We start from the raw sequence: 72,089 nt of genomic DNA on the forward strand, positions 1-72,089 counted from the left end.
GTAATGCAGGACGCTGCAATGCATTAGTGACTGGTGGACAGTCGAAATAACTCTTTCAGGTGTCCTGATATTGGCTACAACGCTAGCTTTCCAGGCCTTCCAGGAGTCAGCAGGCACTTAACTTTCTGAAAAGGATCTGATCGAGCTCGGGTTGTTGCAGTTGTTGTTGGTCCTATTATTTTTGCCGTTGGCTCTGAAAAAAGGCGGGGTGAGGAAGGCTGACAGCCTAAAAAGATTTTTGCCTAGACTCCTCGGCGGGGAGATCAAGTTCCTCGCGTTCCAGTGGAATGAGCAGGGGGTTGTGACTGCACATTGACATCCTCAATGGATGCACTTCTACAATAAAGTGGAAGTAACATTCCAGGTATAACCTTACCAAGAAGTTGCGGTTGCTGGCCGACCTGCCGGTACTCAGGAGCGATCTCTAACAATATGTCTGTTCTTAGTCGTTGTCTTGATTTTGACCAAATAGCCGTATCCCACTGGCTGAACTCCTGTCGCTAGAGCTGGTGCTGCAGTGGCGGCAATCGTTGAGAAGAGGAACTCTATTATACGAAAGGAAAAGTGTAGGAACATTCTTTTGACTGTACAAACGATGAGGGGATGCCAATTTATGCAAGTGTGTACCCTGGTTAGGATCTGACTCAGACGGCAGGATCGTAAGAACAAATACACTTTAGTCGACATCGTGCTAGAATTCGCTAGTAATTTTGAGCCAGGACACAGGAGGACCATCACCATCGTGGTCGCTTTGACGCTGTCGAGATAGTTTTGTTATCACCTTTCCAAAACAGATGATTATTACCTACTGATTTATTACGGCTTTGGTAAAAAAAAATGAGAACTTGAAAAATGGGGACAACTTCAGATAGCAAAATGCCTAAAGCAGGTGAAGCGATGTGACACAATATAACCTCTAACGTTGTACCTGGTTGTTATCGCTTTTTAAAAAAAAAACGCAACAATTATTTATATTGTTATTATATCGATAATATTTAATTGCATATGACTAAGCGTGCATAGGAGAACCAGGTCGCTTTTTCTATGTTGATTAAGTCAAATGTGTACTTTAGTTAAACATAGTCCACTAGTTCGAGTCGCACAACATATGGATCTGTAGTCTTACATACATGCATATATATAACACAACAGATTATTATATTATTATAAGACTATATATTATTAGATCGCTAAAAACTCCGTACATTTTCAACAAATGGAATAGAAGACAAACAACATTGTTTAAGCCCCTACCCAGAGTGCGATTCACCGCGTCAAGAAAGACGCACACCGGCGTTGTCTTCGCCATCATCCTGAAGTTCATTCTGAAACTGATTCGCTGAATACATCGGATCTACCGATGTATCTATACCTTCGATATCGATGATATCGAAGGGTCGATATCATCAGTTCTAAATGTGTGTGACTCAACGGTTCATAGCAAAACCCTGTTAGTGAGTTGGATTTTTGGCTGGGTAATAAACCATTTGATCATTGCACCTAGAGAAGGAAGTTCGTCTTGTGCGGGTCTGACGACGAAAAGGACCTTGCAGATGGAAACCGCACGTGTGAAAAAAGCCACCAGCCAAAACTGATTTGAAGATAGGAGAAATCGCTCGATTAAAAGAAATGTTCATCGAGTGCCCAATCCAGTCAGGCCACCATCGTCGTCGGCCTCCATCGGAACCCTACGTGGTGGCTGTGGGGAGAGCAGCAAAGATAACAATTCCGCTATTTCTAGCGCTTAAGGGTGGTAACAAGTAGTGTGAATTGCACAGCACACAGGTTCGACAACGCCTGGGTACATGGCTAGAATAAAATACATGTAAACAGATACACGCCAATATAGCGTACTGTTATCGTATAATTAGAAAAAAAAAACATGCCGTTTATAGTATCTAATGTACAGAGGCACCTAATTACTAGGTCATAACAAGCTACTGGATGCTTTCAACGCTACACGACTGTTACCCGGATGTAGATACACAACCGTCGTTTAAAGGTGGGTACATCGTGTAGGTCCAGAGTAAAAGGGTGCCGGAACTAGTCAAAGTGCAGAATTGACCGTAATTGACGGTTTCGGTGTAGGCGAATAGCTTCTAGGCACTTAGAACCTTACGTAGATTGGAGTACTTGGTTCATTTTAGGATTTTTAGGGACACATTGTAGTCTTGGTTCGATCCTAGACTCGAAGTGCTGGGGGTCAGCCATCTGCTAAAACACCTAGCGGCGGTACGGGACGGAAAACTCCAAACAAAGCGGATTAAACGACGTGCAATAAAATCCACTGCTATGAAAAGACGCTCGATATGAAGACAAAGGATCGTTGTCACTGTAGACATACATATATAGCGAAGGGATGTCTTTATTCTTAAACGACCGCGGTGAAAAGACAGACAGTGTGCCTAGGTTTGCATCGTGTCAGACGACATCTCAAGAAACATTGAATCACGCGGGCAATGTGGCTCAACCTGATAGCAATTATAAGATTGGGCACACAGTCTGTTGTGGATCCTGGCAATTTATATGAACTATGCGACTTTTGGCATTGCACCATTAAGGTCATCTAAAAACAATGGATTATTTTTTCATTTCCTAGACGAAAAAGAGGGGTAAAATGTGACGTTATTAGCAGTTTCTCTAATAACTTCCTTTGTAAATATATCCATGTAGTAGTGGTAGCTGGTGTTTAAATCGTTGTAAATGGCGGTGCTACCATTATCAATATCGTCATATAGACAGTATCTATGTTGTTCGTTTTATTAGGTATGTATCTTGATTTTGTCATGCGCGCCCTCTTTAGCTTTGCTATGACACGTCTTTGTAGATATGGACAGAAGAACTGGGAACGCCTTCTTCTCAGGCATCGTCGGAACTGAAAGCATTAGATCTTCTTCCCAGCTCGCGCAGTCTTCTTCTGACACACAGAGATCTGAGGTCCTTGCGAAGACACAAGGGTTAATACGACAGGTAAACTGAAAAAATGTCAACACGCCTGTTTCACGCCGATAACGAGGAAGCTGCGAAAGGAAAGGCACCGGCGTTTTCGGACCCGCATGCTTAAGAAGGCCACATTGGAGGAAAAAAGTTCGAGACATAATCTTGAAATCCTACAGCAGAGGCGTTTAAAAAAATAAAGTGTCTAAATCCTAAAAAAAAAATGTTTTATTTATGACTAACGTAAATAACGGTGATCAACAGTGGTTTATTGACAACTTGAAACGTGCCAACAATCAATTGGTTCAGATGTTGTTGAGCGTTAATTACTGTGCTTTTCGTATAGCGCTACGCCAGGTTAGGCTGTGTCGACACAAGAATGGTAACAACGATACTGACCTACCGTCAGAGGTAACAATTCTAGACAAGACCCATTTTTATGCAGCGATACCCTAGAAAGAAGGCATCGCTGTGTCATAAGTAATCGCATTATTAATGTTCATGCTCAGTATATGCCTTGTTTAAAATAGCCATGTGCAATCTGCGCTGCCGAGACCCGGTTATCCAAAGAATTATAGTGGCAATCATAAAATAAGCTTACGTCCTTACATAGAGAAAGCTAGCAAAGAAGAACGAACATATTGCAGTAGAGCTAATTAGCTTTTAGCAATTTCGAGTGACTCTAAGAAAGCACAACGCGCGGGTCAATTTCAGGGCAGTAAATTCATCCTTATTCGACCTCCTGCTGACGGAGTCGTTTGCAGCATCAGGCTCGTGCCGCCTTCAGTGCTCGCTTATGAAATCATTGGGTCGAGTGGTGCTCCTCCAATCCTTCGTTTTATGAGCTCCACAGCTAGGGAATGGTTTCAAATATGGCTAGTTGACAGATCTAAACAAGCCAAGTAAACGTGTCCCTTTTTCCCGTCAGCTAATGCATATTAGAATCAACGTATGTGAAAATGAATTGCGTGCTAGATCTCATCGAGAATCATCTATGGTTTCTCAGACAAGCGTAACTTGCATCGAAATTCTTGCTATTTTCGACGAGAGACATCTTACTGCACAACGGACAACTAACTGTCTATTTGAAAGGGTACAAAGAGGAATTGTCGCTCGGGCAACAAATAAATCTAAAAAAATGTATGTGAATATTGCTGAAAATCGTTATCTGAGAATGAATTTGAATTAAACGCGCTTCTGTTTGGAATCTTCGAAAACAACCCGATGTTCGTCCAAAAATTGGGCCCACGAGAGCCGTGGGGCCCTAGCTATTAATCCTCACAGCCTTTTTATATTTATCTGTTGCACTAGGTGACCTTTCAAGAGTATTTATGATGAAACTCCTTTCGGAGTAATCTGGCGCGGTTTGTTTACACAACCTCCCAGACCTAAGCCAATGATTGCCCAATAAGGCGACTACGTAATGGTTAGTTTTTCATTTATTTTACTAGATTTTTGTAACTCTATTGATTATAATTAGTTTCCTTAATATTAGTTAATTTCATCAATTTAATCAATAGCTGCCTGATAATTCGCGAATTGCTCTACGTTATATTCCTCTATCGTCGTAATTCAACACATTTTATATATCCAACGGGTCTTTTCAATTCCTTGAAGAGTAACCTCTGCGTTGTTACAGCTGGTCTTACAAGATTTGATTGGTTCACTGCTTATCAGAGTCTTTACTTTTAATTTGTTTTACTATCCCACGGATATTATTTTACCACTTCTATATGATGGTTTGTTGTTTAAACGAATGTGAAATTTTAACATGATTTTTCATAGAATATACATGTATACCCGACTATAGTTTCAACAGAGCCACCACACATATGCGGCCGTTGGCATATGCCCCGACGGGCGATGTTGTTCCTTTGTCTAGTCATTTTATACTACCGACTGAAACATCGCTAGCCCGGGTCAGATACGCAGCATAAAGAGAAATCCAACTTGAAACTACACCAACACTGAGCGGGGTCCGGTTAAACATCTAATAAAAGGCTAACAGCTTGTAAGTTTTGTTATATAACAATCAATTGCACCCTAGTGCTCTTGATTGACAGTTTTTTTCGTTAAATTTGACCACTTCTATATAACTTTGTTGGCGCTTTTTGTTTGTGCCCTACAGCAACTGAAATCTATGAGGCTAATTTATATAGAAGGAAAGATTTCTGCTTTGCAGAGTTCTGCCAGAAGCTCAAATGGCTTACTAAAGAAAACGCTGTGATGTGATCCTTGTGAATCTGTTGGATAACAAAAGCAAATTTGATAGCGCATGTCTGATAGATTTTACACGCAATTACGTGCGACGTAGGTCCTTTCGAACAAAGCTGAAATTGTAGGTCGAGTCTTTTTTTTTTTCAATTGAAAAGGAAAAAAGCTCAAATATACGGGCGCAATTTCTTGCGTTACATATTCATATAATGTATTCAACAAACGCTTGTGATTAGCAAAGGAGTTTCATTTTGTTGAATATGATATTATGATGGTATCATTTTCTTAACTAACTCGTATCGATTTGTCAGCTCGAGGGCATCGTTCTGAAATCAGTGGCGCTAATACGGACAATTGCAGAATATTACCTCAACTATAGTTAATAAAATGGAAACAATTTGTAGTAATTGTCACTAGACCAAGCACATTCATCTCAACAAGCCGTTTCAACAATAGGTCGTTGCTATGGTAGCACAGTATGAGCATGTGCTTCGTAGCTTTATGGCATATGGGGGTTCAGGCTATTTGGAGAGAATCATCGTCTTAAATCGGCCACATGTTGACTAAATGAGGAGCAACTTTTTCGCTTTTGTATAGCCGTTTTGGGCAAGTGCCTTCAACCGTAAGATTTGCCCTGTGAGAAGAGTCAAGCTGAGTAAAGCCGAGTTCAAAAATAGACGAGGCCATTATATCGCTTTGTCGTTGGAAGCTTGCAGAGTGTTCCTTATATAGCAGTTGACGTATTACTTGATTCTCCTGATGCAGCAGTGTTCTATTGAGTAAAGCATATATTCGATATAAGTATGTCCAGCTGCGTATTGTAAGACGCACGTTCTATCCCGAGGGACGAGTTTACTAGAAAAAGAAGAAAAGACTTTCATCTTGATTGCTTATGATGACTGCGGTTCTTCAACGGCTCGTTATCAATAATTTACCTATGTTATTGTGTAGTGTGCGCTAAGAGAAGCCTTTCTAGGAAGAAGCGAAACTGAACAAATCGGCCTGCGGTTAACTAAAAAACGTCTCGATAGTATATAGCTAAATATGTGTTTTCACCGTTCCATGAAATAAGGCGCAAACGCCATCCTTGGTGAAAGACTTGTGGCCACAGAAGACGGTGAAATCCAATTTGATTAACGGAAACATTCCACTGGTGCACAAGTAAAAGGCCATCCTTCAATGGATCTACCTATTACCTTGTCTAACTGATATCACTTTATACCGGTGTAGGTCTTCCTTTTCACTGTAGGTGCATTGTAATTGTTGTATTCTTTACGACAGAATTTTACCTTGAGCCCGGGTTCCAAGATGGCTTTATCTAGGAGCAAAAGACAGCATTTATGGACACTTCCGTCAACCACCGAAAGTAAAGCAACTAAAACTACGTACGATGGACATGATCTGTACGACAACAACTCTTCAGCTGTTGCCGGTGCTGCTCAAAAATAACCTGCTAATTTTTAACGTAGAACTTGACGAAGTTTGACGAGCATATGTTTCTGTGTTTATGTCCAGTACTTTTAAGTATCATTCTGATAGGCCTTATTTCAGGCAACTAGCTGCCAGCACGACAGAAGAGACATGTAAGGTAGGATACAAACCTAGAGCATCACGTGTCTTTAAGTTTAGCAAGCAAATACACCGTCCTAACATGGATACACGTGGTGATCTAGATTTGAATCCGGACAGAGAGTCAGTTTCGTACTGGGGGGGCCAGCCATCTGAGATAATGCATAACGACTTAAGGATTAAAAGCAAAACAAAAAATGCTTCTCATCGACCATAACTTCGTGTCATGTTTAAGGGATGATATAATTATTAAGCACACTCATGAAATCCCCACAGGAACAAGTATTTTGGTTTACTTCGTAGGACAGCGCGAAGTAACATAAATTTTGGAAATGTTTTTATTTTTCGGTACGCTAATCATTGATGAATAAACTTGAAATAATCATAATATATATATATATATATATAACTACCATGTCATTACCAGTTTTCAAAAAAACAGAGGTTTGCCAATAAACGATTAGACAAGAAAAGTATTAAAAAACGAGAAGTATTGTGAAGTAGCAATTTCCAGTAACAGCTTGTTATTGTGACTTCCTGCATGAGGCATGTAACTTAAAGCAGTGACAAAGTATTATACACTTCCAAAAGTACCGGTGCAGACATACAGACGACCTTTATATGACCTTACAGACGATATGAGCCTTGAAACTTCTGAGAACAAGTTTCAAGGCTCATATCGATTGTGCGGCTTGCATTAATGTAAAGCACGAGTTGGAAGGTATCTTCTACGCATTATTTCGAGCTAAGACTTGTCCTATTTTGCTAAAGCCACGAAACACCATTCATATTTCTCGCATATGCTAAAGGCATACGCAGTATTTGATGTTCGTGTCCTAACTGGCGTCATATAGTAGATGGGATAAAACGAATGGTATTGCATTTCTCGAAAGCCAAGCACCACTGTAATTTAATAAATCTAATACCAATTGAAGAGCAGTCGCGCAATACTCGCGCATAGTGCCGAAAGGATCATGGGCTATCTGGTTCAATCCGATCAATCGGAAGTGGCATGGTTTGGGTGGTTGATGAGTGCGTCGCCACGTTAATCATAGACATGGAGTTATCGCTCCATTGTGGTTTGGCATATGGACATTATGGCGCGATTTTATCATACTGCATTCCATGTTTGTTTGAGAAAAACAGCTCAGTACAGTGAAGCTTACCTGAAGTAATACCCGTTGAACTATTGGGCTATTGAACGTCCAAAAAATTCCATCAGAAATTAAACACAAGGTGGCTGAATGTTTGTATACCATTCAAGACTTTGAAGTCTGACATTTTTCCGCGATCACACATTCGCGCTGAAGGTTTCTGCCCGAGACGATTATAAACTTCCTCCCCCTTTCATTCTGCTAAAGCACTGCGTTAATGATCTTTCAAGAGGCTAAACTAATCACTCTGCATTGCATTTTGGCTAGGATTTCCATAGGTCGCAGTTTAAATAGTGGATATCATCGCAAGCTTCCATTCATGATCACCTCGACCTGTTTGGAAAGCTCCCTTCACATGCGTCAGACGATCAGAAGCACTATTTCTGCAAGCAGAAAATTGTAGGTGTTATGAAAATAGAATAACAACATTGAAGTGTTTGTCTTAGTGGCGAGTCTGTGCATCAGATCATACGCGATATGATTTTTCTGTTAGCGAAGATAGCAAATGCCAGTTAGCTCGCTTAAGAGCTCAAGCGTCAATAATCGTAAATCGTTTAGATACGTTTGTGGATCGCGTCCCTGTGATAGCTTAGTGCGTAATGTAGTTGCATTCCAATTTTGGGAAGATGTTGTGATCTAGTTCCAACCTGGACTTGGACATAGATAGACCTGAAAGCCAACCCTAACGGGCGTAAAACTCGAAACATAAAGGTACGTCGATAGAATGGATAGTTAGGCTCGTAAACGGACTGCCACATGTGACTTCGATGGCTCGACGCAGACTTTTGTCCTCTTAAGCTCCATAGGCATTGAGTAGACGATTCCAAGTAGTTCTTTCGTTTACAGTTTATTATCTGGTTTGAGGCTGCCGCCAATGTCTTGTAGCGGACTTGGGAGTGATTGTCTAATAAAAAGAAAAAAAAAAACAAAGATAAGGGGGTCATGAGCATATGTAGATTGTATTACTTTCAATATAAGGTAATCGTTGCGCCATAGCAAGACGCTCAGTACGTAGAGGGTGTTGCAATTAAAACTAGATTAATTCTAGTCGAAGCATGAATCCTGCAGTGCTGTGCGTAAAAGGCAAAGTTAAACTGTAATTATTTTGAAATTCAATGATTTGTTTTAAAGATTTAATTGATAGACTGATTATACGTTTTCTCTTACCGGCTGCTAACTCCACAATACTGCCATTTGTTGATTTCCAGGCTAATTAACTTATTCAGTTTAATAAGGAAACTGAATAGTACCGCTATTCCCAAAAGGTAACTAAAGGTAAGAAGGTTTTTAAGCAGACTTGCGGAATCGGCCCATGTAGCCTGTGCATTGCTCGGCACCTATATCGATTTGCTTTTGATCGCTCGCGAACGTATAATTTAAAGGACAATCGAGTCTTCTTTTTTTGTCTCGTGATGAATTAGCTCAACAATATGATAATAGATTCTGTTTGTCGATGTGCCATACTCTTTTTGTATGTATATCTATTTATGTTTGCGTCAAAACGATATTAGCTAATTCTTCGCTGTGCGCTGCACAGACCTTGATTATAGTGCTGTGTGTTAGCTTGGCCGTCAAGTGTGCTTGTGAGGCAGCAGTCAGTAAGAAAGAAAACCTTGAAAACCGCGAAATGTCTGGTTAGCGGCGCTCAAAACAGCGGCCCTTGCTGGCTTAATTTTGGCAGGCTCAACGCCGTTAAATCAAAAGAGGAAAGCAGGCACAAGTGTGTATTTAAAAGTTTACTCCACCAAAAGCTCGCCTACGCTACGGGCACCGTTGGCGTGGGCTGGGTTTTGCAAGCCTTCCTCACTGGCCAGGCCTACTAAGGACTAAAGGCTCAAAAGCTCTTGCTTGGGTATGCTCGTTTGTCCGCTCGTTCCCCTGCGAACGCGGCTTTATCTGGTCTTTTGACTCTTAGATCTCAGTTGTTCACGTCGTCGTAGCCTTTGTGCAAGCTTTGCCAGCATAGCCAATGATCTTACACGCGCACTCCATTGACCCATCCACCTTCCAAGCGCTCCGTCCTTATTTTCACCTTTCATTGGTTCCTGCAGTCGTACTCGAGCATTTTTTCACAAAAAAAACCTACTTTAAAATTACCACCAGGAGACACACGCACCACCTACTGGGACTCCTCACTAGATGATGACTTCGTTCTGATTCGATCCGCGCCGATAAGGCTAGTTCAACTAGACAAAGCAGTAACGAGACAAAAGTCGTTCCGGTAAATAATATTAAACAATCCTGAACATATGATAGAGACAACGCTACTCGACAGCAAGCAAGTAAGAATGAGTAACTTTTACATTTTACTATTTCCCACGTCTTCTCGTCAGACCCGAATGAAGGGCTGCGCCTCGACGGACGAGCGGTTACATAGAAAAGGCAAAGCTAAAAACAACGACACGGCACTTCCTCGTTGCAATTGAATTGTATCAAATGGAACATCGTCAGGTAATATGCAAAATAGGAAATAGTCCAGTATGAAGAAGAAAGACAATCTTTTGTTGTTGTTTATTGATAGTATTTCGAAAGTGCCAATCTTTAACCAAGATGTTTTGCCTTTATCGAGTATTATAGGCCATGGACCGTTGTAAAAGTTTACTTCGATTCTTATCGGAAGTTTTTCATTAGAATACACTTAATGGATGATATCATAAACAATTATTCCTAGGTATATACGTATTTTATTTCTTTCTACATATATATCGCCTGACAAAATCAATTAGAAATTTTATATTGAAAGCGAGTTTTTGATCGCATATGCTATTTTTTGTATCTCAATTTATCCGTACCAACTGCTGATCCAATATGAAACCACCAGCCAACAATATAAAACACCTTAATTATATTGCTAATTCTCCCTTGAAATAAGGGAGAATGAAATATTTTCGTTTAATAAGTGTGTAAATTGCCATTTTCGATAGTGACTTGTCCATGTTTTTTTTAGACCCTCGTTGTTCGTTTTAGGAAGTATATATACAATGTTTTTTGGTTTATTCTTTTTTTTGTTAATTTTTCATCATTTGTGGGATCAGTTCCACCAGCTACTGAATAGGCATCCGAATGGTAATAACTGCCCGAATCCTCTCACTGGTTGGTCGCAGCACCGTCGCTTGACACACCACGCAGTTTGAGTAATGCAGCCGTTAAGACACTAGCGACGCACACTTTTTGGCGCGCTGTTTTAAAACAGCACTGCACGCCTACGGATTTTCTCGCACTGAGTTTCTCCTAGCGTTTATAAACCTACGGACATCACAAAACCTGCGTTTAGCTCAAATATTCCGCGCATGGATATAATCTACACCTCTTCACGGATTAAATTTACCGTTCGATGGGATACTCCAAGACGTTCTGCCTGTTGGATACTCCCTCAATTTGACCATTCACCGCTTCAAGTTCTCTATAGTTGTCCTGTAGATATTTTAGTTCCTTGTTCGTAGACTAGCTATGGCATGTTGTCTTAAAAACTGCTAGTGAACTTACTTTTGAACTAGACAGAAGTTGTCTCAAGCTTCGAAAATATATTTAGGTAAATACATACAACCTGATATACAATTCAAAAAATCTTTCAAATAAAACAAAATCATTTTCATCCTGTCTAATCTCTGCTGTAGAAGTCCGTGCGCTAGTGCTATAATCCAATGGCCCTGCCCACTCTGATGAACAATCCAGTTTTTTGCGACGGGCTAACATCATCAATCACGCTTCTCATGGATGGAAGTTTGAATCAAGTGCATGTACTCCTTATGTACGGCAACTTTACGTTACTCGCTGCAGTAGCACCATTACGTTGCCGCTCGTCACTTGATTATGCAAATTTAAAAACATGAAATCAAATAAAAGAAAAACAACTTGGAATCGAGGAGACACTTTCGAACAATTGCAAATTGGAAACACTTATTTCTTTTTTATTTTTAGGCGATCACCCAGCAGCTGCGCCGGCCTTCCGTTTATAGCAACGGTGCAGGTAAGCAATTCCGCGATCAACGACATCAAAGAAACATGATGAAGAAGCCAATGTTCGCGTGATGGGAAAGGCGTCGAGGCGTCAATTGAGCGACTGTGGCATGGCGCTGCCGATGACGCAAAAAATGGAAATTCGCTTCCGGCCAATAAATAGCATTTCGGGACCTGCTTCCGGCAACTTTTTTTTCTGGCCGAGCTACTAAGGCAACGGCTGACTGCGTGGCCGAAGGAAAAGCGAGACGCGTCCTTTTGCGATAACTTCAACTTGGCAAATGAGATGAAGTCAGCTTAGAACTAAGGTATTTCACGTAATTGTTCCCGAGCAGGTGCGGTATGCACGAATATATATACAGGGCACGACACTTAAGTTGGAACTTTTTTGGTTTGTTAGTCAGATTGTGTCCAAGTATAAATGAATATTGCGATAAAATCGTCTTGCATGTTTTAGGGGTGGGATTGCTCATAATCACGTTCAATATAACAATGGTCCACCGCGATTATAACTTCAGTTTGGATCCTGAGCCACTAACTAGTCGTTTTCTAATTACCCTTTTTATCCGCAAGTGATTTTTTGTGAGCGATTTTGATAGATGCGAGCTCTTACATTTGTACAAAAAAATGTCACGCAATTTATTTTTGAACTAATAGCAGTTTTGAAAAAATTAAAGCGCTCAAAATAACCAAAATTACAGAAATGAAAGCTTATTAAGTTATTTTTAATTTGTTTTACAAAAAGTTACGACTTTTCGCATCTCTCGCAAGAAGTCTGCCCGTTGGATTTTATCTGGGTAATGCAACTTGCAATTGATATGTTCATCTCTAAAACGGTCACCAATTTCTGTAGCAAAAGCTTAAATATGAAAACGGATTCCTTAACCGTCGATTAGTTTTGCATCGCTTTAAATGGAAACTATTGAGGATCCTCCCGCTTGCCTCATAAAAGTAATTTCCAGATTTTTCCAGAAATTGTATGAAAATCAGCAACATAACATAGGCCTTCCATGGCGAACAAAAAAGGCAGTTTTTAATCTTCATATGGTTTGTACAGCACTGGAAGCCTAAATGATAGCATATCTTTACTCAAGATTAGAAGTTGACCCACTATCGTTTACCATGATGAGTTCTATTGATGAGTTTTGTTACAGACGAATAGGCTATCATCTGGTTTTAGAAATGGCAGGTGATTGCATGCCCGTTACAACAACAGGACTTCGTCAAAAGTTGCTCCATTTTAGATGCCATATTCTGTTTATATATATATATACATATACGCACTCAAGTAAACACACTCGCACGCAACACTAGTACTCACTATGCACCACCACCTAGTCACCCGGTGCAAAGACACAGAGTCAAAAGAGAGGACCTTTAGGCTACCTATGTAAACGGCCTAACGACTCCGCTGAACCTATCGGATTTTGACACACTGTCGAGTAGACTGCTTTGCATCTGTTATATATCTAGTGTTTTCACTATTTATCAGTACGTTAGTAAGAAACAAAATATTGTATTATAATTATTATTATTAAATTGACATATTACTAAATACCGCACATACGACTATGTGAGCGCAGAGAGAGTGGCTGTGAACTACCCCAGTTCCTTTCCATTTCAATGATAGCAGGTGGCTGGATTGATAACTAAAATCTGCAAGTTATCTCTATAAGCGCTCCTGCTGGATCAGGCTATATAGATAGTACAGCACCGCTTTATCAGGTTTCACGAAATATCTAACGAACATATCCGCTTCTAGCGGACTGAGCTTAAGTGCTTGACAATTTCTTAGCACGTTACAGGGTGACAGTCGTTATCAAGGACACGATACGAACTGGAAGAAAAAGGAATCCTGCAACGTGATAGTCCAGTAACTGATAATGTAAGTGACATATGGTTTCGTTACCTGGATCAGTACATGGTCAATGAAGGCCAACTATTGATAACGGTGAAATATTAATCTGCTAGACCGAATATAAGTGATTCATTTGTACTGAGCCTGACAAACATCTGACTCTCATGTTAACCTCAGACGACACAAATACCATAAACAAGCATTGCAGAATGCGCAAAAGCGCTTTACGTCTCGCCCATAACATAAGCGACTATACTGCGTGGAATATTGCAACAGGGCTAAAACTACGAGAACATGAAAATGCTTGGAAGGTGGTAAAGTGTATATGAACCCACAGATGCGTAAAAAAAACAACAAAAAAATACTAATTATATACTATATAAATTAATAAATTAATTACTATATACAATTGAGCAAATTTCGCTATGCAGGAAATGGTCAGAGTGAAAAATTACTCCAAACCTATATCGCAGAACGTTACCACAAAAGCACCATCATCCGCCATGTGGTTAAACCTCGTAGACATGGGAACGAAACGCGACAGTCGCACGATGGCGTATATATTCAATTAACGAACTTTAAATACTAGGTTAGGAAAACGGCGGCCGAGTCTGAATAAGTTCAACTACACAGTTCAACGCCTACAACTCGTAAGCACGAAGATCGACCAAGAGATACGGATCATCAGATTCACCGGTTTTCTTCCGCCGACAGGATACAGTCGCAAACAGAACGGCAGCCAAAAACATTTAAGGGGTAGAAACAAACCACCCAAGCCAAGGAGTCGCTTTTTAAACGAACCGTGAAAAGGCCACCTGTTGGAAGCGACAAAGTAAGGTAGCAAAAATATTTTCAAGTCAGTTAGAAACGAGGAGTCGAGTACTGAGCAAACGATATAGAGACATGAAACGTTAAAATGATGTGGTATAATTTCGAAAATAGCGGTATATGGATGCTGAACGACGCTATCGCACCCTCGAGTATAAGTAGCATGAATTGGTTCACAAACTATAGATGATCTGCCAAAGTACGATCCATGCAATTAGGAAGAAAAGCAAGATCTTCAAGCGCTCAGTTCACGGTAACCCAATGGAGGACGATGTTCTTTACGTAACTAAAGCGCGCCAAGAGCCTTCTCTGATTTGTTTAATCAATGAACCAGAAATTGGCGGATCGAAGTAGATAAAAAGAAATCCGTCCTATCGAAGAATGACGACCGCATTGAGAGCAACAATCCAAGGGACAAGAAATGACATAAGTGACGAAAAATGCGGTGCTAATGAGATTGTAACGATCAGCGTCATCTATAGAACTCTTGGTCAGATAAATAATCAAAAACCTGTCGAGTTCCTGAAGCATAAAAACATGGTTTTTGTAAATGATCAATAAGAATGTACCGCACGCTAGTAATTTGAGATACACACAGCGAATTGTTACCGTAAACCCCCTCCGGAACGAGCTAAAAAGCTGGGACATGGACACATTGATCTGTGCAAAATGGATACTTAATTATTAGAGAAATTGTGTATTTCATTCTCGAAACACAGGCACGTTTACTCCATAAGTGAAAACCTGCAGGCAATGATGTATATATATATATATATATATATATATATAGAAGATTACTTCGAAAAAAGCGTAAGCACAAATACAACAGAACGAGTCTCTCCCCGCATAGTGTATTCGGGACGATATGCATCGTTAAAGCTTTCGAGAAGGTGTATACTAGGCAAATTGATTTCAAACAAGTCCACTTGACCCGATAACGTACCTTACCTAACCAGAAGGCTACAACAGCAAAAGGAGTAACCAGCCAATGCTGCAGATAAAAAAAAGATCGTTTCCATTACCTCCAACATCGCTTCGCCAAGGAAATCAGAGTAGACATAGCAGATGTTGGCGTACGGGAGTACAGTTTCTATTTTTCGCGAAAGAATGAACTAACATTGTTTGATAGCTACGTCGATTACATACAGACTGACAGCGATTGGACATCACAGCGCGACGAAGCGTCGCTGATCAGACGATCACCATCAACGACAACCTTGTCGGACGGAGCTCCAAGTTTCACCAAAAAACAATTTCATCAAGTACTTGTCAGTCGAAATTTCAAGCGGCGTGCCGTTGTTCAACGTTCTTGATGCGGGTGCGCCAGCTAGTGGGCAGAATCCGGACTCTGACCATCTATACTGACAATTAGGCCACGGTAGGCGCTCTGAGTGGCTCCGTTACTGTACACCGAGATATGCGTCGATACTACATCCGCGAATAATTTAACAGCAACATAGAGTTCATAAACTCAGTATGCAGAAAGGCAGATATTTGCTCGAAAGCAGTCTAGAAGCCTCAGTTTATTTGCAATAGAACTGCTCTTGTGATCATAGATGAGACAGGCAAGAAAAATTTAAAGATTCAAAAGGACAACACAACAACGAAGAGTGCGCAGGCCAGGGATTCATCGCTTCGAGAAATGCACGGCGCGTGTTTAACCTACTTCATCACACAAATACATACGTACACAAAAGTGCACATCAGGCATTTTTAGTGCTGGCAGCATTATCAGCAATTAATAGGACAGCCGAACCGGACTTTTCAGACTACCAGAACTACTGTGTCTGCAAAAATAACTAAAAACCTCAACTTTTACAACCCTGCACAATCACGTATGCTCAGAACAACTATTTTCCGAACACATGCACGATATCCGGCGTGAATGAGAGGAACGAGCACCCTGAATAGCCATGTATCTGTCCTCAAGCAACACGTTAATAGGCGGCTCAAAAGACCTTTGGCACCCTTATAAAAAAACACCCATCCGACTCCAGAGCCAAACAAGAGACCACGTACATGTCTGACATGAACGATAACGAGCCGAAACTTTGTAACTTTGTCCATGATTATAAGAGGAATTACCGTATTTGTAAAATTGGCAATACATGAACATCACTTGGTCCCCTCTGGACTGGTTAGCCAAGAAGACATGTATCAGACAACATTCTCGGACATTCCAGAACACCGACGAGGGGTTAGGTAGTGCATATCATTTGTTCGCATATATATATGCTAATTTTTATTCGAGCTGATTTACTCACTATTACAATACTTACCGAACTAACCACCCATTGGAAGGACTCGCAGTCAAAGAGGCAGACCAATAGAGGCATCACGTAAGTTTGCTTTATGACGAACCTACAGGTTACATATGCCTGCCACCTAAAGGCCTAGCACCAAATTGATGGATTTCACCATACATTATATAATAACTTCTCATCTTTCGAAATACTTCATGTATAAAAATCAGTTAAATATTAAAAAAAAATGTTCCGATCTGTTCCGACAACGAGTTTTACCTGCCTTTATTTCAAAAACTATATTGTCCCATTAATGTTACGAATAGTTTAATCCAAAGCGTATCTGCATGGAAAAATTCAGGGACGCAAGAGGAACCTGCACAGGGTCGGTGTGGAAGATCGGATTCGGCAGATTTCACCGTTTCATCCGTCACCGAAACGAAGACTATTTACACAATAGCAGATCGAATTTAGGCTGTTTATACAAAAAACAGACCCGCTGAATCTGCACGGCGGACTCGCTGGCGAGAAAGGTCAGAAGAGGGTTTTGCTGGAACGAGGTTTTGCTACCAAGGCAAACGTTGTTAGGCAACTCTATCTAACATTTAACATTAAATTCCCCCATCAGATGATTTTGTCATGACTATTTGCTTAAACAAGCGGAAGAGACGACAAGTATTGCCCTTTCCTATATTCATTTGCTGCTAAATTTGCTTATGAGGGATAATTTACGGATTTTACCTCACATACAAGCGTATCCTCTTGCACTTCACGAATAGTGGTCCCTTGTGAAAACGCTCCTACAGACCATTGGATAGCATTAGCACTGTGTCAATAACTTGACCCGTAATCTGTATACGATAATTTCAAGACTAATATATATATACATATATATTGATTAAGATTAAACCTTCAAAAATTGAGGGTTTCTGTACTGTTCGTGTCACGCCCCCTAAATAGATGCCTCGTCAGGGCTGGAGTGCCTCTGTTATTTCGTCTGCCTGCCACAGAGTGAGTTTTTCCGAGCCAACGCTACGTTGCCTTGCCGGCACCGGGTCGCCGGAGCAACGACGGAAAGCCAACAGCGGATGCAACACGCTTTTGCCGAATAAGAACGTAAACGATAAGCCATCGTCTATGCTATCCCTGGCCGGCTCCACTCCATCGCTATGTGTCAACCAGAGTCGCTGCTACGACCCTTCTTTGCTACGTTGCGTGCACGTCAGGCCAGCTGTGCGTACGTGCTGTGTAGCAGCTATGCTGGATGCAGGAAGCATTGAATGAAAAGCGTGAGGCAAAGAGTGCAGTTCTTTCATTTTGGCTGCCTATAATGCAGAGAAACAAAAGACATTTTTTCCTTTACCGTTTAGTACTTTCTGTTCTACAACTTTCCCTCGTCTTGCACAATCTGATGATCCAACGCTCCCGCAAGAAGGCAAGAGAACCTAGCCCACAACTATGTTTTCACGGCGTCTGGAAGGAAATGCTGCTCTCTTGTAAGAGGATCTGCTACGCAGAAGATATGCGGCTGCTGATTGAGCTTCTCGAAGGAAGATTCGGAGTTCAAGCAGCTACGTCATACTATGGCACATGCTCGCCTTATGGATGACCAAGGGTGAGTCAGTAGATAGAGTTCGAGTTGTTTAGCGTCGGTAGTGTATATGTCGGTGATAAATCAGGGAAGGTATCACTATATTGGTGAAGATAATTCGTATTTTCTAGAACAATCATTTGTTTTGTAAGTTTCTTTTAAAAGCTTAATGATTGATCATGACAAACATTAAAAAGTGCGAGTTGGTCTGTGGGTTGGACATAAACATTGTAACGCCGGGTGTTTTAACATGTTCAAGAGACGACTTGTTTTTTCAAGGGATTTAGCTGTTCCTTGAATCTCTAATTTATATTGATTCAAAGAATCTACACTGATATAAGCGAATGGATGGGTCACGTCTCGGGAGGAGTTTCGTCACCAGCCGATTTAATTTTTCACTAGTTAAATGGTTGAATTCCCTCGTTATATACGCACGTTTTAATAATCCTGCTCCATATGTATATATTCGTATTGCCATTAAAGATATCGAAACGACGAAAGCAAAGAATCGATTTGCAGTAAACTGTACAAACGTGGAGGCGGTTAAGAGTATTAATTTTGAATACTATTATCCTTGAAAGAAAACAATCGAATTGGCTGTCTATAATAGTTTAATCAGTCTGTGCCCTCTTGCCGCTTTTTTACTGAACGAAATAAAAAAAAAAACATGTGAAGAGGAGGAATTAAAAAAAAAATGACAAGATCCGTTCGGACACTCTCTTAAAGATTGTTCTAAAAGAAATCGTCCCTCAGTGTTATTTTTTGTTTGTTAATAAGTCTAGTTCGAGTGATAATCTAATAGCATTTTTATTCATAACGAACAAAATGTTGTAAGTTGTTAGTTCCGGTATTGCTGATAGATATTACTTTACCTGGCTGTCTCCTACCGGCACCAAAAAACCCCCGACTTCGAATCTAGAACATTTCAAGCATTCCTAAGTTTAGTTGTCGAGCAGAACTTGCGAAGAACAGACTTTTCAATGTACGACAGAACAGATTCCCAAAAAAAGAAGTTGACGGTAATATGTCATGTCCGTAGGCCTCTCAAGTCCTCACCGCCAGGGGTTTAGCTCATTTGATGTAGTAAAGAACCCGACAAAGGTGATGCCGATTTGTTAATTTGGTGCCACACGCCACTTCCTTTTGCCAATCAGTACTATCATCAAAAGAGGATTTGGGTTGGTTGAAAGTGAAGTATAAAGAGGAACTGACAATTAAGAGGAGCGGTGGTTTCAACAGAATTGAGTCCAACCGTCGGGACTTAGGCCCACACTTGGCCCACGCAAAATAGTCCCGCTTTGTTGGTGTCGGGCCGAACATAAATTGTGTTACTCAAAGCCTCTCAAAAAATGTTCAGCAGCTTAACACATTACCGATGCGCTTATATGTGGATTTCTATCTATCTAACCAGCAGTGTACGGATATCAAGCGGACACTTTATATTGTGGCCTGTTGTCTTTGCTACCATTGACAAAGGGACACTAATTTTATCATCACTAAGTTAATCAATAGTTGATAAAACAAAGAGTATGTATACTTATCTCAATTGAAATGATTTTTTCTTTGTTTGATAATTAATCGTAGATTTAGAAAGGCGTGAGGTTCGAGGGCGATGCAATAACATTTTTTTCTAAAAAAAATTTAAACGAAATAACACACTCTAGTAGTGAATATCTAATAAGGTTGTACTAAATATAGTAGAAATTATGTTCGGTCGGAGACACGATTCAGGTCATCGAGTCGACAGGTGCTGCGAGGTGAGGTTAAAGAAGCGCGAAAACGAGGAACGAGCACGTCAGGAACACAATATTAAAGAGGCCTGCTACAGCTACAAATCTTTAAACACGACTAACATCGTGGGGACAAAGACTACCCCATGTGCAAAAAGGTGCCAAAGCTCATTTTGGGGAATAAGCAACTTAAGTAACTAAATGATAGTGATGATCCGGTTACTCTACGTGTTACTCTTCAGTACAAAGACGTTGGTCAATCCTAGGACAATCGACATTCAACAGCTATGTTGCCTTATCTTATGGAATGAACCGAATTCCGACATATCTGTATTAGCTAAGGAGGGAATCACAAGAAGCCAACACCATAACAGAAGAAGATGCGTAGTGGCTTCGAGGCCTTGTGAGTGCTTTTGTTTATAGCAGCTCCTGTAGCAGTGTCCTAGGTGTCCCAGAGGCCGGAAGCTGTGAGGCACTTCTCGTCAAGGAAAAGCCTTCAATGCAATAGTAGATAGTAATGTAAGGATTAGAGTAATCTTTTGTGGATTTTCTTTTAGTTAGCTTTTGTTCTGACGAAGGTGAGGCTGTTTATTGTATCGTGTTCGAAAAAGCTGTGGGGATTCAGCATCACTTGCAAAGGGTACACAAATCTTAACATCAATAATAGTAAATGTGGGTCGCGAAAATTTTTTCAGATTTTTGTTTTTTTTGCGTATAAAGTAACTTCTTCGTTTCGATTAAAGGCCTAAGGCAGGCTAAGTCTGACCAAGGAGCTAAACGGCCATTTAGAAAGCGTTCACATCATCCCTGCAGAGTGATAGGGATTCCTCAGAGAATGCTTCATAGAAACGGGCTACAGGATCCTGTCCACTGAATTTAAGAGAGCACTAGTTACATCGCTATACGCGGTGTTCACCGACTTCAAGGCCAAGGATAAGGTTCTGTTCACGTTGGCCGAGGTGGATACTTCTACAAATGTGTTGAATTTCAGCGTTGCAATGCTGTGATAGCCATTGACAACGAAGCGATCAAACTCTCGCCCTTCATACAGACTATTGGCATATATTAGTAAAATAACCTAATGCTCATCCTTGTTCTCCATCTTTAATTAAATAAAAAGGTCGAGGAATTCAATATACGGGTCTGACAAGCCCTAGCTCGCCTCCACGCGGCAGTCACAGATCTAAGACTGGCCATAGTCTAGACTTAGACGGATACGATGATATATAGAAAAGTGGCAAGGTAGTAGTCACTGAAATCTTGTACTTCGCTTTTCGTCTATGTTAACCGATGTTCGTAAGGTAAGGTTGCTCTTCTTAGCAAACTGCAGAAGTTTTACTCAGAAAATTACTGAAAGACACGGGAAGGCAATATTGACCGCATGAGCGATCAAGTTGCCTCATCGCTCGTCTGTCGCAGCGTCTCTCAGCATGTTCAACCTCGAAGTAGCTCCGGTCCGAAAGAATCGTGTTATTTGGAAAGACCTTATAGTGAACATGTAGGTACTCCAGGTCCAGGGAAAATTGCAATAAGTATCGTTTCATCTGTTGGCCCCTGGTACCATCGCAGGGTATCTGGTAAATCTTTTAAATTATCTTTATGAACTCAAGAAAACTTGTTTAACCTACATAACGCAAATTGTTTTAAATATTTCTATATATTTCCTCTGATATTGTGTAATTGACGTGTACTTATAGAATTTTTGACTACTGCCACCAACTGGTGAATACGTAGAGTATGACTGAGTGAAGTCAGGCTAGGTGAAGCCACTCAGAGTCCTAAGGCAATTACCAGCGCCTTCGATAGCTGGTGGGTTGGAAGGTGCCAGCCTCTTATAACGGACGACAGAAAGACGTTTCACTTTTAATATTATTCTCACATTTATACCTTCCAGTTGTTTAGTGTACACACGTTAAGCATTAATTACAATACATTGTGCGCTTCTGAATGGGTTCCGTTCGTTCTTTAACATTCTGCTTTTGTACGCTAGCAATGCGTTATCCGCACGAAATTGGCTAGGCATTATATAGCAGGCAGTCGGTTATGGTGCGACTGCAGCACGTTACGGGTGGTCCAGGTGATTGTCTTACTAATATTGTAAGTAAGTCCATCTAAGTCGCATGTTCAAATCCGGACATCCCCCCAGGGCATTTTTCAGTGGGCCCTGAAGTAAAAGATGTTTGGCCAGCATAGGATTCTCCTGTAGGTCACAGCGCTGTTTACCTACATCTCTCCTAAAGGCCAGAGCAAAAACGAGCGCTACGAAAAAGAACAAGACATCTAGATTGCGCAATAATTCGCCCCAAAATGCAGACATGAATAATACGCTGACTAACAACGATATGATGGCTTATGTTTGAGAGGTCGTTGGAAGGTTTTATGACGATGGGACAAATGTATCCCATTGAAAAAAAAACAGATGCTACCGTAACGCTCCGTAAGGACATATGACGGTTGCATAGCTACGAAGTTAAACGAGTACAACAAACAGGGTGCACTTCAGTAATATGTTTTACTTTCTTTAAGAATGCTGCTACCATAGTTTTGCATGGACCTTTTTTGGGGGGGGGGGGGGGTAAGTTTTCTTCGGAGCTAACTTCTCCCAAGTCCACTTAGCGCTGTAAGCTTACATCTGAGTGTTATGCAGTTAGGTCGTCTGTGTGGAAGCCGGCCTGTGTGGGGCGTCTCTGCTGCAGGGGCAGGTTTCCGCTGTGTTCAAAAAGCCATTATAGATAGTCTTTACTCGCGGTGTATTAACTGCATAAGGTCACCCCTTCGTGTGTCGGTTTCCTAAAGGTATACAGGTAAAATTATGAGGACAGGTTTGGTGGGCTGAAGGTTGTGCTACGATCGAGCAACTCCGCCTCAGCAGACGCATGATAGTTATTTGTGTTAATGGGTATTAAGAGTACGGACGCAGTTCGGCTTTACCTGTTTTTGATATCATATTTACGTTGTATATATACGTAGGGAGCCTCCGCTTGGTTCCGTTACTATTTGGCATACGTTCGATTGGATCCTGATGGGGGTTCTTCAAAGCTTTATACAGGTACGATGTAAAATAGGGTAATACCAGAAGGATCACTGATGCTGGAAACCCTAGGGTGGGCTTTGAGTCAGCATTAACTTCTACTTACTAGCTTCTATCTCAAAGAGTCGTAAGGAAATAAATGCATACACGTGTACTGCATATTTGTTTTGTAGGTAGTTCTACTGCACGTTTAGAATCACGACCATCATAAACTTTCGACATCCCATAATATTTTTATAAAAGGAGTCCCAAAAAATAAAGATGTGAAAATAAGAACGCCGCATTTCAAATACTTTACCGTAAATATGTCAGAAAAATTGAAGTATGGGTGCGACCAAGTCGAAGTAAGGCAGTCGTCACAACAGTAGTAGAAGTCAGAAGTTTAATTTTCTGCTCGAGAAGTGACTGGGCGCAAGCATCTTATTGAAGCTTTTCATTAAAACAGGTTGCTAATGGCTACTATGTACAATTATAGAAAACTAATTGCCAGGTTGACTAGGTTTGGTTATGGGCTCGAGCGCAATACTGGTTACACCACACGACCAATATGATGGGAATGGCTTGATTCGTCGAACAGGCAAATTTCGTAGCACAGCCGAAATTAGTTTGTTAATAGCGTAGTCTTGTGGGTACACATAGACGACAAGCAAGCCATTTGCAACGAAAGCGTCCTCTACTCCAATACATTCCTTCTATAGACGAATGCGTAGAAATTAACGCGGCCAAGATACTCGCACGTACTTCTATTCTCGTACACCATCTCGTCGGCCTAAATCGACCCTTACATTTGTCCTTAGGTGGATGATTCTGCCTGATGGTACCGGCTGCGATTTGCCGCAGATGCCACATTAGCCCTTTGTCTGGTTCCTAGCGCTGGTGGTATGAGGCGCCCTTTGCGCAAGCAACAAAAAATTGCCTCATCATCGTCTGCCAGTCTCGAGGCAACTCCGACGGTTGATGCTCGATAGGACCCTGCATGACGCCACAGTGTTCGAGTTCGAAAAAGGGCAAAATAAGCGAAAAGGCTTGTAATGTCTCATAAATTTTTCGCAAAATGTTTATATATATATATATATATATCCTTGGCAAATATTTTCCTACTTTGTTTGAGTGCGAAGTTGCTAAGTAGCTAAGGGCCAGCTACCAGCCGAGGTTAGGTGTAAATTTTTACGCAACCTTTGACATGCTTTTGGGACGTGGCGGCATGGAACGTTTCTCCGTCTCATTGGATGCAACGTTGCCCTGTCGCATCCAGGCGTCCGTCGACGACAAAAATAGCCAGAAAATACCGTCACGAAATAAAGACGTTTGCGTCACAACCAATGCGCGGCCGATATGTGGTACATATGCTGAGGAGCCGTGCTGCAGCAGCTGAAAGGAGTAGATCCCACCTCTAGAAATGCTTAAACGACTTTTTGTATTTACGCTTTTATAGCCAGCGCTAGACGCTGAGCTTTGGTCGTGGGTGCCTGTAAAGGGGCTATATTCGTACAGATGCGCAGTGTCGTTTGCTGGTAGCTGCGTACGTAATTTTCATTTCATGCCGTATATTCTAAAGAGCTTTTCTCAACTTGCGTTTGTACATAAGTGTACACTTTTCTTATGCTATTTTTTTTAAACACGCACATATTTAAGCAAACATGTTTACGTATGCTGAAAGTATAGTCTCTGACGATGAATGTAACCAACATTCACCGCAATTACAGCTTAAGTTTGGAACTTCAGACCATTCAATGGTCATTTTCAAAATATTCGTTCTTTAATACGCATATAACCTTTTAATAGCCATCCTGCATCAGGCGATATTGGTAGGTAAAACTGATAAATGTGTCGCAATTTCAGCTGAGTTCATGTTTAGGCTGATGGCAGGTTAAAGGTCTTAAAATGCAATGGCTTAAAATGTACAAGAAGTGCAAAAAATTAATCGTTGAAACTTATCTGCACAACCCAGTGAACACTTATATCTCTTTCTCTCGAAAAGACCTATACTTTCTGTTTAAAAAATCTAAATGTATCAAAAAAAAAATCACTAGAACCGCTTTGATGAATTTCTGAACCTCTTAATTCTAGAGAGAGTCTTTGAATTTTTTTTCATGGAGACCTTTCTCAGGTTTTTAATCTGGCAATAGCGTTAACTGTCTATTTCGAACAAAAAGAAGGTTTGTGACCTTAATGGGTGTTCGCCCAGCACAAAGGAATTGGTCAAGAAGGAAGGGCTTTTTTTCAGCGTTAAACTGGCGCCTGAGTGCTTAATCAATACGCTTTACTGTTTGTTTGAATTTAAGCGCCGTGTTATACATATAAAGTACACGGTATATAGGATGCATCAAGATTGCCTGAATTCTCTTTTTTGTGAGCACCCGTTATAACGAATGGCCATTGCTTGGCGGCACCGAAACAGTGACAGATTCACATTTGACTATACCGATAGGTTTATTTCATAATTTGATGGGCTTTTTTGAGCGGTGCTGGACGAGAGAATGGGTTTTTAGCTTGAAACGGATTTTCGATCATAAATAAAAGTTTCTGAACGGCCCCATCCTAAAACTAAAAGATCAAACGTGATGAATTTAAACTCTCGCATAATTAATGTATTGCTGCTATTTATATTTGATTTGTATTTAAGATAGGCATACTGAAAGAGGGAATAGGACCAAATTTTTCCTCACATTGTCAATTACCGGTGCGCGACTTGTACAACTACTTATCTTCTTTGATTTTATACTATTTTATATACATTTCGGTATTAACCAACAGACTGATTTGTAGGCGAGGCAATGTTTCCTTCGCCAAATTCTATAACTGCCGAAGAGTTGGGATATTTTTGAGAATACCAAAAAACAGGACTGGGCTGGATATGAGACGCGGATAACATCAAAGCTAACATTGAAATGGAGGATTTCATCAATCTAAAGGCTCTGTCTAACGGTTGACTGAGATTATCTGGGGTTACGCCATTTTGTAAACAAGTAGACTAGTAGGGAAGCCAATCAGACAGGCGAGATGGAAACTCTAATCAAGAATGCGAATGACGTACAGGGTACGGCACCTAAACTAGAACTTGTTTTTGGTTGTATACAAATATTTGCTTCAACAATTTTTTGTAGGTACCGGGATTCGGTGGACTTTTACTCAATGACGTTACCCGTACAATAATCCAACGGGCTCAAATCTGAATTGTTTGGCGACCAGATGTATTTTCACCTGCTTCAATCGACTTGTATAAGCGAGCGTACCACCAGGCGTATGGTCTTTCCTCAGAAACTTTTACTATCTACCGTTGCAGGACATGCTTGTTTAGCGACGTTTTCGAGGAAAAATGTAATAGCATGACGTCCTTCTCATGCGGCGTGGCACTCAAAACATTAACCTTAGCTAAGGACTGGCTTCTACGTACAGTAGACACTTCCTGAGATACTCAATAAGGCCGATCGTTTCTGTGCTTTGTTCTTGGATAACGTATGGAAAAATGCTGTCACAGAACTCGACTTGCTGTTTGATTGTCGGAAAAATCGAGTAGTAAACAACGTCGCTCAGATCTGTTGGCTTCATTGTCCCCAAAGGGCATCTAGTTAGCTTTCATAATACACAACACGTATCTGAGGTCTTTGTGAACACTCTATGGCGTCACGCGCTTACTCACGTCAAACGCCCTGATCGAAATAGAGCGGCCAGTAGAAATGCGCTTCCGAATTATAGCGGTTAGCTTTGTTCAGCGTTGCGTCGTGCTACTACTGCTCCTTCCGAATTCATTTGTGATGTAATACACCGTTAATTTGAGGTAAGCCAAAAAGCTCGGTGAGGATTTGTCCAATGCGTTGATCGTCGTGCACCTGCCTAACACGACCTTCCGTTATTCGTACCGATGAGCTTTTTGTTTCAGTGTAGAAAATACTGGCTTTCGTGTGATACCGGGAGTTGCCGATAAACGCATGTCTGCTACGATAAATGTTACTATAAATAATCCACCAAAGTTTGTCCCAACTTAGATTCCGTACGTGTACATGATGGGTTGTCTTAAAAATTGCTCACTAAAGCCTAGTTTGTGCCTAGAACGGTATACTAGATCATATGACGACCGAGTTCATTTTAGATTCACAGTTGATTGTGTTTTTTCTTTATTTAGAGAAAGAATAAGGTTTAGTTAAGTAAGTAACGAGCTTCATATTGCATCACCGAACAGGAATTCATCAAGGGAGACGACCTCGAGGTTTCTAAGCTTGCTGCGTTTGTCCGGGTTAGAGCAGAAGACTCCATGTCATAGGTAGAATAAGTTAAATTTTAACTTCTTATTATTATTCTACCTTAACTACACCATGTTGAATGATTATGGGAGCGACAGTGGAGGTCACCTAATCAACAGTTAGCGTTTTCATATCTTTATTAATCTTTAGTATCTGTAGTGATGTTGTTTTGGACTTAATCTACTGCCAGCTTTTACATATGAAAAAAATCAACTGGCACGCTGACCCGTTCATCTTGAATATATTATGATCACAAAATTAAAAGTATTTGGGTTTTACGAATTGGAAACCGAAAATACAATGTTCATTCTTCGTATGGATGTTTCCCGATTACCTACTGTATTTTATGACGCATTTGTACTTGTTGTACATGTTACCCATAACTTTGTTAAATAATTCTAAACTTCAACTTATGGACACCTCTCAGGGCGTACATACAACTTCCAGTGGGCTTTGTCAAGTCATAAGTGAAAATTGCAGAACTCGAGTCTGGACTCAAGAGCAAGGTCTACGTAAAAAATAATTTCTAACAAATTAATATATCGCGCTTAGCAGGTTAAAGCGTAAATCTGAAACGGCCAAGTACGGCTTTGAGACGCGACGACATTCGTTCCTTTGGATTTATCGGATCGTTTTGTTGTATTAGAACACGGTTTAAAAGCTTATAAAATAACAGTGGTCCTGAAACAATTGATGAAAAACTTTCTTTCATAGCAGATAATTTCTAATCTTTCGTTGATCCAGCTATCTTTGACCGTATTCGCGATATGGCAGCGTCATTTGCTTAGTAAACCTAAATACACGTGGTCGTTTGGGTTCAAAACCGATAAGTACACGCATCTCGTTGGCGTCTGGGCCAGCCGTACCAACGAACGCTTAAGTAAAGGAGTACACATTCCGAATAATATTCCGCAGCAGTTGGTCAACTGGGCTTTCATCGACGGCATACACCCGACAGAAAGCTACAATAGATTCCGTCGTAGTTGAACTGTTTCAAGGTTGCAAGAAAAACACAAGACTCCTGTGGCGTTTAAATTTGCCTATGAAAAAAATATACACAAGTTACACAGATTTCACAAGAGAGCTGAGCTCATAGTGCGTTCAAGAACCGAAAACACGTGCTGCAAACGATAGCCTAATAAACAATAACGAAAAGATAGACGTAGTGCTGACGTCTTACGAAATTGCCGGTAGAAAAACAGAAAACCACTGGATCGAATACTACCGTTGGAGAAATGCAATTCAGCTTATAGACTTAATGTTAATAATTAGATGATTTGTTTGCATATGATATGTTTATTGTATATTTATCTTAACTTTTTTTTTTCATCTTATTAACTAATTACACATCTCTATCTTGATCCCTAGTGTAATAACTTTTGTGCTCACGACAACAGCATCAGACATCTGCATTTGTAGCGCTTTGTACTTGAAAGGACTCGCTTAGCAGCCGGAGTCTCAAATGCTCGCTCAACCGATTGACTACTCGTTGCGGCTAGATAGTGTGGCCTATTAGCAGGCTACTATGCAACTATGTTCCCTTGGGGCCCTGACACTTATCCTACAACGGGTGACGTTTGCAGGATGAATCGCGTTCAGCAGGATAGGCACTGACTGCAGTTCATAAGTGATGCTGTGTCAAACAGTTCTAGAAAAAGTAGATGGGTCCACAGCATCGAGAAATGCTGTAACCTTCGTAATAAGGGCGTCACATAGCGATTTGCGTCGTTCCTTGTTCTGAACAAAGAAATAGGTATCGCTTGGAATAAAATTGAACTAATTTATTAAAATTCCCTTATAGAATTTAATTACGATTAAGAATAACATCATGCATTTAATTAACAGGACATATTAACGTGCGTGGTATCATCAGAGACGCCTACGGCAGTACGAAGCTTGTCGCTTGAAACTTTCGTTGATATAACCATATCAATTACTATTGTAGGAACGTATTTATAATTTAGGATTGGTGTTTTTCCTTGTTCCTTTGTTTTGCTGCTTCATCACACCGCAAATACACACGAATCGGCCATGAATATTGCGTTTGTTTCTATGAAAACGGGTCACATAATGGGTATAATACACTTAAGCTGTTAGCTTTCGAGCCTTAGATTAAGGGTACTATCGTTATTGGACTTGCGTATCGACTTGCAGTATGTCCTAACGCAAACTGTGTCAAAGGCTACGGTCGGCCTCCTTCACGGATCATCTTCATTGATGGCGTAGCTCTAACACGTTTTAATTTATTTCATGATTTAAGTTCAAAACTGGGTGCAAATATAAAATGATTTTTCTATTGGAAGAAGCCAGCTCTCTAAGAGCAATAGCACTAGACGCAGACCCCCATCATACTCGAGTGGGTACTGACCAGTGAAACTCAATTATTTTTGTTCATACGATCTCTCGCAATACCTTTCATCTACACTAGTTCTACTAACAGTCATTACGTACCTGCTAATTACGCATTTGGGAACTGTGGCGGGTTCCCTTTCTTTCCACTTATAGCGGAATCCTCGTGTCTGGCAGCTGGCTAACACAGGGCGAGATGACTCTTTAGTCCTGTTCTTGTTTAGTAGGGATGACGTAGCCACCTCCGCCTTTTCGCTAAAATTACAGATCGTTTCATTTCTTCAAAATCCGCGCACGTTGCTCAAAAAAGGCCACCATCGCCCACTGCGCCAATATCGCTCGTACGTTTAAGCCATTTCAGTAACACGGATCAACGACACGAAGCTCCTGAGCTCCTCAAGATTAGGCTTAGTATCTCTGGCTGCTCTTGTTATAGGCTGTGCATAATGCTTTTAGCAGTTTTCTAGTGTTACGTGGAAATACAGGCGAGCCGACGGTGGGTGATAGTGAAGAATATTGCAGCAAACTTCGAACAGCGTCTGCCAACTAAAAACGGGATCAATTTACCGGCCCAACAAAGCAACTGTTTGTTGGCACGGTAAACAGAAAGTATTGTGATGCTATCATAGTCGATTCTTTTGTTCAGGTTCACGTGCGGCATGTCGGTAGTTGCATCCATAGTGAAAACGACGTATATACCTAGAACACCTCTCGGAAGGCGGCGTGAGGTAGTACAAAGCGAAACTCAATCGCCGTCGTAAGCACTCAACCTATGGAGCATACAAAAATCGAATGCGGCGGATGCCAGGCAAGGAGCAAACAACGAGCCTTAAAGCGTAAGAGATATTTTTCTGCAAGGAAGCTTGTTTTATACTGTCGACGAGCAGCATAGAAGGGTGCAAGTAGCAACTACCTAAGTGACCTGCAGGACTTGAAGCCAAATGGTACAGCTCAGAATAAGGATATCACCTGTTAAGGCTAACGTGCTCAAGCCCTTCACATATAGTAAATTGATAAAGACAAACATTGCATTGAATTTGATTTTATCACTGAAAGTAACGGGTCAACAACTGAGGGTATCTTTGATAACTTTTTACCCATGTATGGCTGAAGATGATAATCATCGAGTGATAGCGGTACTAGACTCAAATATACCATATGGCGCCGCAATGAGATAAAGAGCTGGAAAAACAGAATTTTACCTTCTTCATGTTCTAAATGAGATATGGAAAGTCGCATATGCCAGATTTGCATGAAAAAATCTTAGCTTATATTGACATTAAACATGCGGATTACGAAACTAATATTTATTTGAAGTTTTCAGGATTAATAAACCCTATAGAGTCTTCCATATGTCGCACTCATTCTTGAGACAGATCAGTTAACAGATAGGGTGACCTTTCTCCACACTTACGGGAAGCTGTATGCACAACTCTCTAGCTAATAGACTTCTAAATTGAATTGTATTTTTAGTAGAGCTATACATAAGTAAATGCAAACAACGTTATTGATAAGAATAAAACCGAAAACAATATCTGCACCTGCCAAATGTCTACTGGATACACCGAATGCGCGCATACATATTTACCTATTCCTACTATGCTTATTCACTGATTGTCGTACAATAACTTATCGACAGTTGCTTTAAAAAACCACTGCAACAAAACACAACAATAACATCAACATCGATAAAGAAGCAAGCTATAAACAAATAGTAGGAGGCCCGTCACTAAGCCGTTTCCCTCCGTATGCCGGTATACAGATGGCATTTATGCCCTCATAGGAATTGTCTCTCCGATTGTGTGCTTTGCTAGCGCGCACCGCTTAATTGTACTGCCTTTCACTGCCAGCGGTCTTACAATGCATGCGCCGTCAACCCTCTACCTACATTCCCCTTTTCTAGGGCACCTCCGCTATTCTTTAAGTTAATAACGTCGCAGCGGTCCCAAGATGGTTTGATTAGTCCGTCCTAGACGTAGGAAGCCGTGGCCGGCCGCCTATTGGTCCTGTTGAAGCGGCCTTGTCCGGGACTTTTGTTAAGATCTGTTTGGACGGCCTTCCTGATCGAACTTTTTTCCCGCTAATACAACAAGCGAGCTCGCTTCCGCAGACACGCGCACATACGGAAGCTTAAAATGGACACAAGCTTTCGGCAGGTTAGATGGCTGGGTTATGCCCGACCGCCCTACGCTAGCCGCCTTGCGATTTCTTTGACCCGCCGATTCCCTGCTTGAAGACACTTGCAGCCGTCCCAAGTAGATAACCTTTGTAGCCGCTCAGCTGAAAGAGGACCGTCACTTCTGGCTGTCTTAATTCATCCAATAAGGCAGAGACCTCGGTGGTGGCGGCTGGAAGAGATCTGAACGTCAGTAATGTTCTAGACAGCCGTCAAATAGCCAACCGAAGTCCCTTCGGTTTCCTGCAGAACTAGCAGTAATCTTTGCAATAGAGAGCAGTAATCTTTGCAAAGAGGATACAAACACGCTTCGCGCCAGATACAACCATGCCGATCATTCCGAATGACCGTACCGAAGAGTATCAAACATGAAGCCAAGCGCCGTTGACACCGACGCTGTTACGGGTTTCGCGTTCTGATTCAACGTGGGGCTTTCTGCCTATTTAGGTTAGGTGGCTTGAAGACCAGTCAACCTTCCGAAAGGGGAAAGATAAGAAGCAGGTGTTCAATGAATTCTCAATCAGAATCAGCAGTGTCGATCTTGGCAGCCTTGACTACAGGCTCATTTTCTGTCCCACGGCGGGGTGCTGCAGATTTGGCACCTTTGCCACATAGCAGAGTAACCTAACTTATCGCAATATCGCTTAGTAGTATAATACAAGGAGAGCGCGAGTAACATTGTGGCCGCCAAGTAGGGTAGCATCAGTACGAGCCATCGATGAGCTTAGGCCCAAACATTGCATATAACAGACTAGTATAACAAAGCACGGACACTGCAGATATATTCAAAAACAGATCACAGAAAAAGCTATGAAGCACGGAAAAACCGTAAGCACTGACATAGAGATCTTACTGGATCGGCGACAATGGTTGCGCTATATATATATATATATATATATATATTTAACCATAAGGCTTTTACTGCAGTAGGTGGGTTGTTTTTTAGCGTACGCGAATTCGTATGTTTTTTTGCGCTTTTCACGTACGTTAAATTCGTTCTCGTTGTAGTAGTAGCATTATTTGGCAGGACGTATGGAGAGCATAGTAGGTTCTGTGTATCTGTTTTGCATGCCTGGTAAAACTTACAAACACCTATAAGCCTCTTCAGGTCAAATCCCGTCTTATCAACGTTCTCGGCAAGGAACAGCTCGTCCAATATTTTTTTTTCAACACAATTTTCCACATACAGTACAGTTTGCTGTTTCTTTCGACCATTTTATTCTTGAGGAGCCGAGATTGTGTTGCGGCGCTGAGGTCTGTAATGAGGTTAAAATTCCTCCTTGCGCCTATCAAGCTATGCACTGCTTTACTATATGAATGGTAAACGGGTAAAACATTAGAGAACTATCAGGCGATACGAGACTTCTTAGGCTATTCATCTTCATATTACGGTTACGGAATCATTGTTGCAGTACACAGAAAAAGATCAGGAATTTATTTAAATTTATGACAACTTCCAACAAAGGAAACAATAGATTCCAAATTACTAAGATTGTATAACGAAATTTGGGCTGCATAAGACGCACTTTACCGATATTTTTTTAAATTTCGAAAGAAATTTTTTTATGGTTGCACCCTTTTTCCATTTTGATCTTTTTTTAGTACGACTCAGAACGGTAATCCGGCCATGGTTTGTCGTTCGAGTAATTAAATTTTTTTTTAAAAATTCAATTATTTAACGAAAACCGGCAAATAATAACACTTTCTGCTTGTTCTCCTTTGATTTGATAAGAATCACTGATGAAAACAATATCATTAGCAATCAGCGTATCTAAGCGAAAACTTTTTACTTAACTTTATGTGTATATAATGAATGCATGCTATGGTGCAGTCGTAATGTAAATTAAAACCGGGAATATGTTGCAGGGTTTTTGTCAGAAGAAAGACAACAATTAGGAAACAGTTAATTACCTGTTTCAAGACATAGACAAATCGAGGGTTTTAGAATCGGCTCATCCACCTGCAGGTTTTAAATGAAAATGTATGTAACTGGCTTTTGAGTTTTTTGCGCAACGTGGTGCACAAATGCAATGACAGTGAAAAAGGTAAAACCATAGGCCAATCATTGCTTCGTACGTAGGACAAACATACCGGACCTTGTGCTCCGATGTCATTCAACAATTTAAAGCCTGGACATAAAGTAGGCCTGAAGAATGACTTGACCAGATAGCGAAGAAACGGACCCTCTTAACTTCAGGCCGTGCGACCCCTGAGGCTTACCGTCTCTCTATAGAATTGTAAAGCCTAGCTGCAGTTCCCTTCAGATTCTCTTACTGACTGTGACAGCCCAGCCTAGTATGAACCTATCCTGCTATGTGATGGGCTTGCCAGTGGTTTAACGTCATTTAGAACACTTAGCGTTTGATTTCTCACTATTTCCATGATTACAAACTCTTCGTCTTGGAAAATCGACGCGCAAATTAACCAGCTATTGTCCAGGGTTACTTTGTCTTTAGTCACTGAATGTTTAACACTGTTAATGAAGAGGCTTGCCATACGTTCTGTGCAATGATCCGCTTTTATCATAAGGCCATAAAAATAACATTTCCAAGCTGTCATCAGTATTTTTTGCCCTTTTTTCTGCGACTTGGGTTGCGTTCTACACTGAACAAAAAATAACATGCTGTGAGCTCGTCTGTTTATTCCTGCGACGTTTTTGCTATGTTTTAAAGTGAGTGAGATCGTTATGAACATGCATGTTATATATGTACGTATAATATATATTCGCAATTGACTATTCCGAGAGGCTCAGAATGTAACAGTGTAGTTACTTCCTATTAGATAAACAAAAATCGATATCTTTATAATAAAAAAAAGTACTCACCAGTTTTTGTTCTGCATTTCTAGAAGGGAAAAGTTCTCAAAAAATAACATCGAAGAACTCAACATTTCCGTTGGATTGTGTCACCTGTTGTTTGTTTTTAAAGGGATCATTCACGCATCTTCCAATGGTTGGTTTATTCAGCGTAATACCTAAAAAAGCAAAATTCGTGCGTCGTACGAAAAAAGGCTAAAAATCATATTATAATAAAATTTTAGATACGTAGATAGACTACTTGGATCAACGTGGAAAACTATTGTTTATATAGCGATCCGAGAGGTTATTCCTCTGGCCTCACTCAAACTTGGCCCGCTTCATCTTTCGGAGCAACCCTGCACGGCCTATTTACCACGGTTCACCCTTGTGAAGGTATACGTCTAGAACAGCACTCAAACGCTGGGAATGCTTTTACGGATGAATTTCTTAACGGCAATGGCGACAGCAATAGTAGCCCTAGCACAAGGCCGTTAACTGCTTCAATCTGTTACATTTAAAGACTCAAACACTTTCTTTTAGCATAATTCGCTTCCCTGTTGTCAACTGTTCGCTTGTGTCTGTCTTTCTGTGAAAAAGAAAGAAACTCAGCTGCTGCAAAAAGTCCCTGTAAACATTAAGGGCAAGAGAAAACAAGGGCATGCGTTACGCTTCAATTTGCTGTGGTCCTGTGAGGGCATCTGCAGGCTAATCCACTACGCAGACACAGCCTTTGATGCGTTCATTGATCCGGAAGCTTGCTAAGCGTGTTTCGTTAAGAGTGTAAGTGAGACAAATGTTGTTCACTCATAACGCGTGATTTCTTCCATATGGCTTGTTCACTTAAGGCCCATGATGAAGCACACGAATAAAAATGCACTTTGTTCAGTCTGATCGCTGCGGCGTTTTCCGATGTGATCCTGTGCTACAGCCGTGTTTCCTACAGTATAGGGCTGGAGTGATGTTGGCTGGACATTGATCCTATAAGAAAAGATTTCTGTCTTTTGCCTTCTGTCGCCCTGTAACAAAAAAAAGCGATTTTTATCCGTTATGAAACCGGCTAACGAACAACGGTACAGTAACTGACTGCAGTGGACTATAGGCAACGAGCGGGATGCCGGCTACCTGTTGAAGCAACGTTTGACATCTGGTTTTCGTTTATTTTGGTTCTAGCCGATCTTACTCTGCCACTGGCTCGCCGTGCTGGTCCTATTGGTCCTTTTATTATTGTTAATACGATAGTATTGTCATAACGCAGTTCTAGATCCAGAGTAGGCCCAACTCAGCGAAAACTATGAACAAAGCCGGATGATAGCAGGGGGCGAGAAGGAGAAGAAGAGGATCTGTAGGTATTAGCATAACGAAGGGGTTACTTACCACTGAAGAACCTTGCAAGGCCTTCAACAGGGCTGTTCAAGATTAGCGCCTACGTCCTGGCCCGTTAGTCGCCCATCTCTTTGGCTGATAAGTCTAAGAAGGAACTCGAAAGAAGATCGCAACATAAGCCACTGACAAGTAGGCGGTGAGGCAGACAAGAAAGTGTTTACATCGAAAGGTTCTAGAAGCTGGAAGCCAAAACGAAAAAAAACGCAATCGAATGAATTGTAGTATGGCATGATATAACCAGCACAAGGATAAGCGGTGCTAATGCTATTGTGAAGTAGAAGGCCGAACGTGGAGTGGCTGCAAGAAAATGCAGGGGCAAAGGACACTGGACAAACGATAGATGCCTGCCAATCGCAGATGCATTACAGACCATAAATAACTAGATAATTTTGTGTATAATCAGGAGTGCAGTGTAGAAACCGTATTAGTTTGGACAGTTATAATAAGCAAGCGATAAGTAACATATGATATGCTCAGGTGTGGATGTTCCCGATCCTCGCATTTTTCGTCCATGCATTGCATTAGTATCTGGCATCTTAACAATTGGTAATCATATGTTAACAGATAACTGCCATCTGCAGTAGTCAATTAGTGGATCACACGAGTACTAGTTATTGTTAGGCAGAAATTGTAAAAAAACAATTCGGTGACATTGATAAAACATGACAAAGTGTCGACGTGTTTTTTTTTTTTTTTTTTAGTGACCCCCTATGAGGATTGTATCGTATGGTGTTTTACTAGCATAACGCGGCCTGAGGCTGTTGCGGTAGCTGCGGATGTGGGCATGACACACCGCCATATTTCGTTGAGTGATTCAACTATCGTCTTTTTGAATTGTTTCACCCGTATAAATAATGCATCTAAAGGAACTACGAGACAGTTTTGTGCCGACACCACGGCGCAATTTTTAATATGACATTTCCATCTTCGGACGATGTAACAATACACAGTAGCCTTTGTTCCGAGATATTGTTCTATAACTGATGTCAATTTATCATATTCACGCCCACGTAAATAAAGAAACGTATTGTTTTACAGCATTTAGCCTTCGAGTGATTCTTTATTGTGCAATTGTTCTATTGTATCAGACAGTGGAAAAGGGATCTCTCAAACAGCAAAACAACAAGCCCATATACTTGAATTCGCGTAAAGTAAATATAAGTATCCACTAATTTCATCTATGCGACATATTTTCAATACTAGCTATAGCCGATATGTTCGTTAGTCGAAGTACCTATGTTTCGTGCATTACGTCCGGCATTGCCGTTAGACGTTCTATCAGATGGCTGGCTCTCACGAGGAAACCAATTGTGTCTATGGCCCAGTTCGGATTTAGACCACCATGTGTCCTTAAGATTAGCAGGCAAATATGTTATCCACTTGGCTGTCACGACTACTTAGTTAATCTAGTTATTCCAGCTCTCTACATCAGCCATTAGCACCAGTTTCGACTGCGTGGACATGCAATTTTACAAACAAATGACAGTACCTCATATACATATGTACGCAGAAAATACAAACATACACAGTGCGTACTGTATAAAGATAGAAGAAGTATCTCCGTGTGCTGCTCAAACAAGTGGTAGTACAAAGAACGTTCCGAACGTCGTTTATCCTAACGCGTACATACAGCTAGTCCAACGTTACGTTTGCCGCTGGTGAAAGTAGAACGCAGCCAATGAGATAGATGCAGCCGGTCCGGATCTCAGTAACCGCTACTACTACTACTACTACTGAGGTGTATGCTTAAGTTCGTAGGCCAGAGGGATAAGAGCAGCGGCTGCTGAGGTCAGTTAGTAGCACCGAAGAAATACAGGCGCGACTAAAACAAGCATCGTAGCCCAAAAGTTCACAAACAAACCACCGACCCGGTATCGCCAGACGCTACCCCGACGCCGCACTCTACCGCCGGGGATGGCCAGTTCTCTAATAGTTTGGACGAGAACTTGCGAAACGATCATGTTAGCCAAAGGAGCGCTTTACACGTGAGTACAGAAGGACAGGAACAATTGATGGATGGACGTGGGCTTTTGGCATGGGCCAGAAGCAACGGGTGATAAAGACAGACTGGCTAGTCCTTTTATCTAACGTTCCTTCGTTTCATTCCTTACCTTTGCTTACTTGCCAGAGGACTGTGAAGTGATAACCGCGGTTCCAGGAGTTCATCCTGATTCAAAGGTTGTTAGTAAGTATATGAGAAGAAAACAGGTGTCTCCTTCTGCGAAGAGGTAGCACACGTTATCCATTGTGATATTTTTCCCTTAAGAATGTTGCGGTACATTATGTGCAGAAACGCGTGCACACAGTTTGACGGTACGTGCTGGTTGTAAAAAAGTTTATTTTACTGGCAAAATATCATCTAGTTTCTTCCATATCTTATGTCACGGTAAGATCGTGCATCTCACTAGCAATGTAATCAAATGTATCCTCCTGCTCCCAGTGAATCTTGTTAATAACTTCTATTGGAAGCAAACGATAATCTCAACTGCTTCGTATAGATTTATCTCACTAAGAAAATTTCTACCGAATCATTTTTCTTCAAAAATATCCAATTACCTTTATAGGTATTAGAGAATACATATAGGAGAAAAAAATAAAACAGTTATTGAGTGATCACTTGGTGCAAATAAATATAATATTGTCAAATGGACGTATTATGTTTTTTACGAATTAACATTAAGCCTATGAAGTACAAGGTTACGGGACTCGAATCAGTGGCCTGCGGTTTGGAAAACCAGAGATTTAGCCGTTCAACCTTGTATTACAAGGACTATAAAAACGATGTCGATGCTGATGGTTGTTATTACAATAATTATGAATTAGTTTCATGTCATAATTCTGGACGTTTTTTGCCACTTAAACCTTATTCTTCGACGACTCCTTATATAATATATATTAAAGTTTCACAATCGTTTATTTTTTGTTCGCTTTCCTCTGCGTTTTCCCCCATTGTGTATTCCCCCCATGTAAAACACCCACAGCCGCAGCGATGTATCCTTTTTAGCTATGTACCTTGCTGATCCGTGGACGTCGCCGGTGAAGCTGCTAGTCTGCTTTCTGTCGTCTGACATTTCGTTGGCTGCATCGATTCGCACGGCTTGAGGGGTAGCAATCCATCGCCGTCGGCTTGTTCTTCACATCTTTACCATGTACAAGCGAAAAACCGAAACAGTATGTTCGGAAAGCCTATAGTAGCGCGTGTAGATTACCTTCCGTCTATATAGACTTTAACGTACTCCTTTAGGAAGTCGAAGGCCGAGGCAAAGTCAGTAGCACAAAGTACCCCCTATGGATGGTGCGTGAGTGGCTTAAATACACTAAACAGGAAAACACAGACCCTCGACCCATGACGGAATCTAATTTGCAATGCAAGTTTTTTTTTAAATAGAAGAGTAAAAGAAACCACTGAGATGGCATAAGTAGGTTGCGTAGGTCTAGTAGGTGGTCTAGTTAGTATTGGGAGGCCTACTGCACGAATTACACAAAGCAAGAAAAGAGCCTGTAGGCAGGCAAGCCAGCACTATGAAAATGTTTTGCTTGTATCGAACCTCTTCCCATCGGTTTCTATTTCCCGTACTTTTTTGCGGCATTGTATCTGTTCATATGTGGAGACTTGGTGACTTGCTGTCTTTTCCTCATTCTGATCCTTTTTTTTGTAAGGGAAGCAGACGGTCCATTTTCTTTGTTTATTTCTGCCCGACAAAGCTTCAGTTGAGCAGAGCAGACTTTCTGCCTAAGCCTTTTGAGCTGCAAAGTTTCTAGCACAAACGTGGACAAAGAGATAAAAGGCATTCAAAAGGCAGTGAAAACTAGCAACAGAACGCATGCTGTAACGGGTAATGAAGCAGTCACGAAAACTTAACCCTTGACGCTGAGATGAAAAACGAATATCTCGCAGGGTAATAATAAATAATAATAATAATAATAATAAATGGGTATAAAATGAGGAATAAATGGGTAGAAACATTTAAAAATCAGAAACCCTCCATGAGTTATGCAGATACAATATTGTCGGAGATTCTGACGTTGGAAGCTCCTAGCATTGCGTTACTAAAATCGGAGAGCTAAAGACCTTGTGAAAGCTGGATCTGGGTGGGATATTACATAGGAATCACAGATACCTAAGCTTTTTCAGGTATTCAGAAATTAAGATTAACGGGTAGACTAGACAATAATGACTCGTTTTTTCAGAGTGTCAGATTTTATAGGTGTAGCCAGCTATGCACTTGATTAGAGGAATCACTATCGGTAAATTTTCTGAGTTGTTGGTTTTCGTAATCGCGCTAATTCTTGGAGAAATTTAGAACGACCAAGCGTGCTTCCAAAAATCTCATACTAAATAACAAAAATATAAAATGATGTGATTAAGGGTTAACGTTTTATCCCAACCCAATCGTTTAAAATAGGAAGCATCATAACTGGCTGATTAGTAAGAAAGTGACTGTATCACTGACCTCGTTACGTTTTACATAACGTGCCCCAAGAACTCGTTGTGGTCTTTGGTAAACGCGGGTTGAAGCTTATTGTTTCGCTCGACCGCAAGAGATGGTTAGCAGACTTAACAGACTCGGATGGACCAGAATCATGTTATATAGATAGGCCATTCAATCTGAAACTGCTTAACTGCTCTCGGATTGAAGTCTCAAGCGTGCAATAATCTCGACATTTGTTTAAAAGTGTCTCCGGTCCACCAATATGCGATACGCACTGTAACTCCTATGCAACGTAAGCAATACAAGGGTACTGTTGCGACGGCTTTTCTCGTGTTTTATTCCGACACTGGAGAAAGGGTCACAACAAAATAGAGATCATCTAGAGAGTAGGTTTATAGTCAGAAAGTAGGCGCTATCAAGAATCAATGCTTGTAGGCGATCGTCGAAGAAGCTGCTAGCAGTTTAGCTTCACTTCCAACATGATTACATCAAAACTGTCTTTTTCATTTTCTGAGTTGAAAAAAAAAGTCAGCCGCAGATAAACCGTAGCAACGGATTACGTGACCAGGTTAGTTACTTTCACTCAAATTATTATCAACAATTACAGACACCAAAATTACATAATCGTCTTTGTGCAAAATTGTGTGTCTATTGTACTCTCCCATAAAATATTTTCAATAAAATTAGTTTTCTTCTCGTTGTTTGTTAAGCAACAAGCAGCCTCTCTCAAAATCTCTTTTGTCTCCTGAATTAAGACGATTACAGATATTTCTGTATCTGGCAAACGACTTTCTTACGAACAACCGACATCAACATACTGAAAAAAGAAACAGAGGCGCAATTGTTCTTAAAAAGCTGCAAGTTAATGGAAACACAAAAGAGTGAAAATCTCTAAAAATTAGTTCTTCCAAAAGCACGTCCTATTTGCATCGGACGGTTTACAACGTAGTTTTCGTGCATTCAATATCCAGCTGTTTATACAAGATCTGTATTCTACATTAGTACCATCAGGTTGTGGGGTTAGCAATTCTAAACTTAGCACGCACGCTTTCCAAAAAACGATTCATGTTTGCGACGATTTCGTTTGTACGTGATTTTCGCTAGTTTTCATTTAAAATCTGCGATTTCTTCGTACGTTTACATGGTGACCCAAAGTGAGCGGAACTCAAACTCTGATGTCTGCTCAGGCTATTAGCTCTGACCTTGAAATACGAAATTCTCTAATCAGCTCAACTTTATGAAGTTTTGTAAATAGATAATACTATAATTTCGTCACAATTAAGATACGCACAAGTTACGTTATTTGTAATTGTTCCTGTTACCTTTTTTACAAGGTTTGCTTCGCGTGTGCGACTATTAACGACGGAAAAATCGTATTAGGCAGTGAACAAATATGTGCTGAAAGCTTACGTTTACTGACCGGCGGTACATCGTTTTCCTTCAAATTTTCGGAGATTTTTTATTGACAAAATTGCCTGTATGATTTAAAGAAGTTTTTAGTTTCCAACCAATTGAAACAATTGTGTGTTTCTAAAATGTTACTTTTGTACATCAATAGTTTGGTTCGGGGCGTCCATGTTTGCCTTTAAAAAGGCGTGCACATACAAAGCTGCCCGTCGCCTTAGCATATTAAGATAGTAAGGTCATATCAGCACAATTTATTTCGAATCGTCCGACTTGTTTCAACAAATTTATGCTTATCGTGTTTTTTACGGCTTTTTTTTTTACTTGAATAACCTTACCTCAAGTCAGTTCGGCTAAATTTACAATCATAATATTGCGGTTGTCAACGGTAACAAATTCACGGATATTTGGCTAACGACAGCTCGGGTGATTCAGTGATGCGGTGCAAGTGTCGACCTCAACAACGAGTAAAACATTGAAGCAGACTCGTCTAGTTAGTTTCCCCGTTCGAAAAATGTTACCAAACACATTTTCTAAGGATAGAAAAATAAGATCGTATGTCTTCTGTCGCGCGAAGAAAGTGATAAAATTACCGAGCAGGAGAGGGCCAGCTGCATTACGCGCAGTCTCCATGAAACATCGATTTGTCAACGAAAGTGCAGGATTTCAAGGAACCACGACGTAAAAACGCTGGGTGCAAGTACTCGTAGATCGTGTATTCCATAAAGACGGTTCATATTCGACAAGAGCGCCTGTTGTTTTTTGGAAAAGCGTCCCTGTCTACGCCTTGAAGGGCGTGAGACTAACAGACTTGGGAAATGAGGATGCTTCCTCGTGTGAACTGCTCGAACCAAAAAAATCCCGAATTATGCCGCATCGCTACCAACACAGAGCCACACGCTTTCAACGAACCTACTAACGGCGGTAGCAAATGCACGGCCTCTGAAAATTAACCATAACTATCCCATTGCAAAGGGTACACAAATGTATCGATAACGATGATTGGTAACGGGACTGTACGGTAGACGGTGCTTACACTAACGGAGTTCATAATCTTTCGTATTCCAGCGAAACTAACTAGTAGTTCCTAGTAGTAAAACTCGGGTCTTTCCTGCAAGAGCAGCAAGCGGCTGTGCGTAAATATCTGGAGAATGGGTGCCGGACTAAAATTTATGGAGTATGAATAACGAGGTGTGCAGAGAGGAAGAGTCTTTTGCTGTATATCACAAATTCGTCCACTACCCCCAATTGGACTCCTGTCAACTTGCAGTCGAGTCACGGAAAGAAACCAACGTATCGAAAGCAAAATTTATTAACCATAAATAGCCACTTACGTTTATAAGTATTCTGCACAACCGCAATTGGCCGAATAGTTGGTTTTTATACCCACGACCTTCGCACATATACGTATTTTTCAGCGATAAAAACGGTACTTTAAAGGGCTTCTTCCGCTATAGGCAGAACACGCGGAAACCGCCAGTCAGGCAGACTTAAATTGTTTTTCTATAAACTCGATTTTTAAGGGCCTATTGAAAATATATTTTTGACTCCTCTATATAACAATAGTTGAAGTAAAAATCTTATAAGGCTTATATGTCATGAATCAGCCTTTTAAATCCTCAAGTAAATGACTAAAAATATGAACTCTATCACTGTTGTTATTGAACAAGATTAAACAATACTAAAATAATTGGACAAAAATATACATATTTCAACAAACATGATGTTTATATTGAATTTCAAAGAAATTAGATACATAGGCGAAATATGGCTACGGTAAGCTAAGAAATGTAAACTATAATGGGCCTAACCCCAGTAGAAAGAAAACAGTGAAGAAACGTGATTAATGCGGGTCTTCAAAACTTTTTCGGAAAAGTCGAGTGCAAAAATCCTTTCCTCTGAATTTTAACCTGCCCAGAATACATCGCTGTCAGAAAAAACTATAGGGAGACGCTAAATAGCCTTTACATTGTCCTCAAGCACAGCTCAAAAATAGGTGTACACGATACGTGGTATATACACTTTGAAAGAGATTGTTCGATTAATCGGTCATTTTTTAATGAACTTTCTAACCCGTGTAATTGTGGATAACTTGACCAGAAAAGAAGCGGTACCTTGACTTTTTTAGAATCACATAGGTATAAGGATTTTAACAAGTCTTAATAAGCTTTATAATCGTGGAATGGGAACAATATATCTGTAAACGTTAAACTCATGTTAGTTCCTCATATTTGAATAACTTAAAACCAACTTAAAATAAATAAAATTAACCGATTTATCAGACTTAGCTAACAGATTCGTCTTTGCTAAACTACATGATCTTTATCGTTTTGGTTGGTAAAATTTCGTTTTGTGATTTTTCTTAGAATAGACCAAGATGGTCGAAATCACTGTCTTTACGATTGAACCGACCTAAAAAACCGGTTGGCTTACGCCCATGCTTTGCCACAACTATCCGAAATATATGGGCTGATTCACACTTTGAATTTTCCCATAGTAAGTGAAATACTACTTTGTCGTTTTTAACGTTAAAACGAAACGTATACTAAAAAAAGTGGACGTCGGATTTCTTCAGAGTTAACTATCAACTTTGAAGAAATCCGACGTCCACTTTTTCTAATTGATTCGGTGGCTCTCGTCTTGAAATCCCAATAAACACCAACCTGATACTTGCTTCTGGTTCATCCGTCAACGAAAAACAGTCAAAGTGTACAATACAGTCCATCGATGCGAGATCTCTATACAAGTAATTTTCGAGAGAACTCGATGTAAGAATAACGTATATAAAAAATGTTTGTCAAAATTACTTCTATTTGATCATACTTATCGTGTAGTATATATAATATGGAAAAAAAACTGAGCGGGCAGCGACTGACATTTATTACATAATAATTATATAAAGAATGAATACCCGGTTTCACTAAATTACAAACACGCCACTTTGCACTAGACTACTACCGATTGAAGTCATTGAAGTACTCATTACTCAATCATCATCGCTTGAATGCACACCACTCATCTATGTATTGCCCCCTGGCCTTCATGATTGACTAATGGCCATTTTTCTTGATCTATTTAAGTTTGCAAGCAAGTTCAAGAAAATCAGTGGCTGCGTCCTACCTCTCCGACTACAGCGAGAAACAAGTGGGCAAGGCAAAGGAAACTTACGTGCAGGCTTACTATTCATTGACAGGCAAAAATAGATAAAGGCGGATTCCACCGGGTCGCGAAGGGGCCCACTCACTGCACCTTGCTTTCACCTGCAAAAGATGCGGCATTGGACAATCAATGGCGGTGGCCTATGGAATACAATCTCCAATAGAATAATGCCCTTTATGAAAGGCTAACTAACTAGACTCAAAGCGTACCGTCCTAATTTTTTTGTTTTTTTATAATATCGCATAAAAGATATAGGTATTCGATTCGGTAAGTTCGACAAGATTGTGGCAACCACAATGAATATCTCTACAAGAATTTTCAGGTTTTGTAATATTGCTATAATCGACGTACTCTTCATTTAGTAGCCATAAAAGTCGCTCGAAAAGGTACGCTGTATTCTAGGTTCTTTTCAAATATGTAAACTAAAATATTATTCCTCTCCTGTTGTTTTTTTTGAGTAAACACGCAAAACTTGTGAATACCCTTTTGCTCACGAGTTTTACGTGTATAAGTGTTATACACGTGTTGTTAATTGCCCACGGTCTATCAGCATGCTATTGTGTCTAAAAATTGGAAGTATCTTACCCATTCTACTAGACGTCGTACGCTTTAGCCCTCTGGCATTGTCTCCGTTGATGTCCATTTTTCTTCCGTTGCTTGGGTGCCTGCCTAGTCATACTAGCGAACAACAAAGCATCCGGCTAGGAGGGGAACACGAGCGCGATGCCGCCGGTCTAGATCGAGGAAGAATGGTGGCAAAACGGGTTCGTTCTACAGGTTAGAGCACACACAACCTACGTCCGACAACCTCGAACAAACGTATCGATGATGAATATTGGCGTTCTGATATCGGTTTGATTTTCGTTCTCTAGTCCGAGACCGTTGTTTTTTCGTTATGAGAAGAACGATTCCTGCTTTCCCCGAGTCGCCGCATTCGTATGCAGTCCATCCGTCGTGGACCCCATCACATAGCTTCGACGAATCTTTAACGGTACCATTTCTGAGGCTGTCGGTTCGCTTTTTAAACACGCGCGCGCGCGCGCGCGCGCGCGCGCACACACGCAGACGTATACACACTTCTTCGCTCTGCACTCTGTGGTTATCTCTGTGTGGAAGATCTTGTTGAATGCTGACGTTGATCAGGACTCAGACACCGAAGCTCCAGTAATCCGCAGTGCTCACACTGCATTCACCCCGCTATCGAACGAACGTTTATCGATAAACGGCCTTACCTCGTACACTGTTCAGAAACCTAAGCAGACGAATGCGTCTTTCGTGGCTGCACGACCGGATACCAGCTCTGCCAGTTCTCGCAGAAACGCCTCACGTTGTCTATGGTGTCTAGTCGATGTTCGGAGTTGTCGAAAAGCCCATTCGAGGGACGCACGGATGTCTGACACATCGAATGAACAGTGCACTACCCATACACTACTCAATAATGTCCATACCTTCTAACTGATGGGGTGAACCCAATTCCCATCAATGGAAGAAGTGGGGTTAGAGGCACCGAGGAGACAAGAGTGTGCCTTCGACATCAACAAATCCAGGCTGCGGTAGGGTAAATGAAAGAGAATGAAAATGAACGGACCGCGGGTCACAAACTAATGTTGTAACTGTGCTGGCAACGACTTTTTTTTTCGGCCTGGCCTTGAAAAAAGAGTGAAGGTTTTTGCGCCGAAGTCCCGGGGACGTTAACCCGGTGCCCCCCTGAGACGCCGTCATGTTCATTTAACCGCAATCGCTCGATAATGCTGCGGTCGATTCAGACCCAGGCAAAGCTTAAATACATGAGCTTCCAACGGATGACATTCTCAATGTTCGTTGTCGGGCAAGACAGAGCGCAGGGATGGATTGACGGCTGTACGTCGCTAAAGGCCACTTCAAAAAGGAAATAATAATAATCACATAACGAATCAACATGCGGCTCTTTCGGGTTCGTCGAAGTGCGGAAGCTAGACGCAGATACACACAGATATCCCGTCCTTTACATTGGTAAATTTTGCAAACTACACGTTAATCAATGATTTCCATTAGTGTCCGTATATCATTATAGGCTAACTTCGGCGAAAGCTAATTTATTCTGCTCTGGAAACAATTATTAGCAGTAATATATTCATATAATTGAGGGAATCAGTGCTCATCCTAATACGAAAAAGTCATTAAGCAACAAAGGGCGCTTCCTAATGATTAAGTATTCAACTTCCACACACTCTTACGGATGCTCAAAGGACCATACCGATCTTCATATTCGATACTGTGTTGTATTTAGAAGACTTAATCACATATACACTAGACGGCGCTGTTTTCTTGACAAAGGTCGCCAGATCATCTGCAATTTTTTTGATACAGCACAAACTTCCGCTGCCAATGAAGGTCCGCCACCTTCGTTATCGTTCTGTGGCGACAATTTCTTTTCGTTTTGCGCTGGCCGGTAATCAGTATTGTCTGTGTCTTTCCTTGCTAGCCCGGTCATCGTCCTAGATTTCCTCTCGTCCAGACCGCACCAAGCAAACGTAGTATGCGTACGAACATTCATGAATGGTTACGAGACTGAGGTTTGGATGCATCGCTTTTATGACGATATGTTGCAATAAAGGTAAAAGGGCATTTTATCAGCCAGCCAGCAATAGGCTACTCAGGCCACGGCCGATGAGGTAACCTCAAACACCGAGAACGTTCGGGGGGATTTACCGCTCGGTTAGTCACTGGGGCGGCTAATGGGTCGCATGGCTGCTTTCGAAATAAACCGGTCCGTTACTGACTGAATGTTCAAGACGTTAATTTCTACTGGATACTAGTGGTAGATACTACGTAGGCATACAGATGTTGACGAGTAGTAAATAAATTGCTAATCGGCACAAGCAAACAATGACCTTAAAGGAAGAGCAAACTTTCATATCACATCGTGCTAGGATAACGAACAACACTAGAGTATCGAAAAAACATGATATATATATATATATATATATATATATATATATATAATATCTTCTATGTAAATATATATTTTCTATAAAAAATATGAAACCGCTTACGTGTTACGAACTTTGCAGCCACTAGGTAAACGCTGAGTTCCGACAGGCTTTTGGCAATAGCTGACCAACTACTAAAGGCTTATGCTTTCAAAAACGTTCCGCTGTACTTATACTTTTCATTTATGGATGCCTAAGCTGCTGTAATGTACCATCGAAGAACTGCATGCGTCTCCCACTACTGCTGACGCAAATGTTACCAAATTCACTCTTCGATTCAGAATGCAATGTCGCTTTAACGTGTCTGATATATTTCCATAGTACAGAGGGAGGATAAAACGCTGCGATACTGTTACAGCCCCACATAGTCGTTCGATTTAACTGGTGTGGCATATGTTTCCCTAAAATTTTAAATGAGCGTTTACCCAGTTCTAATTTTCAAATTTCCACTTTCATAGATTGAGGACGTCGGGGGCGACGTCGAGAAGGAACACGCTGCCACCCCAGCAAAAGTTGTTCTGCAATCAGTCGAAGTTAGCTCAATCCCATTAACGTTCTCATGCAAACAATATTACCATTATGTAAATCCCCAGCATTGATGAAAACATTGTGCAAATCCTGCCGACGATTACAGATACGTGTCGTTCGCACGTCATTGCGGACAGATTCGTGATGGTGACAGAGAATACGGAGGGGTACAAATGTCCGCTTGCTACGCAAAGCTAACTGCAGAGTTTCGCTAGCAGAGCAGGACTGTCTGGTATATATATATATATATGTGAATAAGTATTAATAATTTTTCTAGCCACATGGCTTTAAAACAACACACTTCAGGTAATGCGAGTCGCGTCACATATATATATATATATAAGCGTTGATGTCACTGGAGAGTTTTTGAAGAAATTTGACAGTGTTAGATGAGCTAAAATCGTTGGAATGCCTTTGTTCGGCCTCGCGATTTGGAAATGAAAAAAAAAATTTGCAAATATCCAATAATTTTATTACGATAAGGGCACAAACGTTACCCAGGCTCATAAAAAAAATGGCCAAAAGCCGTTATCGGAGGGAACGCTCCAAAAACTGTCCTGTCGCCTTCGTTCTTTCTTTCGATCTTTCTTGTTTTCCACCATACGAAGCATCTTTCAACATATTATGACAAAAGTTGACCAAATTGTTGCAATAACTGAGCGAGATCGACACGTGAAGAGCCTCGACATTGCCAAAAAGTGTAATGATGAGCAATTTTCTAATATGGTAATCATTAATCTAACACTAAACGGTTTCAGATTGGCGAAAACAGATTGAAAAAAAAAACTTAACATTTGGATCTACACTAATTAAGACAAAATAATTTTTCTGAGAAAATATTCTACTGTATAATAACGAAGTTGAGCCATCTCTAAATCGATGAAAAGTAGATAATCATGTGTAGAAACAATGGTAATGATTAGAGTCTCTATAATTTGTGACACAGCTCGGATTGGTGAAAAATAAGATGCTACACGTTAGGCGGAACTAAAAAGAAATCGTGCATTATAGGCTGCTGCCAGATAACGAAACGACGAGTGATTAGGAGGAAACGCCAGCTTCTATCAAACCACAGACTTTGTTATCTATTCGAAAAAAGTCGAGAAAGCTTAGATGGGCAATTTGGATGCATCTTCCATTCAATTCGAATTTTGAATCTCACGATTGTTATCTACTTCGATCAGTGCAAGACTCCCTTAATGGTGATAGTTTAGTTTCAATAGAGGGATGCAAAGATCACTTGTTACAATTTTTCGAGCGAAAACCATAAAAACTCTACACCAGTGGGACCATGGTGTTTCCAGAACAATGACAGGGGATCATCGGCTAAAACAGCGCGCGTTCAATTTACTAATAGCGTTTTAAAATACAAAAGATATTTGCCTCTATTTTAGCCTAAACTTATCAGTATTTTTAAGTTATCCTATATATGTTGAGTTTTCTATAAGAATCATTTTAAGCTTGTTTTTCGACGATACTGTGACTGGGGCCGATTGGTTGGATTCACTAGAATAGTTTTAACTGTTGGGCTCGGAAGGGCCCGGCTGAAGGCTTTAACTCCATTTCCAACGGAATGACACACCTGTGCATATCATCGTAAAAGCATATCTTAAGGAGAATTGGCTAGACAGATGGAGAAATCTCACTAACGATTTTGCCCGTTACCCCGGGCCTTACCTCAACGGATCTCTTCTGGTACGAAGATACCTTAAAGACGAAGCTAGAAATTGAAGAACTTGAAAGCTCGTGAATCACCGTTATCAGCAGGGTATAGACAAGGATGGCAATCGTTCTGGACATCTGCAATAGAAGGCCAGATGTTTTATGTAGATTTTTTTGCAATTTCAAGATTAATTATATGTAAATAGAAACTGAAGTAATAATTAGTCAAACTGTGTGTGCATTATTGCGATAATATGTATCTATATATATACATATATATGATGTGGTGTTCAGCAGTTGTCCAAAATAGTTCTGGTTAATGCACTGCTGATGACGGTGCGCTATGAATACACGAACTCGGTTGTGATTTTTAAATTTTCCAGTGTCGTCGGTTTTCTCTTGCAGAGCTTATTTTTTAGGTATCTTCACAAGAAGAGGTCCATTAGCGATAGACGTAAGGAACGGCCGGGGTGCTTTATAGGATCTTCTCGTCCAATCCATCTGCTTCAAAGGTTTTCGTCAAGATATACGTTACGATAATAGTGTGCCGGCTGGAAAAAAAACTCACTATATTCACTAGATGCATGATAAAACAGGTTATTGCAATATATTTAAATAATAATCCACGTACGAGAAGCCATTTACGACCACGCTACTCTATTGCATCATTTATCTTCTTTGCGGTCGTCCGTATATAGGAAAACATTAATATTTATAAGTACTTAAGAATAACATACCAAGCTGATCTTATATATATATATATATATATACTCCTAAACGTGTATGAACTCGACCAAATCGCATACAACTTCGAAGACCATTCAATAATATGAATCTTTATATATACTAACTGGAAAAAAAAAAAGCTATATACTACCTGTTCATACATATTTAACTTCTCTCACCATTGTTCACGGATTGCTGCCAACCTAAGGCTGACAGAGGTTTTTGCCTTCACAGCCTTTTATCGGGTAAATGTAATTGTCTTTCGCAATTTATTTCGAAACAAGAAATAGATGCCAAGGCTGCACATATTTATTAACAATAAAGCTGACGACTGGTGCCTATTACGGTATAAAAAAAAATTGACACTAGTTACTGTATTGTCACAAAAGAAAGGTCCAATCCAGTTACATGTTTCAGAAGACCCTATATATATATATATATGGGACTCTAATTTTTGAATGCCGTATGTCACTACAGTCGTTTCGACGGCGTAGTGCACCAGGTAGACAGATATCAACGGATTCTTCTGGTATACGAATCTAGTCGCTGGAGGTCGCTAACTTATTCCATGAGGAAATCACGTAAATCGTTTAATTTGCAGTGTTCTTTCGGGAAATGTTTACTTCCTAATGCGACGAATGTAATATTATTTTCTTCAGATCGATCGAATTAAATAGGCGCTGGATCGGAGGCTGGGGAGCGATTAGCACGGCTCCAAAACCCAGCATTTCTACCCCATTGTCTAACTCTATTGTTCTAAACTTCTACTCTGATTGAATTTTAGCTATTATATTTGTATATTGCACCTAATTAATGTTATCCTTATTTAAGAGTTCACCGTAAGTTTTAGCCTTTTTTGGAGCGCTATGCCGAGAATAATCATGCTAGTTCATAATGAATCTACGAATCTTCGTATGCTTTTATTCCGCAACATTTTCCCGCTTTTATTTTTCCCACGTAACCATCCATCAACTTCTTAATTACGAGCCTATGATATTTTTATTTACTTATTTCAATATCATAGGTATTTGAAGAATATAGGAGGGACGTTTGATCTGCTTGAAGATTTTCTTGGGAAACGGAAAGGGACACCCTTAAAGTTTCAGGAGTTTCGATCAATTCAAGGCAAATAAAGATAATTATTTATTTTAGCAAGCCATCGGTGACTTCTCTCGAAGAGCTTTAAAATAAATTGTAATAATGTATTCAAAGTTGGTCCTCATTGTCCCGCATATAGAAGTTGCGCATGAACTGAGAGGTGAAGACCCGTTTGACAATGAGCAAACATGTTTTTAGGATCTAAGGTCGTTCGAACTGTATATAAAGTGTAAATTATACGAAGTTTGGGGCGCAAGTTTAGGGACGCATGTTTAAAATTTACTTGCACCTTTTTTTTTTTTAATTTTAGGGGGGCTTCAGGTTCCAATACAACCATGCGACATGCCCGCCTATTCACAAGACCCTGGTATCGATTTTACAAGATGTAAATCGACTGCGAAAATGAATCGGATAATATGCTATATTGGACCGAAGATAATATGATGTATTTCGAAGGTCTGACAAAGCAAGCTATAAAATCAAAACTACGGATCGTTGTTATACAGATGACAGGAAGTTCAAATTTTCGATGAATGCACATAAACAAACATGGTCATAATATCATCTTTAAGGCTCGACCCTACTAAGTTAGATATATAATATTATTACTAAGATGGAAGTGTGAAACATATGAAACACCGATCATGGATGATTATTTTTCCAACTGTTAGTTTATTGACAACACCGCCGGCTTAACTAATCACAATATACATTTTTTTAATGCAGACATTGTTTTTCGACAAACCAGACACAATACCATTGTTGTTGCGTTGAAGATTATCGAGGTCGAGTATTTTAGGTTATTCTGCAAGGGGAGTGAACTATTAAAGTACGTTTAGTAACATGCTGACCGAGGGCAGAAACGTTAACTAAGATGTTACGTTGGGCATCTTCAAAGTTGATATCCCTTTACATGGAACCCACTATGAAGAAATGTACCTGTTCAATCCGATGTTTGCAATAAACTGACTGACCTTTTGACCCTAGTACAAATGCTAACTAGGCATATCGTTATAGACGTTTTTCCGTGAGGTTTATAGGTTTCGTTTACATACGATACAACTACTTCAACGTGACTGCCAGCCAATACTTACTTGTTTACTGTCGAAACGTCAGTATCAAAACGGAAGTAGGAACGACTCTGCCAGAACCAGAGATTCCAGAAGGTTGCCATTACCCATGTATCTTCCAAGCAGTCCCCAACACCAAAACCTCAACCAACGTAACATACGATGCGTTCTCTGCCCCATAATTTCTTTATGTGTCACCAAATATTTCATCCTTATTTATACTTTAAGCTTAGACGTCCCCTAGTGAAATGATGCTAATGTACCGGCTCGAGTCTCCATCCGTGCTGCCTTCGCGCACTGACGATTGCGACTACATCAAATCGTCATACCTTACGCACGCCTGTGTTTCGCCATGTTTATCGAAGTGATCAGTGGAGAAAGGAACATAATCAATAAGGTTACTTGAAGCGCCCAGCGTCAACACAGTTAACATAAGGAATATACTATGGTAGCCATCAAGCATCTGCCACACCTGTCAGGACGCAGAAGTTAGCGGCTTGACACAATGGCCCAGTGATGCATGTGGGTTAAATAGGAGATTCATGCATGGGAATCGAGTTTCTTTCCATGTACACACAGTCTATGCAAACTCCTATTTATCGGCGTTGTGCGGCGGAGAAGAATCTTTTTAAACCCAGAAAAGGAAGTTGGCTGAGCGGTCGTAGAAAAAGGAAATCCAGAAGAGACGCGTAGTTTTACGGACGAAAACAGGTGGTAAAGTATTTGCAAGATGCATGGATTTACCGCTGTTTTCGATGACTTTTATTGGTCAATATGATTGAAATGCCTACAATGTCACTCGTGCTGCCAGGAGGGTAGAACGAGGATGCCTTGTACTCGTCTATTGATAATAATATTAAAGGATGAATGGATTACGTAACGATTGACGATACCATAATAGAATTTTATAATTATTTTTTAATAATAGAATATTATAAGCGGCGGTTGATGGAGTGTTGTAACAACGGTATTGGCAGCATAATGTCGACGCAGAATCGTCGTCGTCGTCGCCGCTAATATTTTTTCGAGCTATACTCTTCAGGCAGGTTGGATTTTAACATCCTGTCTTGATCTGATACATCGTGGTGGTTTTTCAGATCTACGTTCTACAGCTATGGTTCCTTATGTGCCACAAGGTCAAGCGGTAATGGCGAAACATTGAATTGTCTCGTACCGCTGGCAGCAATAACTGCCACGAGTGCCCTCTTACTATGGACCTAGCTATATATGGCATGTTGACCCTTGCAGTACTGCGTTCACCTGCTAACAATTTACGAATTAATTCTATCTATCTATCTATCCGATTCATCAATTTGAAGATTGAGCATCCAGATTTTTTTGCTCTATCGGGGTTTGTTCCGGGTCGAGCAGTGTTTATTTTTCAGATTGGGCGTCACGTATAAAAAATGGGCTAACGACTTTTAGATAAGTTGGGACTAAAAAAGAAGTGGTTCTTAATCTATTACAATAGCACAGGGATAAAAACGCTTAATTTCTGGTGGAATAAAGTGTAGCTAAAAATAAAAGCAAGACAAGTCTTACAGCGCAGCTGTAGTTAACGGTAAAATGTGGATCTGTTAAGCTATGTAATTCGTATTCTAATAGTTCAGTGAGTCGTGGCCGTTTAGATTGGCATAAATAATAACGAAATAGGGCTATTTTTGGGCTTTAATTAGCTTAAAGTTGTGGGCATTTGTAATTCAAAATTGAATCAACGAGTCCACAAATGGTTACACCAATATCATTCCGCGCAAAAATGTAAATAGTATAATTGGAGCACGTAAACAGATAAAAAAAAAAATTTAAAGTACCGAAAATTCACAAACACGAATCAATTTAATTCTTTTGATCATGTCTTAGGCTTGGTCCCAAACGCTGTAAATGATATTTTGTTGTACAATGCAAGCTAAATTATATACGGCAAAGAAAGTGTAAGAAATTCAATTATTGTTAACGTTTGTATTAAATTAAATTTTCATTACTATTTTTCAATATGTTCTTGGCACTGTCAGTTCGACTTTCACAGAAGCCTAACATTTTTTTTTGTTAGACACGTATGCCGAGGTCCGCGAAGTCATAGCTAACCTCACGTATACAAATATCTTTCTCATACCGAGCCGTGAGGTCGAATGTCGCAGGACAAACGCGCTCTGAGGCGGTGGCCAAACTAGGTCATTGAAGTTTTTCACGATAAATAGGCCAACAGGTTTGAATTGACCTAAGATCTCATTTTTGACGCAAATTACTTTTAGGTCCTGTAAAACTTTTGATTGAACAAAGAAACTGAACTTCGCAGTTATCTAATGCTTAATACTGATAATGATAAATTACTATTGACCAGTGAAAAATAATTATTAGCAATAAGAATAATGTAACGCCTTCAGGAACCTGTGCGTCAAGGAGACCAGTTTGAGCTTACAATCACGTTTCTCTAAAAGCCGGTTAGCACAGTTGCCAAGATATCTGCCAATATTTACGAATGCTTCAAATAAGGAAAAACGGACGACTTCTGAAGCTGACCGTTCTCTTAATCGTGCTTTAATGCACGAAGTTCTCTAATCTAATAAAATCGAAATGTTCAGGGTGACTTGAGAGGTTTAGCGCTTACGAGCTACATCTCATAATTCTTAGCGGTCGTTATATATATCCTGCGAAAAAATATAAAGTGAGCTTATTTAAAAAAAAAAAACACCACTGCATGGTATTAGCGCATTATGTTACATTTATGTACGCAGTCGCTATCAAGAAAGAAGGCATACGGCATCTAGGAGATGTTCGAACAAGTGCTAAGCGCAATAACGTAATAGGAAATAATATTTATATATTTGCAGAATAAAGTATTGGGCTTTTTCTCTTCGAGAAATGGTAATAAAAAAAAAAAACTAAATTTTTTAATGTAACCCGTTCGATCTGCTAATGCTGAAAATTAACGGCACTTTAGAAAAAAAGCCTACATTCTTAATATATTCGTAGTCATGCTTTACACAGCTACATGATAGAATCTACTTTGATTATGCCAACAGCTTCGGTCATAAGCTCAAGAGGTCATTGGGTACTATAATTATATCAATTGTTATTATTATTTATTTTCCATTAACGTTTTAAATATTTACGGTGCTAAATAGCATGAAACTATATAGGAGTGGTCTTTACGGAATTTTATCTTATTACCTGGACATTTGCGTAATACTACAGTTCAAGCTAAACCATTTTTTTAACCAGTTTAGTCGTTAATTTGTTTACCTACAGGCCATAAAAGTTCTGTCGGTCGCATAAATACGCCCAAACAACGCGCAGTCCGCAGAAGAATGCCTCAGTAGGATATTTTCCCCATATGATCATCGGTGATAGTCCAGATGATATTCATGTAACGGTGGATGGTATTATATATATTCAATCATCCGCGCTTTAATAATGCGTTAGTACTAAATGGGCTTATTTATTGTTAAAAAATAACAACATCTTAGCTCGAGTTTTCTGCCCGAAATGGTTATTTATTGCTAGTTTGAGTCTCGCTGTTTGATATAGATATACAGTTGAAAGAAATTTACTTATTTAATCAAAAGAAGGCACTTCATTTGTTCTAAAAGAAAAGTGTACCAAGCAATCCAATGAGCGAGTCCATTGAGGGTGAAGCTTTCTGAAGAAAGAAAATTGTCGTCTGGGATATTTGGATGTAAAAGAATTTGCTGAGGCAATCTCGTTTAAAAAGTTCCGCCTCGAATTCGAGCTTGATTCGTATTAGTCTTGCCCCAGAACGTTGTGATTGTTATGCTGTACTCTGTTTTAGAGCACAAACAGTATTGTACCAGTACCTATGCTTCTTAACCTTTCCAGCTGTGTAACTGTCATAGATTTGTTATTTTCAGAACGACTGGATTTGGTCATCATCCACACCAACGACGGTTGTCTTGCGGTCGGGTGGCAGGATATTGTTAACGAACCAGTTGGGTTAAAAGCGGCTTAAGGGAAATCCCTCACCGGGTAGTCATGATAGGTATTTTCGTCAGGTTCTGGTGGTCGTCTTTTTTTACTGAACGTAAAGACACATGAAATGGTTTAGATGTCAACCCCGGCGTCGACACTTTTCGTCTTGTGCTGACAGGAGCTAACCGTTTGAATAAACGCCCAAAGGCAGAAGTAGACATAACACTGATGTACGTAATAGAATTCGGATCATAAAGAACGATTCAGTGAACAGTACTGTTGAAAAGGTTTGTTTATCTATGAAACTTAACTAACCATTCATTATAAGTTGGACATTTCATTTTGAAGTTTGTGTGCATTGATAAAGTCTCCAGAAGGACCCTATGAACGAACCGACCCAATTATATGCATTGCGTCTTGATTCCGCTTTACATCGGCAATACAATTCCAAATAGAAATCGGGCGAGGACAAAATCTAGCCGCGTAGATGACTTTTATAAGAAAGCTGCGAGGGTTGCGCCGAAGGTGAATATACACTAGCTCCGGTAGTATATGCATTTAGCACGTCGTAGATCCTGTGACCAATCCTCTTAATTTCCTGCATAGTACACCTGGTGTCGTCAATAACCGGTTGCTTTGTTACTATTTACTAATCAGAAACAAACTGAAATCAAATGTAAACATTTTATATTGTTCCTTATATTATGTATGTCTACGATATATTGTGCTTCTTAGTTTCAATAGCAATTTTCCAGTGACCTTAAGCACATTTCGGAATTAATCTTTAATTACACTTCTCCATTAGAACACTAAGCTTGATAAATTTCTCTAACGTTAACCCTGATTAACACTGATCCTGTAGTTGAACGTTTTTCTCTAAGGCCCTTCTATATGGAACAGCTAGGTCGGTTGACGTCATTCCTCCCGTCCCGCTAACAGATACCCTTTTTCTGAAACGCGTATAGTTGTTTACATATTTGCCATATCGTACACAGTCTTGCTCATTCAACTATTTAAAGGTATACTGTGTATACCGTTAAATAATTTACCTTTAAATAAATCATAAATGAAGCAAAAGGAACTGCTTTTACTCGTCTCCTATTATGATTCATGTCAAGAGCTTACGTCATATTTCACGACGCCTTTACGTAATTCCTAAGGAAAACCCAAAATCCTTCGCTTAACGTAATGAAACCCAGAAACCGGATTAGCTCCGCCGGATTTCCTATGGCTATGTATCAGCTACGTCGATTCCCAATGCTACACGTCAAAGACCAGCGCTGCAATCTCAAAACCGGACCCCTTACAGGACATCAAACAGCTTAACTATCATGTATTGGGGAATATAGTCGTCATGTATCTAGCAAAAAACGGCGATTTTGGCTTGGGAGATACAAATAAAATGCTTGATGTCATTATGATCGAATGTTCGGCCATCAATTAGTGTACTTTGTGCTTGTGTGCGTCGGTTTGGTCTGTTCTAGTAGTTGAGGTGTTATATGGCGGTACATTTTAGACATGATTTAGATACATAATTTCAATCGACCTCTGAATTAGATTCAAGTGAACAATAAACTTATGTTTGCGGATGACTGTCATCATATGACTTAAACTGTAGTAGCAGTTTTATTTCTCTTTCGTAAAATACATAAATTATAGTGTATCGCAGCTACATACGTTAATTTGGACTCAACGAAAAACTGTATCATTATAATTTTCATATGCAGGCCTATGTACCTAGGACGTACCCTACTCACTGTAGGAACGCGCAAACCAGAATAAATTTTTTCATAAACGTTTATGCGTAGAAAATAGAAATCGACACAGATTTAAACTATCTTATATAAACAATTATACAAACAAACTGAGAGACGCATTGTCAGGTGTACCTTCCCCCTGAATCGACTAACGACAGCCCTGATTAAGAAGAATTCTTAATAGAGATCCCGTCTTGGGAAAATCTTTCATTTTCTAATCCTGTATTTATTTCCTGTCAAATTTTCGTATTCTGTCGCTGGAGAAGATGTTGCAATGAATATAAACAGTAATCTTGTGAAAACGTTAGCACCGTATTTCACCTGTTCAGATATTTGTTAATAATATATTCTCGAGTATGTTTTTCGGGAAAAAAGAAACTGAATGTTTTAAATCAAGGGGCTTTCGAGCCTTGAAATTTAACGTGATGGGCAATCTTCGGATCTCCCGCATCGATCAAATGATCGATGGTACTATCCTCTTCGGTGGAGTAAGACACCGGCTCTAGAGGCAATGTTTCAGATCGAACTGTTACGCTCCTCGTTTAGTCTCAGCCACATGCTTGCGATAACGTGTACGCTCAATTAACAGCCGCTATCATAAGATTAATGATGACTGTGATTTATGTGAACTGGTCATTTTTGAACGCATTTACTTGTCTGATTCCTGCTTAGTAATACAGTCTCTCCTCAAACAAATCACCATTTTTCTGCTATATCCTGTTCGTCGTCTCGTACGTTATGCTTTGGCAGATCGAGCTTTTACAGCGATCGTTTCTTGAAAAATATCACAGTGACAAAACGGTTAGACTATAGTACTCAAGACATGCTATCATACGGTAACAGCCTGAAATAAGACGGCCTTTCTGGACTGAAAACAGGAATTCAGAAGCACTTATACTACAATTCCTTGACGATGACCGTAACCTGGCTAAGTGAGGCTGTACGACGAATCTGTATTAAAAGATTTTTCTCATTTAGCTTTGATAAACATTTTTCAGTATCTTCCGTGTAAGCTATACAAGGTGACCAATAGCTCGGTACCTGTCGACCTTATTTTCAATCGTTTCTATTACCTAGCTATCATTAACCCATGCTCAAAAGAGCGTTTACTTTTTCCTAATTAGAACGCCATATTAAATCTAGTCTATTGGAGTTATAAAACGTTACTGTTGCGTAACACCCGAGGGAACATTAGCGGGCTAGCGTTTATCGTTATCGTTGCATTTGTGGGACGAGTCCTAACTGTTGCTGCAAGAGCCTTTCTTACCTGTGCGCATTGACACGTTCTGTGCTGATTTCCCTTCAAGATCTCGGCACTAGTACTTCCGCATTTTTTTCTCTATCTAGGCCATCGGGTGATTTCAGGTATTGAATAATATCCTAAGATAGCCACTAATTGCCTGAGGACAGCGTCGTTATGTGTCGCAACGTTTAGAAGCCCTATTCCATAGTGCTCTTTGGTAGTTGTAGATCCGTATTCTGCGTGGCCGTTGGGTTTTCTGACGTGGTTATGTTTATTTTGCGTTCGCCTGTCTGCATATTGTCGTCCATTTGGGCCCACTTGAGGTAGTTTAGCGCCCAGACTGACGTGGACCATAGGGTTCCTCTTTCGATAGGGGGTAATAATTTAACTTAATAAGGCAAAAGCAATAAGGTTGGCGTAACACGGTGCACAATATTGGCAGAAATCATACGAATCAGAGAGTTGCAATATTTGTCCACTTCGCTTTTAAACGTTGATTACTCAACACAGGCTAATTTTGCCAAGCTGGATAAGCTGTTCCGTAAATTACAATCAAGGTCATCTCTATAGTAACTTGGTGATAGTCCTTCTGGCCGCTATATTTATAATGCAAGAACATACCATAGCGAGATCGCTTGGTAGACAATCTAGGCATCCAGATCGGCCAGACGAGAAGTGGGCTGGTCATTTTCTGAGAGATTAGGTATTGCATAAAAAATTACCCTAGGAAGATGGAATAAGGCACGTGAGATTTTGGTATGCGAGCAGCATAATGCACTATCCATACCCGTAAGACACCGCTGGTCAACGCAGCCAGGATGTTGATAATTTCCAATTGGATGACAGTCAGGTAATCATTATTCGATAAGAGTCAGCTAAAATCAGTATAATACGCTGCGCATAAAAACAGGCTATGATTTGGAAGTTCATCTAGCGTATTTCGAAAGGATAGGTCCTTTTACTTCTCCTAAGTAAAAAAAAGCTCACTCTCGTCAACGAAAATACTACGTTCAAGCCTGTATGCAACATAGTCCAGTGCCAGTTGACTCTTCTCAAAACGTTTGCCTCGTAACAATCTGATTTGTAATATTCGGCACGTATCTTCTTTATCTGATCCAATTTTGTTTTTTCGTATTTATTGAATAATTTCATGTTTTTTCAGGCCCTGACGCAGTTACGATGTATTACATCGCACGACGTGCCCCGATAAATGTTGCTCAAGCCATATAGTACGCGTTACGAAACAATTTACACCGTAGGTTGCTTAATCTGTTACCGTTGATAAATATAAATTCGAAATTGATTGGGGAAACCCAGGTAAATAAACTGAATAGAAAAGGACTTGCGACCCCACTCCAAGGTAGGGCTACTTCTGTGATTTGGTCGATTATTTCGAATCATTGGGCACCTACATAGCTTGCGATGATCACGCTGATACTGGCCGTCTGCCCTCCTAGTGTCGGCATATCATGCTCAATGATCGCTTGGAGCAATAGCACTGAGAATTTTTAAAATATACATTTTTCAATGAAAAGCAGTTGGCCGACAAAGGATTCAGGAATGGCTCTGTGAACCCTTTGAATTCAAAATTTTGCTTGCACTTTTTCCGAAGTCGACTATAACGTAGACTGGTAGACTGAAGACAAGGAAATACATTTTGAATCATCATTAGGGTTCAGCCAGCATGAAGCAGTAGCTGCTTTTCTAAAGTCGTATGACTGTGTACTGTTTTTTGCCACGGCTAGAAGATTCTTTCCGGAGCCTGCTTTCCTGTCGTGGTACTAGTTTTGGATGATGAGCGTACATGTCGTTGCAGTCTCTGAGAATCAGGGATGAACTTCAGCTGCGTCATATATATATAACTAAAATGTACTGAAGGAAACTAACAAGCTAAAGAAATTTAATTCCGATATGTTCTGCATCCGATGTTTCGTAGTTCATTAGATGAACCCACAATACTGGAACACACGAACGCACTACCGTTAAGTGAAGGCGCGTCGTGTTGACTCATACCGTGTCTCGCCGATTTTCATCTGGTAGCTTGTTGAAGCGCCGGTATAGACATCATTGAGCATTATAGAACTAATTGATGTATGCGTAACGGATTATAAAATCATATTATTAGTCGAATGTGACGCGACGCAATGCTACATACATAAACATGATTCTATTTGGTCATGTAACCGGCACCTGCACAAGTGGGGCTTTCGACCTTTCACCTAGTCAAAATCTATTGAGACGTTGGTGTTTAGCGTTTCTAGTGCTGCCAATACGGCATATCTACGAAGTGAAGCTCTATAACAGTTACTCATTAAACAGCACAATTTATTATTAGGTTTGCTTTGTCGAAATCGGCTATTTGCCAAATTTATAGAAAACGTGGGCCTGTAACAGTATATGAAGACAATACCGTGAGGCAAGCGCGAAAACGGATAAAGTCAGCGGAAATACAAGATTCTAAATAGAAATGATCATTGTTTCGTTTCAACTTGCCATTTTGGCACCCATGACACATAGGTATTTCTTGTATTCGATCGATGCGTTCATTCTATGTTTCTCTTTCGGGAATCGGAACTGAACGACCGTTATCCAGCATCAGCATGTTTATCTTAGGATGAAACAAGCATGTCATAATTGAATAGTTTTATTAGTATGAAGATGTACGCATTTATTCACTGCTTCAATCACTGTATAGTATCTGGTGCATATAGAGAAATCCAATTATAGCATATTGCTAAAGAGAAGCTAGGACTATCTCTTAGAAGGAGCAGAAGGTAAATTTAGGGTTTAGAACAAATGGAGTGGCTATTCTTGGAAGAGAAAATAGGTTCAGTGTTGTTTGTACCTTTTCGTGGGAATAACTGTATGTCTACTTTTTCAATCAACGGTGAAGCTACTTTTTTCAAGCTGAAAGTCTGTTTCTGCCCACTTGTCTATAGGGCAAATATATGAGCCATTTATCGGCAATGAAAGCGGTTATAGTACGGCTTTGATGGTAATAATAGTAATAGCTTTGATTTCTGTAGTTATCTCTTATAAATTCAATTTGGTTTGAACACTTGTTTTTCTTTAATATAACAAAAAATACGTTCAAGCACGTTCTAGTCAATGGTCCAAATTGAATAGTCTTACTTTGGTCGAACTTTTTTTCGGGTCAACAGAGTAGGACACCAGACAATATTCCGTTCTTTGTGTCGAAGTATTAAGGATGCTAGACCTGTTCCTTCTATCATGATTTGTGGGCCGCGGACAACTTTATCGTTACGGTTACTCTTAATAAAGCTCAGTTTGGACTAAACGCCGTCGCTGGTCCACAGCATTTTACAACTGCGTAAAACATTAAACAAGGCTGAACTAGCTCTGACAAGCCGGGGTAATTCAATGAGCATTTTCAGAGTGTCATAGCATACTAGACGCGCTGCACGAAAAACAGAAGGTCACGCAAGGCAAATGTGCTTGTGACTCTTATGGCGGATAACTTTTTGCGACTGCAAGCTTGCTCACTCACCGGTGTTTTAGGCGAAGAACAGTGTTTCCCACATAGGTTCCTATATATATTTCTGCCCTATAGGTTTCCATAATCATGCATTGCCCCCGAAACTTTCTTGAGTGTTTATCCAAGGGCAGAGTTATCGCTCCAGAAGGAGCTGAAGCCCTAGCGTAAGAACGTGCTTATTTCAAAGAGCCGCCCAACTGCCTTAATAAGCTTGAATGCCAAATAACGTTCATAGAACTAGAACAGTTTAACTTAAAATACTGGCAATAGTCATGAGCACCCTACCGATGGCAGAGGTCGCCAGATCCCTATCTATTATGAAACTATATGATATCGATGCTCGTTAGAAATTTTAATCATCAACGAAATGTACACTTCTTGTATGCTTCATTGAGATACGCAATTCGTACTACTTTGATGTACTATCAGCTGCCATATCTGTGAACATTATCGTGACAGGCAAACATACTTATGCGTTAGTAATAAAAATAGTTCCTGCTGATCGGCTGTTTTCCAAATTGTACTTTATCCCAAACAATCGAAGTAACGGTGACGTTATACCTTAACGCCTATGCTTTCAACACATCCCACTTGACCTGACGGTTTTCACAGATTGACTACAGCTGCCTACTATCGGAGTGGAACAGGTTGCCCTCATCTGATTTCCAGCCGTCACAGTCATGCATGAGTAGACGTAATTGTCCACTAATCTCCAGCAAATGACGGTAGCGAGAACTTCTCCGCCGATCGCACATTGGCTAATAATCAACCGAGATCGGGCGAAATTTCTTAATCGGCAAATGATAGTCCAGTCTCAAGCCTTGTGCATAGACCATCATCAGCGTTTGGAGGTTTGCTGTATTACGTTTCACACCAGAGGGAATCTTTTCTGCAGGATCAACCATGACCCATACAATGGCGTCGCCTTAGGGCAAGTGCTCAACGTGCGCGGGTTATAGAGAATGGGTGACTGTCGAGGCGTCAACCTGCCTGCATCGCCTAGATTGAAAGACCTTTGCTCAGCAAGAGAGAAAGATAGCATGCACATACAAAGACTAGCAGAAATGCATGTTTATATAATAATAATAATGTTTATTATTTACGTAAATAATCAGCACTCATAGAAATTTTGTTGTTCGAAACCCCACCAATAACTATTCAGTATTCATGATCATGTTGTTCGGACGTCGCTGCGGACGCATTTCTGATGACGACAGAAAGTAAAGAATGATTCAACAAACATGTACCTTCAATATAGCAAGAATCACCGGTAGAGTTCTAATGAAGTATCGAAAGGCGATTCTGACACAGTGTTAATATTAAAATATTGTCGAGATTTCGAAATGAAGGATTATGTGGTAGCAATAGTGTACGACATAAGGCCTGTAACTGTAACCACCGTATTTTCACTACCGTTATTGCGTCAACCTTAACGGTGTGATTGTTCTCATACAGGGCTCGCTTTTCTGGTTTCTGAACTCTGCTAGTTACAACTTGGAACTCTCTCGCCAATTCTATAAAGAGCATCTCGTCATTTCCATATTTAAGAGCTTTGTCATTAACATTTTATAAGTCCCCTGGACAATCATTACCCCTCTCTACATTTAGATCTTATCTGCCCTCGACTCATTTTCAGATTCGAAATGCCCTTCCGGATATTTTCGAGACAACCTGCTCCGGGTGCCTCCAACCGTAGATCCTTCGCCACGTAGAAGATTTATATCACTAGCTGCCTTCGCTCCTGTAGTTCCAAGGTAGAAGTTACGTTCGTAAACCATTCAAATTTCAGATACGAAGGTGTACAAGTGCAGTTCATAAAAAAAAAGTGCCAGAAATGTGGTCCAATTGTAATATAGTTGTATTTTGAAACATGTGATTAACTTTTAAATATATAATTTGTGTGTGTACACTTAAATAACCACATAAAGTGTAGCCTTCCTTTGCTCAAGAAGCTCAAAAAAGATATACACTGCGTAAGCCAATAAACAAAACTTAGTATGTACCAAAAAAACATGAATCAATAATAATCATAATAAAAATCAAACATATGAACGTTGTATAATTCTTCGGTTAACCACTGCAAATTTCCTCAACCAGCTTTCGCATCCAACCGTGATCTGCCCAGCATCTTTTGTAAAGTAGCAACAACTGTAAACCCAAGTACGTCGACGGGTAGATACCGAGTCTCGCCAGCGCCATCTGCCCGAGGCAATCTTCGTAGTCGTATTGAAGGTTCCAAAGCCGTCTGCACCGCACGGCATTGAGCCGTTCTCTATTCAGCCCGGAGATTTTTTCTAACATTTCAGCATTTCCGTCTAGTATGCATGCAAAGCCCGCGACTGTCCACATAGCTTCGACGTTCTGGAGTTTATCTGAAATGTTGCATTCACCAAAAATTTGAAGCCTAAAGTCGAAAGTTTAGCATTTTTGGATCATCGTCGTTCTGAACATTATCGTTATTATTAATAAGAACTGGCGCTCTTAATATGTTCTGAATTGTCCTATAAGAGGTTACGAAGGTAGCCTTAATAGGCCACATGCATTAGTAGTAAAAGCCTGCGCAATCAACAAACGCTTGCCACTATCAGTATAGGGAGTACGGTGATCGAGTAAGATCCTTCCCCGAATCGGCAACAGGGTCGTCAGGCAGCAAGGTGCTAAATTAATTAGCCTAGGTAAATTATTATTATACATAGGGTTGTTATTGTTTCGATGCAGTTATTGTATTTATGGCTTGTATAAAGTCAGCATGGTTGTTAGCTACCAAGTAATAGCGTACGACTCAGCTTCCTCAAGAAGCTCAAAAAGACGACTCCAGAGCGTGTCTTTAATAGTTCACAATTTCAAAATGTGATGAAATCTCCTCGAAGTAATATAAGAATAAAGCAATAATGAGTATATACCACAATCACGAATATTTCACCGCTTCGTTAATAACCGATTTCCGTTCTGAACCCGCGAAAAAATTTAAGCGACCTGTGCAGAAACATGTTGAGTCAGGGGTCACAAATAGAGGGCGATCAACACTGGTTTATTTATTCTGCGATCATAGTTCTGTCACGTCATCCTCTAACCTTCTAAGGGATGTATACATATTGCCCGTATATTACATTACGTAGGACAAAACAAACAAAGAAATATCCTGCTTTTGTTAATAACTATAGCTAAAACCAATTGCAGTTGGCCTATTGACTGTCGGGTTCCCTTCGAGAGGATTCCTATCGAATCCCCCTTTAATCCTCCGAGGATTGAAGTCTCATTACAAATCTGCCGTGCCTCGATAAGCGTCCTCCTTTTCATCTACCCATATAGCAAACATTAGTGCTGAACTCATCTACCGCTCCGCTAAGCGCTGCTGCAGCGACCTTCGACTCTGACAAACTTATTGTGAAGTTGAGTAACTTGCTATGAAAAAACAACGTATTAATTTATACAGTTCTAGACCAATGAGTGCTCGCCATTGGCAAAATCATATTTCGCTACACGACTTTTCGAATCCCTTATGCATCTCGTTACTTCACAATTCTGACTCTTCTTTTCGATTTCCTGCTTGCCTTTTATAGCCCATTCCACCTAGCTCCTTTTAGCTCCGTGTCCCATTTAACCCTCAAAAGTCCGGGTTGGAAACGTCTATAAAAGCTTTGTATCATACTAGTAGGTTTAGCTCGTCGAGACGCCCTTCCGCCGCTTTCAATCATCAATTTACTATATGGGTGTCTATATGCAAAGAAGTCTACATTTAGATGTGCATGTTTCGCAAATATTGTGCACTTTATGCCACTGCACGTAATAGCCAAAATTTGTAAGGGTTACTAGGTGGTCGTTCTAGAGATTTAGCAATACTGTTGCCCTCCTTTCAGTCCTACCCGTTTTACTCTCAACAACCCGTCGGAAGCTTTTCCCGATTTTCCTTTATCGTTATAGCCTGTTCGTAGAATACTTCAGAACCCAAGTTTAACACTGTGGAGAGTTATACTAAGCAAGCTGTGCACCCTATCTTTCTCCAACTGTTTCTGGCACTTTCATGTCTCTCTTTATTGAAGCGCGTTATCGCTGTTTACATCAAACTGAAGCACGCCCTCCGAACTTTTCACTGGTTGCCATATGCTCACCCACAACTATACACACATGTACACAGAGGGACGTTGAGAACACATTAGTAAGAGAGCACACCTCCGCGAGCGGCACCAAGCACGCGGCACAGTTAAAGGTAGTCAGAAAGCGATTTGCTTCTTTACCTTCTAATACGGCATGCAATCGCGGGGGCGATGTCATTGCCCGTTGTAGTGAAAGCCTCAAAGGAAAAGAAAGAGCGAAAAACAACGGAACTGGGCGGTACCTGAAGCCAAATGGACTGCTCCTATTGGGGTTCCTTCGCAACTAAGGAAACCTCTCCGAACAAACAAAAGTGCCTTTCCGCCTGCAGCTGTTTTTATAATACTGGACTTGTGCCTGTACCCTATAATGATCTGAAAGAAAGCCTGAGTGTATAAACGAAAATAAACCAGAAATGAAGGGAGAGGCTGTATACGACAAGAGAGCGCAACGAAAATTTTCTTTTCCCTCAGCCGTTCAATTTTTTTGCCCGTTAAACCCGTTGCGTCCATTTAAAGAGCCAAAAACGTCAATTTCCCCTCATAACCAGCTTTCTCCGTATCAATAGTTCCCTTGCCAGCCATAACGCCATAAATAAGGCTGCGTCACAAGCTTACGGCCTTTAAGGTACTTCCAAGTGTCTGCCTCGTCGTCCTTCCAGTTTGCTAGTTTGCCACCCTTTTGTCGCTGGCGTTTGAGCTCAAACTTCTGTATTCATTGCCGAAGGCGTTTACCAGTCCGGCGCACCCAACCGTCGTTCCTATCGCTGTCGACGCCACTCTCCGACAACGCTAAAGGGTTGCAGCCGTCTGGCACACGAGCGGATTACATGAACCTCAGGGACGGCTTGCCACTTGCCGGTTTCCTTCCGGGAGGAACCGCCTGCCAAGTCGACTATGCGCAGTTGCGAGTACGGGCGGCAACGACGAAAGCGATTCATTATTCGAAAACGCAAGCCGCTGGCGCTAACTATGTTGCCGAAGAAATTATATAGACCAGTCGGATAGCACGGTGACGCCTGCTGCTGATGGCTGAGACAGAAGCAGCATCATGTTAAACATGCAACCTCGCATACGACGGCAAAGAACGACAAAATTTTTGTGATTTTTTATAAAGGTGGGGCTTGAAGGGATGATAAATGGACTTTTGTTAGGAGCGCGCTCCAAAATCCGATCTTTGAGATATTTGGATGGACAGAGCCCACGAATAGTGTAACTATGACTTAGAGCGATTGGAAAACCCTTCAGAGAAGAACGCATAGAATTGTAAATTTTTATCCTATATCGCAACATAATAATGAATCTTAGTAAAAAACGTACTAATACAAATCTGCATCGCGCATTTGCCCTATAAAATCAGAATTCGAAATTCAATGCTGCAAGAACTCCGGCGTTGCTCCTACGCTATTGGTGGACGTGAACTTGGATTATGTATAAGGGCTCTATAAAATACCGAGAGTTTCAGCGAAAAAAAAAAACAAAGGAAGGCTAGTATAGTGAGTTCTATGGAAAATTCAAATGTTATACCCTGTCCCTCAAGGACTGAAATTTAATCTACTAGAGCAATGGAAATGACACAAATATTCAGACACACGTGCGTCCCCTAACCTAGTGAAAACGGTTTTTTAACGGAAATCGTAGTGAAAACGATTCGACGCGGGCCCAAAGCACGACGCGCATGCAGATTTTGAAAAAAAAAAAAGTGTTAAAGAGATACTGAGAAATGGGAATGTTCTCGCGAAACATAATCCTTGGATGCGACAACCATTGATTTAGCATCCTGTTCCTTAAGCAGATATAGCCTTATTTTGTTAAGTAAATACCGACTATCCGAAAAATGTAACCATTACCTATATTGTGCTAGTCTATAATTCTACCGAATCCGAACTGTATTTTTTGTCCATATCATGCGAGATAAATGAACAACGGGAGCACAGGCGTTGAGCATAGTGAGAATGCGAAAACGCGTCGCGCGTGCTCCAGAAGAAACGAGTACGTTCGCATTTGCATACATAAAAACAGTGGAGAGATAATATATGTACAGGAATTGCCGACGCTGCCGTTCCCGCCATTAGATATCGATAGAAGTGATGAAATTATGGTGGTAAAAACAATTTCTCAGCGTTATTATTATTATTATGTTTTTGATCTTGAAACGATTTCCGCTGCTAAGTTCTGCCTAGTACATTGTAACTTGAGTATCTTGCAAGTGTTTTAAGTTGTTCAGGATGACTTCGTTTGCTGCCTCTTCGCTTTCGGAGTTTAGGAGGCAAAGGAAAAAGTAGAATAAGGCTTTTATCTGCACTGTCCGCGTCAGCCCTCTGCCGCTCAGCAGCAACGAAATACTCATCCTGCGTTACGCGTTACGTTGCGCTATGGTGTCAACGGTGACGACGACCCGAGTCTATACGTGTAACGCTGAATAGAACCGTAAACAGTGGTTGAATGGCAACTAATGAAACTATTCCATATGCGCTCTTTCTCAGTTTGGCGAAGATTTCTACTGTTTACTTAACTTACCATAGAGCCTAATAAAATGCGCCTCGTTTTTGCGATCGTGGCGAGGAAAGAAGAGGTTTGATTGCGCAGCGCTCCGAGTAACATATGGAATATGTCAATAAGATTTGCGTTGTTCATTATATAACAAAGTAAACTATTTTACTAAAGGAAAAATTTTACCGGTTGACTATTACCGGAATCTTGCCGAACGGAAAAAGTAATGGCTTATCGCATATAGACAATTATCGCTTTTCTGGTCGTTAGTTAGATCGTCAGCGGCAAGGATGTTTTACTGCCCTAATGGATCTATTATCTCAACTGGAATCGCTTTATGTACGAAACGAATTGCCGTATGTTCTCTCCTAGCGTTGGGGGCTCATCGGTTCAAAAAACGTTTCGTGAATTATTGTATTTAGTTTTTCCCACCAAATTTTCTGCCACCAGCTCCAGACGCAAGCACCATCTCTACGCATCATGGAAGTACGCATGACTGCCGATTAGTCCTACCATAGTTAGCCAAATTTATTAAAGAGGAATCAAATTTTCAACCGATTTTCATCAGATAGCTTAAAGATTCTATTTATCTCAACGACGACGACGACGACAGCGGACGACTGTGTAACGTCTCATACTAAATGAATCGTAACGTCGACGAATATGATTTTAATTTAGTAAAACCCAGTACGCGACACGATTGAAACGGGCGTAGGCTTGGAAAAATTAGTTTTTACTGGCGAAAGGCGAAACACTTGCGGTGGTGCTGCAATTAGCAGATAGAAATGTATTTAAGCGGTGAAAATTGGAATGAGATATATGCCAAATCGACGCTTTACCATTAGCCAGCTACTTCTTTCTCCTTTAATGAGCTCCTAGACGGCCATTTCGCTTTTGGGGGCTGTCTTTCGCTGTTCGCTTAAAGTACACAAAGGCGCGAACTAAGTATATATCCGTTGAAAGCTTGCACCGCATCGTTCGGGAAACATTGGCGGTAAGATCTGCGTGACCCTTACCAGAGCAACAAAGAAATAGATACTGGCATAATGCAGATGGGCATTAACCTTACGTATACTGATTGCATGCAACTGAAGCTCGATACTGGAAATCTTTAGTTCGTTGATGATAACTGTCTGTATAGAAACAATAGCTATATTTTCCAGTAATGGCGTTATTTCTTCTGCTGATTTAACAATGGCGCTACATCTCCAAGACGTAACTAACGATCTACCTCTTCAGCCTGAGCGGCAGTCCTGTTACTGCGGGTTTCATTTCCCCAAACATCCACGTCATAGGCTAATCAATACAATTTTAAGTTAGTTATGACTATGCACTCAAAGAAAAGTTACCTAGCTTATATCGCTCACTCGCGGTGGGTATCAAAATTGGGTGGGATCGGAGTAAGCTTGCCGATAAGTGCAGCTGCAAACACATTTGATTAAAAATGACCTAAGCGAGCCATATGCAACTTCAGTGTTATACAACGATGGTCGGCCGATTCGCTGTCTGTGACAAAGACGAGCTAGCTCTCATCACGAAATTGGACCGAACGTCCTAGTACCCAGTCAAAAACGCAAGCATGCTATGGAAATTTTCAATGTTTGCGGGTCTACCCTTCTTGAAAAGTCAAAATTGATGATGTATCACTTTATATACGATACGGTGAAAGCTACTTTTAGCCATGTACACCGATCATTTGTGCTGCACAGTATGCAGTCCGGCTACACGCTACGACGAATTCAAAGATACTAGAAATCGGGATATGAATCTGCGCGTCTCTATTAAAAAAGGCAAACATACACATCGTTAAAACAACGGGGAACAGTAGCGACGACGACGGCACAGAACTCCACGTGTCAGCTGAACGCCCAAAAGGTCTTCCATGCCAACTTTTAAAAAACACTGCCACGCTGTTGCCAAACCGAGCGGACAATGTGGTCGCTTTTCTTGCAGATGCTATCAT

General features: G+C 40.5%; 1 long non-coding RNA gene across 2 annotated transcripts; it reads right to left on the reverse strand.

Moving 5' to 3' along the window:
• Positions 1 to 40,550: 40,550 nt before the first annotated feature.
• Positions 40,551 to 46,105, reverse strand: LOC147751997 (uncharacterized). Of its 2 annotated transcripts, none has more exons than XR_015315312.1 (4): positions 45,646 to 46,105; positions 45,070 to 45,161; positions 44,565 to 44,639; positions 40,551 to 40,843 (listed from the first exon to the last, which is right to left on the reverse strand). It is a non-coding gene; the product is annotated as an uncharacterized LOC147751997 (long non-coding RNA). The 2 variants fall into 2 exon arrangements; XR_015315313.1 differs by lacking the exon at positions 40,551 to 40,843 and adding an exon at positions 41,127 to 41,314.
• Positions 46,106 to 72,089: the final 25,984 nt, after the last annotated feature.

The sequence above is a fragment of the Varroa jacobsoni genome, unplaced genomic scaffold (assembly GCF_002532875.2).
Source record: "Varroa jacobsoni isolate VJ856 unplaced genomic scaffold, vjacob_1.0 contig00596, whole genome shotgun sequence".
NCBI classification, from domain to species: domain Eukaryota; kingdom Metazoa; phylum Arthropoda; class Arachnida; order Mesostigmata; family Varroidae; genus Varroa; species Varroa jacobsoni.